Genomic DNA, 72,089 nt, shown 5'->3' with positions numbered 1-72,089 from the left:
CACTATATGAAGCTTGGGAGAGGTACAAGAGCTTGCTAAGGAATTGTCCACATCATGACGTCAATAGTCAACAAGAAGTCTCCATCTTCTATGATGGAGTAAATGTTACAACAAGGCAATTACTTGACTCGCAAGGTCCACTCATGAAGAAGGCACCTCTAGTGATAAAGCAATTAATTGAAGAATTCTCTAAGCATTCTAAAGAATACCATAATCCAAGAAATGATGTGACAAGGGGGGCCGCCTATGCAGCTTCAGAAGACTTGTCAGCAGTCATGGCTATGCTAAAAACCATGGATAGGAGGATGGACAAAATGGATCAAACGATACATGCTATTCGGGTGGGTTGTGAGAACTGCAATGGGCCTCATCTTACTAGAGACTGCGACTTGGATGAAAATGGAAATAAGAAGGTGCAAGTATGTTACTCAAGTGGGGACCGATATGATGAAGATTGGCGGAAACCAAAGAAGGAGTGGCTCCCTTATGACGAGTACAAGAAGGCTAAGGAGGAGAAGTACAAGCAAAATGGAAGAAGTTTTTACCAAAAGGAGGAGCCGGCATAAGAAAGAAAGCCATGTTTGGAAGAGATGCTTACCAAATTTGTAGTTGCTTCAGAAAAGAGACATAATGATCATGATGTTGCAATCCAAGAAACAAGAACCATGCTTACAAACCACCAAGCATCTATCCACAACATTGAAACGCAGCTTGGGCAACTTGCTCAACAAATCAATCAAAGATCACCGGGCGAACTACCTAGTAAAACCAAAAAAACCCACGAGGCGCGCACATAAGCATAGTCACAACAAGAAGTGGGAAGATAATTACTCCTCTGGCCCCTATTCAAAATGAAGCACCCAAAGAATTGCAAAAGGAGGATGCAGAAAAAGAAGATCAAAATAAAAATCTGCATGGAACAGACCCTACTCGCCGAGTCGAGAATATGGACTTGACGAGTCCACTACCAAATTCCAAAAATTAAGTTCCTGAAAAGCCCTTTCAGCCTCCAATTCCATATCTAGCCCGAGCTAAGAAAGAAAAGTAGGAAGAGGAGTACCAGAAGTTTCTTGACCATATTAAAGCTCTTCAAATCAACATACCCTTCATCGAAGCAGTCGCGCAAATGCCAAGATATGCAAAATTCCTTAAGGAGCTTCTAACCAATAGCAGGAAGATGGAGGATGTGAAAGAAGTAGTTCTTAATGAAAATTGCTCAGCTGCCATGTTAAACAAATTACCAAAGAAGAAAGGTGACCCGGGAAGCTTGACTTTGCCTTGCCAATTTGGCAACTTGGCTACCATTCATGCTTTGGCTGATTCGGGAGCAAGTGTGAACCTCATGCCTTATTTATTCTTCAAGAAGTTGGATCTCCTGGAACCAAGGCCAATTCATATGGCAATTCACTTAGCAAATAAAACAGTCACATTTCCAAGAGGAATACGTGAAAACTTATTGGTCAAGCTAAACAAGTTTGTGTTTCCCGCAGACTTTATAATTCTAGACATGGAAGCGGATCCTCAAGTCCCGATTATCGTTGGAAGATCTTTCCTCAACACGGCCAGTGCTATAGTGCACATGAGAGACTCGAAGCTTACTTTACGGGTAAGAGATGATTCAGTCACTTTCGGGGTTGATCAAGCTATGAAGCATGCGAGGAATAGTGATCACATGGCATTCTCGATTGACATGTTTGATGAATTAATGGAGGAATGTGATAACGAAGATCCCAACAAGTCAACCATCCGTGATGAAGAATTGGATGCTGAAAAATACTTACTAGAAATCGAGAGGATGCTGGAAGAAGTTGAGTATGAAGAATTAGTGAAGAAATCTGAAAAAGCTACTCGGCGAGTAGGGCCAATCTACTCGCCGAGTCTAAGTGAAGAAACAAATGAATTCGTAAATTACGCAGCAGACTCGCCGAGCCCCTCACCTGTACTCGGCAAGTACAACTTGCAGAACGCAAAAACAGAGCTCTAAACATTACCAAATCACTTGGAGTATGCTTTCTTTGAAGATGGTCATCAAAAGTCAGTTAAAGTTGCCTCTGACCTCTCCAAATATGAAAAAGAAGAACTAGTTCAAGTCTTGAAGAAGCGAAAGCGGGCCACAGCATGGAGCATTACCGACATCAAGGGAATAAGTCTCTCTTATTGTTCTCACAAGATTAACCTGGAGGAAGGAGCGAAGCTAGTTGTGCAACACCAAAGAAGATTAAACCCAAACATGAAAGAAGTGGTCAAGAAGGAAGCAGTCAAGCTCTTAGATGTGGGGCTCATTTATTCTATTTCCGACTGTCCGTGGGTGATTCCGGTCTAAGTGGTGCCCACGAAAGGAGGAATGACAGTCATAACCAACGAGAAGAATGAGCTTATTCCAACACGAACGGTAACTAGTTGGAGAGTGTGCATCGATTATCGAAAGCTAAACGATGCCACTCGTAAAGACCATTTCCCCATACCTTTTATTGATCAATTGTTAGAAAGATTATCGGGCCATAGTTATTATTGTTTCTTAGATGGCTTTTCGGGTTATTTCCAGATACCCATAGACCCAATGGACCAAGAAAAGACCACTTTTAGTTGCCCAAGTGGGACCTTTGCTTATCGCCACATGCCCTTTGGGTTATGCAATGCACCCGCGACATTTCAAAGGTGCATGACAACCATATTCCACGACATGGTGGAAAAATTCGTGGAAGTCTTCATGGACGATTTTTCTGTTTTTGGATCTTCCTTCCATGATTGTCTCACTAATCTTGATTTAATGCTTGCTAGGTGTGAAAAAACTGACTTAGTCCTTAATTGGGAGAAATGTCACTTTATGGTCAAGGAGGGTATAGTTCTAGGCTACAAGATTTCCAAATCGGGAATTGAAGTGGAGCGGCAAAGATTGACACAATTGCCAAATTACCCCCACCAACTAATGTGAAGGGCATTAGAAGTTTTCTTGGACACACGGGTTTTTACTGGCATTTTATAAAAGATTTTTCTAAAATAACTAGACCTCTAACACAATTACTTTTAAAAGATGCACCATTCAATTTTACTAAACATTGTTTAGAGGCATTTGAATTTTTGAAAGAAAATTTGACTAATGCCCAGATCATTATTGCCCCAAATTGGGATTTACCATTTGAAATAATGTGTGATGCTAGTGACTTTGCATTAGGAGTTGTCCTTGGTCAAAGGGTTGATAAGCACTTTCGACCCATTTATTATGCAAGTAAAACTTTAAATCCGGCCCAAGAGAATTACACCACCATTGAAAAAGAATTACTAGTTGTGGTGTATGCCTTTGATAAATTCTGCCCTTATTTAGTTTTATCTAAAACAACTATTTTTACTGACCATTCTGCTATCAAGTATTTGTTTACCAAGCAGGATGCCAAGCCAAGATTGATACGTTGGGTTCTACTTCTTCAAGAGTTTGACATCGATATACGCGATAAGAAGGGAATGAAGAATATAGCAGCCGACCACTTATCAAGGCTAGAAAACCTGCAATTGCAAGAAGATAAAGTTGGAGATGACTTTCCGGACGAGTACATTATGGTGACCATGAGAGAAGAGCCATGGTTCGCGGATATAGCTAATTACTTAGCTAGCAAGTACATCCCAAAAGATCTTACCCGCCAACAAAAGAAGAAATTCTTTTCAAAAATAAAATATTACTTTTGGGATGAGCCTTATCTTTTCCGAAGTTGCGCGGATGAAATCATACGAAGATGTGTGTTCAGGAATGAAAGCCGACCAATCTTGGAGCATTGTCATCGCGGGCCCACCGGTGGACATCATGGAGCACACTACACTGCTAAGAAGATCTTTTACATTGGGTTTTATTGGCCCACATTTTTTAAAGATGCGGACCAATATGTCAAAGAATGTGATGCATGCCAAAGAGCGGGAAACATTTCATCCCGAAACAAAATGCCACAACATAGTATTCAAGTGTGCGAAGTATTTTTTGTATTGGGGATCGATTTCATAGGACCATTTCCCATGTCAAAAGGAAACAAATATACATTAGTGGCGGTGGATTATGTATCCAAATGGGTGGAGGCACAAGCATTACCAACTAATGATGCTCGGGTGGTCGTGCGATTTTTGAAGAAGTTATTTTCGAGATTTGGAGTTCCAAAAGCTCTTATAAGTGACCGAGGTACTCATTTTGCCAATGATCAACTAGATAAGGTGTTAAGGAAATATGGGGTAACTCATAAATTCTTTACATCTTACCCTCCACAAACTAGTGGGCAAACCAAAGTGACCAATAGAGCCTTGAAAAGAATCTTGGCGAGATTGGTAGGGAGCAATCGGAAGGAGTAGTCGGACAAGCTAGATGATGCACTTTGGGCCTTCCGAACATCGTTCAAAACACCTATTGGTACTACACCATATAGGCTAGTTTATGGAAAGCAATGTCATTTACTGGTGGAAATCGAGCATAAAGCTTTTTGGGCTTTAAAAATGTGCAACTTCAACATAGCAGAGCTCAAGAACAACCGGTTGATGCAAATGAATGCTCTTGAGGAACTTAGAAATGAGGCTTATACTAGCTCTTTAATTTATAGAGAGAGAACCAAGAGTTGGCATGACAAGAGGATCAAGGGTAATAAAGAGTTTCATGAAGGTCAAAAGGTATTGCTTTTTAATTCAAGACTAAAACTCTTCCCAGGAAAACTCAAATTAAGATGGGACGGTCCTTCTCTAGTGAAGAAGGTGTTTCCACATGGAGCTATAGAGTTAGTATCAAAAGATGGTACCCCTTTCAAGGTTAATGGACATAGAGTGAAAAGATACGAAGAAGGAGTCCCAAGAAATGAAGACATAGAAGAAGGGCTGCTTCTGGAGGGAATGGCAGAAACGTAGCACGGAAGGAGTCCAACTAATGACTCCTTAAAAAGAAGCGCTTCCGGGAGGCAACAATGTTTAGAGTTTGCATTTCTTTTCCCTTTGTTTTCCTTTTAATTTCTTAGGTTCTGTGTTATTTTCATTCTTCTTCTGAAAATATGTTTAAAATGATTGTTTGAGGGCAAGCAATGCTCAGAGTGTGGGGTGGTGGTTTTAAAATAAAAAAAATTAAGTTTTTTTCAAACTGCAAGCCTTACTCACCGATTTTATACACATACTTGGCGAGTACCTCTTTAAAATCCTTAATAAATCGCGAAAATGCATTCCCACTCGGCGAGTAGATACTCCTACTCGGCGAGTAGAAGTTTTACATGGGTTGTTTACAATCTGTAAATAAGGGTTCTTTTACTCATTTTCACCATAACCCTCATACTCGCCGTATACTTACTCCTCTCAAGCGATTTCTTTAACTTTTGTTGAATCTCCATCAATCAAGCAAACAAGTATGATTTTTACACCCAATACTAGTTAAAGATTGAAGCTTTATCGATTCTTAGTCCTTATTTTGCCCAAAACTCAGATTAGGGGTTTTCTCCAATTCGAGGGTTTTGATTTTATCATGAATTAGGAGGCTTTAGTCAAAATTTCTTATGGATTAGTGTTTAATGGACTTAGTACAACAAACCCCTTTGCAAAATTTGATGTTTCAAGTGACCTAATATGGTCCGACTGGAATCTGGTCCCGATGTTCTTCCTACTCACCGAGTAGTTCATGAACTCGGCGAGTAGGAGCCTTGACTGATCTATTTTGTTTAATTTTAATTGTTGGGTGTTGTTTGTTTGTGCTGTCTTAATGTTATTTTGCAGGAACCATGTCCAGAAGAGGGAACTTCATGGGGGGAGCCAAGGAGACATTCCATGGCTTTCTTTTCGCCAAATAACTTGTAAATCCTCACAGGCCCGTGCTAAAAATAGATTGGAAGCTTTAAAGCGGAAGGAGATCCACCTCCCCAATGCAATAAATTGGGATTGGTTGGGAAAGATTGGGTTAGAGGAATAATTGACGCCATATTTGGTAAAAGCTTGCGATGTGGGGGATTCTACCATCATTTGTGACGGATGGTTAAAATTATTCCAGATCCAAGAGCCGTTTCTGTGGAGTTCTGTTGGGAATTTTTCACTACCATCTCATTCCGGGGTGGTAGTGAATATTATAATTCCAATGCTATTTCCTTTTCACTTCGTTGGTGTCACACCCCCAAACCAGAATGGCGGAAACATTCGGGGGTGGATGACTTCACGTAGTATCACAACCATTGAATATTGTAAAGAAAGTAACACAACCATCACATATATAATGAAAACGTTTGTTGTTGCGTTATACATATTAGCAAAAGAATATTACAATGAGATGATAAATGTTCAATAATAAAACATCCTTAGTGTTCCCTTCTCCAAAAGCTGGTGGTTACCTGTATTACTGATTCCCTGAGAAATACAAGTGGTTTCGAAAAAGTGTCAACAATTAAGTTGGTGAGTTCATAAGTGTTTTACATTGAAAAGCATGTCCTTTTTTATAGTAAATCGATGGAAGAGGTTTTCAGAAAATCCAATATTTTCTATAAATGATTTGAAAAGTTTCCTGTGTTGGAGTGTGTTTGTGTTTTCCATACTTGAATAATAGTGATAAAATTTGTGTTAACGATAACATGGAAAACTGAAATGCATATATGAATCTCGTAAATCAAACTTGTTTTTATACTTTTATGTGAGTTTTCTAACCATGCTATTGACACTGATGGCCTGTAACAACGTTCTTCAGGCGTTGGAACTGTTATGACATTTGTCACCCCAGGCCTGCCGGCCTAGCTGTAGCTAGCAGCTTAGGTGTGGGATTGTCAATCCCGTATAGATCTATACACAAGTATCACGTTCTCTCTCCAAGAGATTATGGTATATAATACAGGACTTGAAATGCATACATACGAGTACGTTGAAGTTTAAATGTCTCACATTACTTGGTATAAACAGATTTACGATAATGAAGGCTTTACTTCTTTTGAAAACATTTCATTTGTCGAGATGTATATGTAAAATATATGAATCACTTGAATACATCACTCATTATAATTTCTCGAAAGTATGTTCCCATTTGGTAATAACAACTTTATGCATAAAATGATACTTCGATTTGTAATGTACTTGTATTCCCGCCTAAAACGTGAAAAGAATTGAAAAGTAGGGGTATGAACTCACTCGTTAAGTTTGAAGAGAGAGGCTAGGGTTGAGCAGAACTTCGACCGCGGATGGTTGCGTCGTCGGGCTCTTCGGGGATCTCTGCAGCGTAAATCTTTCGTCGGGGGCTCGAGTGCGGAAACCAAGGTAAGAAAATGGTCTCTGGAACTTAGTGGTATGGGAGAATGACTGAGAAGTTGTGAAAGTGTGCAAAAACTCAAAGCTTATGCCTTCTATTTATAGGGCTGGAAAACCCCGTACGCGGCGCGTAATCTTGGAGTACACGGGGCGTAATATGGCGTCATGGCTTACGACTCGGGTCTAGCTAAGCGTAGCTTGGGCGGGCCGATGGGACTCGACTCTGGGTCTAGTACGCGGGGCGTACTCCCAGAGTACGCGGGGCGTAATCCCTGCTTCCGACTTCTAAATTTCGTAACTTTCGCGTACGAGCTCCATTTTTCGCGTTCTTTATATCCACGCGTAGGTGAGATTATGCTCTACAACTTTCATTTAGACTCCGTCAGCTAGTTTTGAGTTTATTTTTAATGATATATTTTTAATAGGCCGGGCCTCCTAAAGTTCGTTTAAAATTCATAGGTTCTTTATTCGACGTCGGTTTTCGTTTGTCTTTTTATTGTTTTATTACTACTGAGGAGATCATCAACTTCCGTTTAGGTGGCGATAGCTAAATAACACTCGATCTTCAATCCGAGTTTTTAGCCCTCTACTACTGTTACGAAACTTTGAAAATCCGTAGCTTCTTCATACGAGGTCCAATTTGGGCGATCTTTTTATGCACGTTCACCTTTGAACGAGATCTACGACTTTTGTTTAGATACTTAAGGCTAAAATGCATTTTATTGAGGTTCTACCTTTTACGTCAAATAATGTTTTAACGTCGTGTCGTAAATATACGAGTGGTTATAATTTCATCAATATAACCCGGTTTTGAGCGTTCTTTATGTTTTTGGAAACCTTGGTATGATATCTAATTTTCGATGCATCCCAACTTAGATACTTGAACACTTTATTTTCGAGGTTAATTTCGTTGTACTTAGCTTTCGAGTGTTACAATGCTTTTGGAAAATATAGGGTTGTCACATCATCCCCCTATTAAGGGAATTTCGTCCTGAAATTTAATCTAAGATAGTGTTTACAGTTTTAGGAAAAAGATGCGGGTACTTTTGTTTCATCTGATCCTCGCGTTCCCAGGTGTATTCAGGTCCTCGCTTGGCGTTCCAGCGGACCTTTACAATGGGTATGCGGCTTTGTTTAGTCCTTTTGATTTCCCGATCCATGATCTCTACTGGTTCCTCCACAAACTGGAGGTTTTCATTTATTGCAATTTCGTCTAGAGGGACGACAAGGGTCTCGTCGGATAAGCACTTCTTCAGATTCGATACGTGAACGGTAGGGTGTACGTTGTGGAGTTCCTGAGGTAGTCTAAGTTTGTAGGCCACTGGACCGATCCTGGCAAGGATCTCGAATGGTCCGATGTATCTAGGGTTCAATTTTCCACGTTTTCCGAAGCGTATTAAACCTTTCCAAGGCGAGACTTTGAGTAGGACATGGTCTCCAACTTGGAATTCCAAGGGTTTGCGTCTCTTATCTGCGTAACTCTTTTGTCTATCCCTTGATGCTTTTAGACGTTCTCGGATTTGAACAATCTTCTCCGTAGTCTCCCTTATGATTTCTGGTCCAGTGAGCGTGTTGTCAGTTGCTTGTCCTTTTGCTAGTTGCGTGTCCCCCACTTCGGCCCAGCACAAAGGTGACCTGCATTTGCGGCCATAGAGTGCTTTGAACGGGGCAACTTTGATATTGGTGTGGTAGCTATTGTTGTACGAGAACTCGACCAATGGTAGATGTGTGTCCCATGCTTTTCCAAAATCGATTATGCAAGCTCTCAGCATGTCTTCTAGGGTTTGTATAGTTCTTTCGCTTTGGCCGTCGGTTTGTGGGTGATAAGCGGTACTCATGTCTAGCCTTGTCCCCAGAGCTTTTTGTAGCGACTGCCAGAACCTTGAGGTGAATCTACTATCTCGGTCCGAGATAATGGATATGGGCACACCATGCAGTCGTACAATTTCTCTGAGGTATGTCCTTGTTAACTTCTCCAATTTATCCGTCTCTTTGATCGGTAGGAAATGTGCTGACTTAGTTAACCTGTCGACAATTACCCAAATGGTGTCGAGTCCGCTTGTTGTCTTGGGTAATTTTGTTATGAAATCCATGGTTATCCGCTCCCACTTCCATTCGGGTATTTCTGGTTGTTGTAATAAACCCGATGGCTTCTGATATTCCACCTTGACTTTGGCACATGTCAGGCATTTGCTCACGTAGGTAGCAATTTCGGCTTTCATGTTTTGCCACCAGTACAACTTCTTGAGATCGAGATACATCTTATCGGAGCCGGGATGTATGGACTATCGTGTTTTATGGGCTTCGTCCATAACGATTTCTCTGAATCCACCAAACTTCGGTATCCAAATTCGATCCATGAAATAACGAATTATGTTGTTCTTGGTCTCAAGGTTTTTATCCATTCCCCTTAGGGCTTCTCCTGTCACGTTTTCGGATTTCAAGGCTTCCATTTGGGCTTCCTTGATTTGCGTGGACAGGTGTGAATGGATCGTCATAGTTAGGGATTTTACTCGGCGACCTGAGTACTCCTTCCGATTGAGTGCATCAGCCACTACATTAGCCTTTCCAGGGTGATATCGAATTTCGCACTCGTAATCACTTAGTAGTTCTACCCATCGTCTCTGTCTCATGTTGAGTTCCTTCTGATTGAGGATATGTTGGAGGCTTTTATGATCAGTGAAGATGGCACATTTTGTGCCGTAGAGATAGTGTGTCCATATCTTCAGAGCGAAGACGACTGCTCCTAGCTCAAGATCATGCGTTGTGTAGTTTACTTCGTGCGTCTTTAGTTGTCTTGAGGCGTAGGCGATGACCTTCCCTCTTTGCATTAAGACACACCCAAGTCCTTGGTTTGATGCATCACAATAGACCACGAAGTCCTCCGTTCCCTCTGGCAAGGTTAGGATGGGCGCACTACATAAGGCTCGCTTTAATGTCTGAAATGCGCTGTCTTGTTTTTCTCCCCAGTCGAAGGTCACATTCTTCTGGGTTAGGGTGGTAAGTGGCTTGGCAATCTTTGAAAAGTTCGGTATGAATCTTCGGTAATACCCAGCGAGTCCCAAAAATTGCCGGATTTCTGTAGGGGTTCTTGGAGTAGTCCAATTATCTATTGCCTTTATCTTGGAAGGGTCCACGTGTATTCCTTCTTTGCTTACAACATGTCCTAGGAAATCCACTTCCCGAATCCAAAATTCGCATTCGGAAAATTTTGCATAAAGTTTCTCTGCCCTTAATGTTTCCAGTACTTGGCGGAGATGTTTGCTGTGTTCTTCCTGGCTTCTTGAATAGATGAGTATATCATCTATGAAGACGATCACGAATTTATCCAGGAAGGGACGACATACTCGGTTCATCAAGTCCATGAACACTGCTGGAGCATTCGTCAACCCAAAGGGCATTACTACAAACTCGTAGTGACCATAACGTGTTCGGAAAGCCGTTTTGGGGATGTCTCCCTCTAGTACTCGCAGTTGGTGATAACCAGATCTTAGATCGATCTTTGAGAAGTAGCTTGCTCCCTGCAGTTGGTCGAATAGATCGTCTATGCGCGGTAAGGGATATCGGTTCTTGATCGTCAGTTTGTTTAGTTCTCGATAATCGATGCACATGCAAAAGGATCCGTCCTTCTTTTTCACGAATAGGACTGGTGCTCCCCATGGTGAGAAGCTCGGTCTGATGAATCCCTTGCTCAGCAGCTCGTTTAATTGACTGGATAGTTCCTGCATCTCGGCTGCGGCTAAACGGTAAGGTGACTTTGCTACAGGGGTAGCTCCGGGGATTAAGTCGATTATGAATTCGATTTGACGTTCCGGTGGGATTCCTGGGAGATCTTCTGGGAAAATATCCAGGAAGTTGCAGACTTCCGGAATGTCTTTAATGTTTTTCGATTCTCGTTTGTTGTCTACTACGTGGGCTAGAAAGGCATGATATTCTTTACGAAGATACTTTTGTGCTTTAATACAGGAAATGATTTGTAAACTTGAACTAGGTTTGTCGCCATAAATGACAAGAGTTTCGCCGTTTGGCAGATTTAGGCGAACAACCCTTTCGTGGCAATGGATATCGGCATGGTGAAGGCTCAACCAGTCCATACCGATGATGACATCGAAACTTCTTATGGAAATGGGCATAAGATCGACTTGAAACAAACGCTCGTTTAAATTTAGTGTGCACCCTACGTACAAATCGTTTGCGTGTTCTGTTTTACCGTTTGCCATTTCTACAGTGAATATTTTATTGAGTGGTTGGGGTTTTTGATTAAGTAGGTGTTTGAATTTATGACTCACAAAACTTCTCTCCGCACCGCAGTCAAAAAGTATGCATGCATAAGTGTTGTTGAGTAGAAACGTACCCGTAACCACCGTGGGGTCCGCTATTGCTTCTCTCTGTCCTACTGCCAGCACTCTCCCCACACCGCCAATATTCCTTTCCTTGGGACAATCCCTCCTGAAGTTTCCAGTCTCTCCGTACCCATAACACGCCCGACTTACTCCAGTGCCAGAAACTTGAGTGATTGGTTATGCCGGTGCTTTACAGAAACGGGCTGTGTGCCCTTTCCTGTCACAGTTCTTGCAGGGCATCTCGCGACAAATACCATAGTGATGGTAGTTGCACTTGCTGCACTTGGGCAGATTCCCCGCATATGGTTTTGTTGGTGCAGAGGTAGCAGGAGTTGTGGTGGGGGTAGTAGCAGCATGAACCGCAACCATTTGTTTCTTTGAAGGTTCTTGCGAAGTTTGCCCCTTCCTTTTGTTCCAAAATTTCTTGTTGTTGTTGTTGTTGGCATTGATTTCATTGTTGTTGTTCCCTTTGGTTGGTTCAGCCATAAAAGTCGCGACTCCTTGACAGACACCATGATCAACAAGAGATTGTGCTAGTTCCTTGGCGCTGGCGAAAGTCAAGGGTCTGGAAGCTAGCACACTTCCTCGAAGTTGGGGTGATAGTCCCCAGATGTAACTTTCGACCTTTTGGCTCTCCAAGGTTAACATTCCTGGGCAAAGTGTTACTAAGTCACTGAACCTGTTGGTGTAACCAGCTATGTCCGATCCTACCATCGAGAGGTTCCACAGTTCCTGTTCAAGCTTCTGAATCTCGCCTCTTGGGTAGTATTCTCGAAGGAGCATTCTTTTCAGGTTTTCCCAACCCATGGAGTTTGCCACCACCAAGGTTAGTGTCTGGACGTGGCCGTTCCACCATGTCAGAGCGCGTTCAGAGAAAGTAAAAGCGGCAAACTTTACTTTGCTTTCTTCAGGACATGCACAGATTTCGAATACAGCTTCTGTTTTCTCTATCCATTGAGATAGAGCCAATACCCCCCCAGTCCCGTAAAAGGGAATAGGTTTTCTGTTGGTGAAGTCTTTGTAAGTGCATACCCCTGAACGGCTTTGGCCATTTGTAAAACTGTTTGTTCCCCCTCCCGATCCGTTGTTGCTTATTTGTGCCATTGCTGCAGTTACAGCAGCCGTTACAACAGTCTGGAACATAACGGTGTCCATAATTTGAGGAGGTGGTGGAGGTGGTGTTGAAGTTGAGTTTCTGCGTGTTGATCTACAAGGAGGCATGTTCTGGTAGAGAAAAATAAGAATGAATACTATAAGTTTCTAATGTTTTGACAATCGTGTGTTAGTTGTATCTTGTAATTTGTTTTGACTTCAGTTTATGGTTTCAAGGTAGGCATAGAAATTTAAAACTCGAAATTTTTGAGAGGTATATAAGAAATACTTCATATTCATATATATAGGTCACACCTGAGGTGTGTTACATTACATATCTTGTTCGGGAAAGTTTGACCCTCCTAGAGGTCTCCGATTGCTGATACAAAAGGGAAATAAGGGAAAAACTTTTATCCGAAATCCTAATCTATAACAAAATTGTAGGGCATCGAACAAGCTCTACTTGCGGCGTTTGGAGCTAGACTCGGCATCTGACCGTTTGACTCCCATTAGTCGCCTCTCGAGATCTGCTTGTTGTTCCTTCATCCCTCTTATTTCTGCCAGAGCCACTATCATTTGGTTCTGAAGTGTTCCCGTGTAGATTTGGGTATTCTCATGTAGTCCTTCCAAACGGCGGATGTCAGCGGCATTACCTTGGGTAGCAGCATTGATCTCGCGAAGTCTGGCTGCTTGTTGGTCCGCCTGGTAGTTCTGGTTAGCTATAGCATTCACGACGACAGGAAGTGCTCGATCAGCTGAGCCTCCCCCACTGACGTTGTAAAAATCCCGACACATGCCGAATGGAGGGCGTACACCTTGCTGGTGGATCCAGTAATAGAGGTGGCTTCCCCAGATGGGGATGGGTCCCGGTTGATCTGGTCTGATTACGGGAGGATGAGGGATGGGAGGGTCGTACACTTCTGGCTCGGAGTCTGTCCCGCTAGAAATCTCCACGATCTCTTCGTCGACTTCGAACTCCTCTCCGACTTCGACTTCGAATTCTTCCTCGACCTCTTCTTCCATTTCCTCCGGGTCTTCCTCCGGGTCTTCTTCTATCCAACCGCCGTTGCCTTGGTTTGGGTAGTAGGGATCTACTGGTAAATGGAATCCGGCCATTTGTCTGTACTAGGGTAGATGTATGAGAACGTTATAAGAAAAGTAATTTCTATTTAATGACTTATTATTATTATTTTTTTTTAACTATAATTTTTATTGTACAACCATTCTTTAATAATACTTCTATATTATTTTAACTTGGCGAAACTAAAATAATTTTGTATTTGGTAAGTTTTCGGCTTGTTGTCCACTACGACCATTCCTCGACGTACGTTGGTCAAATCCAGGATAAATATAGTTGATCAGGCTATATTTATTCTTGACATGATTACATACCCCGGTGCTCAATCGTAATGTCGTAACTTGCCTTAATACTTTTTAGTAAAACTTGTTATGATACGAGATTAATGCATGCTTGTAAAAATGTATATCTTTAAAAGAATATATTTTGTTCATGAAAATGTTTCATCAGAGGGTTTTTGGTTCCCTTTGCATTTATAGTTTGTATATCGTATGTGGTTCGATATACTTAGTTCACTATAAACAATGCTCTGATACCAATCTGTCACACCCCCAAACCAGAATGGCGGAAACATTCGGGGGTGGATGACTTCACGTAGTATCACAACCATTGAATATTGTAAAGAAAGTAACACAACCATCACATATATAATGAAAACGTTTGTTGTTGCGTTATACATATTAGCAAAAGAATATTACAATGAGATGATAAATGTTCAATAATAAAACATCCTTAGTGTTCCCTTCTCCAAAAGCTGGTGGTTACCTGTATTACTGATTCCCTGAGAAATACAAGTGGTTTCGAAAAAGTGTCAACAATTAAGTTGGTGAGTTCATAAGTGTTTTACATTGAAAAGCATGTCCTTTTTGATAGTAAATCGATGGAAGAGGTTTTCAGAAAATCCAATATTTTCTATAAATGATTTGAAAAGTTTCCTGTGTTGGAGTGTGTTTGTGTTTTCCATACTTGAATAATAGTGATAAAATTTGTGTTAACGATAAAATGGAAAACTGAAATGCATATATGAATCTCGTAAATCAAACTTGTTTTTATACTTTTATGTGAGTTTTATAACCATGCTATTGACACTGATGGCCTGTAACAACGTTCTTCAGGCGTTAGAACTGTTATGACATTTGTCACCCCAGGCCTGCCGGCCTAGCTGTAGCTAACAGCTTAGGTGTGGGATTGTCAATCCCGTATAGATCTATACACAAGTATCACGCTCTCTCTCCAAGAGATTATGGTATATAATACAGGACTTGAAATGCATACATACGAGTACGTTGAAGTTTAAATGTCTCACATTACTTGGTATAAACAGATTTACGATAATGAAGGCTTTACTTCTTTTGAAAACATTTCATTTGTCGAGATGTATATGTAAAATATATGAATCACTTGAATACATCACTCATTACAATTTCTCGAAAGTATGTTCCCATTTGGTAATAACAACTTTATGCATAAAACGATACTTTGATTTGTAATGTACTTGTATTCCCCCCCTAAAACGTGAAAAGAATTGAAAAGTAGGGGTATGAACTCACTCGTTAAGTTTGAAAAGAGAGGCTAGGGTTGAGCAGAACTTCGACCGCGGATGGTTGCGTCGTCGGGCTCTTCGGGGATCTCTGCAGCGTAAATCTTTCGTCGGGGGCTCGAGTGCGGAAACCAAGGTAAGAAAATGGTCTCTGGAACTTAGTGGTATGGGAGAATGACTGAGAAGTTGTGAAAGTGTGCAAAAACTCGAAGCTTATGCCTTCTATTTATAGGGCTGGAAAACCCCGTACGCGGCGCGTAATCTTGGAGTACGCGGGGCGTAATATGGCGTCATGGCTTACGACTCGGGTCTAGATAAGCCTAGCTTGGGTGGGCCGATGGGACTCGACTCTGGGTCTAGTACGCGGGGCGTACTCCCAGAGTACGCGGGGCGTAATCCCTGCTTCCGACTTCTAAATTCCGTAACTTTCGCGTACGAGCTCCATTTTTCGCGTTCTTTATATCCACGCGTCGGTGAGATTATGCTCTACAACTTTCATTTAGACTCCGTCGGCTAGTTTTGAGTTTATTTTTAATGATATATTTTTAATAGGCCGGGCCTCCTAAAGTTCGTTTAAAATTCATAGGTTCTTTATTCGACGTCGGTTTTCGTTTGTCTTTTTATTGTTTTATTACTACTGAGGAGATCATCAACTTCCGTTTAGGTGGCGATAGCTAAACAACACTCGATCTTTAATCCGAGTTTTTAGCCCTCTACTACTGTTATGAAATTTTGAAATCCGTAACTTCTTCATACGAGGTCCAATTTGGGCGATCTTTTTATGCACGTTCACCTTTCAACGAGATCTACGACTTTTGTTTAGATACTTAAGGCTAAAATGCATTTTATTGAGGTTCTACTTTTTACATCAAATAATGTTTTAACGTCGTGTCGTAAATATACAAGTGGTTATAATTTCTTCAATATAACCCGGTTTTGAGCGTTCTTTATGTTTTTGGAAACCTTGGTATGATATCTAATTTTCGATGCATCCCAACTTAGATACTTGTGTAGGGTTTCAAAGCACTCCATGGATGATGGCAATGGGCCCCTTTGATGAATTCTAGGTTAAAAGCCCAAGACTTGTCTTTTCCCTATAAATAGTCATGTATTATTCATTATTAGGGTTAAGAGTGTGGCAAAATGTAGCCGCCACGTTGTGAGGTTTCTTGTAGAGTTAGATTATTATTTCTTAAGTGTAATTTGTTCCTCACATTTCAATAAATCGAGTGATCATTCGACATAATCTTCATTATTGTGTTTGTTCTTATTTTCCGCATCTTGTTCATCAAATCACAATTAGGGTTTTAATCCCAACAAGTGGTATCAGAGCAGGTCTTTGAAAATCTATTGATTTTTGAAGTATCGGTTCTTGATTTGGTGATTTCCTGCACATATATTGAAGATTATTGGTGTTTTGGCGGTAAGGAATCAAGATTTTTGTTCATATTACTGTTCATCGAGATTTATACTGTTCATCTGGTATTTTTTTTTAATCTGAATCTCTTTTCTGTTCGTTGAGGATCAAATCATTTGCTTAATCCCAAATCAATTAATTCCTTTGTTTTTTAGCCTTTGAATCCAATTGTATTTGCTTTTGCTTTGGCCCAAAATGTTCAGTCCGTCACTGTTCATAAAGCGGGTATTTGATGATATTCACGATCCAGTTTTATTTGACCCTAATATTACATCTATGTCTCCGTTTCCGTTTGCGTTTTTGTTCTGTGCTTAAACTCTTTCATTCGTGATTATCAATTTCAACATCCGTGTCGCGATTAACGACTCATGAATTGATTCCTTTTGATTTCAAGTTTTTTTTCTCGATTGGTGTTCATGTGTTTCTGGGTACTTTGATGAACCATTGAAGGAAGTTTGCTATTTTAAATGAAAAACACATTCGATCTGGAAATGACTTGTAATTTTCACGGAACTCAAATCACCAACCAGAGATTAGCTTTTAATCAGAACAGATGGCTTTTGCAATTAGAATACAGATCTCAGAGTCGGTACCAATTTCTCAGAATTTGGTTTCAAAGTTGTGATGTTGGATGGCGTCTATCGGAACGAGATGGAATGGTAATGCAAAATCTTTGATTCCATTGAACTCACTGAGAACGAATCGGATTTGAAAGTTTATCGGAATGAAATCGTAACTGGTGCATACAATAGTCAAAATCAAAAAGTCAAAATTGATGATGTTCACTGCAAACGAATGGAACTGGAATTGGAAATCAATTGGGAAGGACAATTATCAAACGAAAGTCAAAATCGCTATGAAATTCTTACCTGTGAATGCTCGTTTACTGTGCTTCTCATTGGGGTATAATCGTCAAAATTGAAGCGAACTTGGGATCGGGTGCTAGCTCTTGGAACGAAAGGGCTTGAAGCGAATGTTGGGTGAGAACAATAAGCGAACCTGGGTTTGGAGACTCGCCTTGGGGTATAATCAACGGGATTGGAACGAACCTCGATCTGACATTAGGTTCGTGTTTGAAATTGGTTCGCTTGGGTGAGATTCTTGATGTTCAGAACATAGGGCTCGGTATGAAGGCTTATGCTCGAAACGAACGTGAAATAATCTTGGGGTCATTTGTTTGCACTTGAACGACAGGGGGGAGATTCGCGTTAGCAGCTCATGGAACGAACCTCGATCTTGTGTTCGTGTGTTTATGCTGGGACTGTAATAGGAGATGAACCGAAAGCGAACCTGTGATTCGGCTTGGCTAAAATTTCGCTCCTTATTCTAATAGGGATGCTCGGTTTCGCTTTTGAAACTGGGTTCGGTTGTTAATGGTTGGAGCGATCGATGGATGAACCGAAAGCGAAAGGGGTTTCGCCTGATAATGCTTGATTTGAAACGAACCGAACGTTCGGTTTGCGTGATTACATGGCGATCTTGAAACGAACCTTAGTTCGGTTGCTTGTGGTTGAAATGATTGTGGCTCCGTTCGCTTGAAATCTCCTTCCAGTCGTGTTCTTTATATTGGGGAAGAAGACTTAATGTTTCATTTTTGGTCCCTGAAACTTCAGCGAATTGGCTCTTTTGGTCCCTGTTGTTTTCACAGTTTGGCAGTTTTGGACCAATTGCAGATTTTGTTACAAATAAAAGGGTTTGTTGATGCTGAATTACCATTCCAGCCCCTGTCTTTCAGAAAGTGACAGTTTCGGCCCAATTTTCAGAAAAATTACTACATTGAGGGCCGGTGAATAGTTTTGGATTCTTTAACGCTCATATTTTTTTTTGTGAACAGAAAAATAAAGATTCCATCAAGTCTTGGCGGTTCGGAAAGTCGTTTTTTTTTAACGTCAAGTTTTCACGATTTTTCCGGATTTTTTTTTATATCTTTTTGTCGCGGGGGAGTATAGTAAATTTTTATCCATTCAAGATCATTCTCATGACCATTTGAAGGATTTATAATCATGTTTTTGATTATAAATCGGGGGAGAATTTGGTATGGCCATTCGAAATTGGATTTGTGACTTTTCAAAGTCGAAGATTTTTGATAAAGCTTGTGGGAGAATTATGAAGGTAGCTTTTTGAATGAAGTTCTTTATCGAGCTCTACTAAGGTTTTTACAGAGAAGTATCCTTTACAACAAGAGTTCTTCATCGAGCTCAGCTAAGGAATTGTTATATCTCCGACTTCTTGTATTTTCTCGATCAAGTGGCGTTACGAATCTTAAAGTTTGGATTGTTACATGATATTTTTTGATGGCTTATATCATTAGCTTATTTGAAGATCGTTGTGACTTGGAGGGGGAGCTCTTCAAAGACAAGAAGTGATTCAGTTTCTTTGTTCTGAGATGGGTTTTATGGCGGGTTTGGTTTTCATGAAGATTCTTTGGGATTACATTCGAAAATGAAGGTTAAAGACATTACTTCAGTGCTTGATTTATATATCCTAGAGCCCGTGTTTGAAGACTATTGAAGAATCAAGATTCGTGGATTGCTTCATATATTCCACGTTGCAGATCTTTTTATTTGCTAGATGCTTGTTTTGGAAGTTAAAGCATTGTCATCCATTCCATACTTTGAGGGGGAGATTGTAGGGTTTCAAAGCACTCCATGGATGATGGCAATGGGCCCCTTTGATGAATTCTAGGTTAAAAGCCCAAGACTTGTCTTTTCCCTATAAATAGTCATGTATTATTCATTATTAGGGTTAAGAGTGTGGCAAAATGTAGCCGCCACGTTGTGAGGTTTCTTGTAGAGTTAGATTATTATTTCTTAAGTGTAATTTGTTCCTCACATTTCAATAAATCGAGTGATCATTCGACATAATCTTCATTATTGTGTTTGTTCTTATTTTCCGCATCTTGTTCATCAAATCACAATTAGGGTTTTAATCCCAACAACTTGAACACTTTATTTTCGAGGTTAATTTCGTTGTACTTAGCTTTCGAGTGTTACAATGCTTTTGGAAAATATAGGGTTGTCACAGTTGGGCGCTGCAACAATGTAGCATGGCGGAGCTTGCGTGGAGGATTGGCGTTTACGATCAAAGTGCCATGTTTAATGAAGATTTTGAAACCATCTTGGAGCAGTGCCATAAAGACCTCCCTGAATAAGTTGTTGCTTCCACCTGGTGGAAATCCATTGCCAACCGGGTATACATTCCATCTTCTGCGTAGGAAGGCCACATCTGCTCACCAGTTCATCGTCTCATTCACCGCATCATTGTCAACACAAATATGAGGAAGGACGATGACAAGGTCCCGACCCTTGACACTTTCTACCTTTAGAGCATCATTACTCTCGACGTCTTCTACAACATTCCCTTTTGCTTAGCCAAATACCTCGCGGACGGGGCGGTCAAAGAAAAGGTGACCTCCAAAATTAGTAGAGGAATGTTCATAACGAGGCTCGCGAGATCATATGGGATCTTGGATTTGCAAGAGGCGAGGGCACTAACTGTCATTTCTCCTCCTCCTTTCAACACTACATTATATCGGAGGGCACGAATTGTAGAAAAATTTGGAGATTCTTATGTGATCCCGCATGAAGACGAGGCGGTTATCCCCGAGGAGCTGGGACGACGGGTGAGGAAAAGGAGTGAGAGGGCCCGAGAAGACCCACCGGTTATTCCGGTGGAGGATGAAAATGACGGGTGGAACCAAGTTGAATATCGAAGATACTTAGATGACATCGGGCGAGGTGTCAATTAAAATAATCAGTCATTTGGGTATCTTTTCCAACAAATGAACATCGCCCCAAGACACGGGCCCGGTTATCCTTACATCATGAATTGGGTGGAGAGGATGCGGAGAAGAAAAAATCAAGAAGGAGGCAGTGGTGCAGGAGGGGCAAATATGGAAGAAGGAGATTGAAGATTGGTTGTTTTTATGTTTTTATGGTTTTATGTTTCTATGTTTTTATGGTGTTTGATTATGAACTTTGTTGAACTTGGATAATTATGTTTTAGGACTTTTATTTGGTTACTTTCACTCGTGGTTACATGTTTTCAGGTTGGAAGGTTAGGATGCATTTAGAAGTCTTAAGGGTCAAGGTGCAAGTGGGGAATGTTATAAATGAGAGTGCGAAGTGTTTCCATTAAGGTTGAGTTCGTCAGAGTGGGGAGTGATTGAGTGTGTTATTACTTAAGTAATTAGAAGAAGAGTCACTAAATTACACCAATTCAAAACCTCAGTCAAGAAGTAAACGGGCAGGACATTTTTCTCAACTCAGTGCCTACTTGCCGAGTGCATCTAGCCTACTCGGTGAGTACATGGGTATTTACACGACATTACTTCAAGTTGACAATATACTCGCCGAGTCCATCAACATTTTTCAAATCCCAGAGTTGTTTTGGGCATATTCATTGCAATCTTATCCATCTTTTTCGTGATGATTCATTACTGAAGGTTTCTAGGAGATTTGTCCTACATATTTGAGTCATTTGCAAGTCTACCACACGCGACATGGCACCCAAGACATGGAAGAGTTGTTCCCATGTCTAAAGTCATTCAAAGTTGGAGCTTAACTGAAGAAAATCACCTTCGCGACATGGCACACGCGACATGGCACCCAAGTCTACCCTAGGGGAGTTTGTTCCAATTCTCTCTATATTTTATATGTTTTTATTTTTCATGCATACCATGCAATGGGGACATTGCATGAATTAAGTGTGGGGTAGGGGGTTGGTTACATCTTAGCAAATTTAGAATCCTAATATCATAATTTAGGTCTATTTTAAAAAAAATTGCACTCTTGCATACCAAAAATGTTACTTAGGATGTAATTTAGAAAATTTTGGTAAAAAGTAATTAGGATTCCATGTTAGAATTATGTTGATGATTGCATGAAAACCCAAATGTTTAGTTGAGCCTATATACGTTCTAGTGCATTTGTGGCTTCCTTATTCTAGTGAAATCATGGGACAAAAACACGACCTCGCTTAGTTTGAAGGATGTAATATGTTTAACATCGTGTATCATAAATGTATCCAAGAAAATTATTATCGCTAACCAATAAATGTTGAAGTTGAGAGCCCCTGCTTAAGCATGTAGGGTTTTGAGTGGAAAAAAGTGAGTTATATGTTAAAACAAAAGATAGAATTACAAGAAAAATTTTGAAGAATTTTTGGAGCATCAAAGTTAATATATGAAGTTAAAGGATCAAAAATTCTGAAGAAATTCAAAAAGTTGAAGATGCCAAAAATCAAACAACAAGGTGGTGAATTCAAGGGAATTAAAGATCAAATGTCAAAGAAGTGAAGAATTCCAAAGAGCCCCAATGTGGTATAAAAATTGCAATTGTCTAGATTATGTATGCTTGGGTTGCTCAACCACAAATACCTTGAGGTTAAGAGGTTTTCTACAGATGGATTCGGAGGGATGCATAAAATGAGCATTGTTTGGAAAAAGTGGGCAAATGTTTATGAGGATTGTGAGTATTTAGAGTATGAGGGGTTATTAGGAAAATTTTATAAACTAATGCATGCGTTGCGGTCTTGGCATAATGGTTGGGTTCGTTTGTAGTTTTCCTATGTGATTATAATGTGTTAAAATTCAGTTTTTCCTGGGGGCAAGCAAAAGTCAAGTGTGGGGTATTTTGATATGTGCATAATTAGCCATATGTTTAGTATATATTTTTATTCATTTTTAGCTAACTATGTGCATAATGTGGACAAAAGAAACTTAATAATGCTTAAATTGTGTTTTCCGTCTAAAAGACATGCTTGGAGGTAAAAAGGAATAAGGAGAAGCAATTAGAGACCAAAGATGAAGAAAAAGAAAAAAAACCCACACCTACTCGGCGAGTCCATGCACCAACTCGGCAAGTTCATGAGAATGTTCCCGAAGAAAAGTCAAAAATCCTTGTCGTACACGGATTTTAAACGCCTACTCGGCGAGTACACGACCTACTCGCCGACTTGCCCCTGTTTTGTGATAAGTATAAATAATGGATCTTAATCCGAATTGGGGAACTTTTCTGGCTTTCTTAGAGATAGACCTACGATTGAAGAACCCTTTGGAGACCTGAAGAACCATAACCTTTGATATTTTGAAAACTCAAGGTGAATTAGGTTATATTTTCCAATTAATCTTAGGATTGAATCATGTTTAGCTTAATTAAATTTGTGTTTGAGCTTGTTTCCACTGTAATCATGAGCTAAATTCATATTCTTTCTGTTTAGGAAGAACCAAATTACTCCTATGTTTAATTATTACTTTTATTGATCGTTTATTGGTAATTTTATTAAATTAAGTTTGTTAAAGAACCTTATGCATTAACCACATCTATTTTCTGTTAATTGGAAGACAATTAAGCTGCATGAACATCTCTTAGTTGTTAACCACATATGCTTATGTGAACACTTTATCATATGTCTAGGAATAATGAACATGAAACTAGGATTAATTTGAAAATGGGTAAATTAATGTGTGAGCTTGTTTGAGAAACCAACAAACAAGAGGTTAATTGAAACACCCACTTGATTAACTAATTACAAATCTTATTTAATCCAAATAATTGAACTAGGGAATTAATTAGTTTAAACAATTGGCCACTGCTTGAGTTGACTAATTCTCTAAGGGTTGGTAATAGTGAACATGAATCTAACTACTCTAGTTGGTAACCGGTAACAATTAATTTATCACATTATTATACAAATAACCATAGGAGTGAATTCGTTGGACCTAAACAGAAACTCTTTATCAAATTTGGTGAATTTTTACTTGTTTTTAGTTGTTAGTTAATCATTTGTTAGGTGGTGTGTTTAAGTTTCTGGTCTTGTAAAACTAGAGAAAAACCTTTACTTTTATTACTTTCTTAGTTAAAATTAGTTATTAGTTTAATTTTCGTTCCCTGAGTTTGACACTCTACTTATCCAACTATACCACTAAAAGACAGGTTCACTGCCTTTGTGTGCTAAATTTATAATTAAAAAGTAGGATTAAAACCAGTGCATCATAAACATATCAGTTGTTGTGATGCTGCGGGGAGCCGTTGTACTCACTAGTCAGTGAGAGGTTATTGTGATGCTGCGAGGAACCGTAGTACTCACTAGCCAGCGAGAGGGTGTTGTGAGGAGCACTCTCTGGTCAGAGCAAGACACAAATGAATTTTAGGCTTGGGTAGCCATGATAATTGATTTTTTGGGAGCATAATGGTCGTACCAGGGGGGAGATTGGGGTCTCCACATTTGTTGAAGAACGTTATACTCTGATTTGAGTTATGGTTGTCACAACCCAAGGGACTTGGAGAAGTTGTACGCGTGGGTTGCAGGTCATGAGTCATGAGTTGACTTGTCCATTGGGTCAAGTGGTTCCAACTCTGGGTCAGATCAGACTCTCTAGTTTGAGTTTGGCTCTAGTGGTGCGTTGGTTATGCGAGATGAGATTCTAAATTCTAAGATGGGTTCCATGTTGTGGGGTACTGTTATCATCTGATGTTTGAGACCTGTGTAGGTCGGTACTCGGGTACGAGAGGTACCACGAGATGCATGGAACTTTGAGCAGTAGGCAACAGAGGTCGGGTTTGAGTTGATATTCAGTTGGGAGTGTAGCATACGCTTGGGGTAAGGCGAACTTCGTGACTTGTGTGTCACAATGGTTCGATATAGTTATAAAGAGAAGAAAACCATTGAGATGGTTCGGTAATGCAATGGATGACCTTGGAGGTTCAACTGCTAGGTCGGGATATGAGCTGGTGCATAGTCTTGAAAGGGATATTGAGAAAGGAGCTGAGGCTTATGTTCTTAGATCTCGGGGGACGCTTCTAAACAAGCATGATCGTTTTTTCGTGCCTGAGGTCAGGGTGTTGAGGGTTCGCTGTTCAGAAGGGTTGTGATTGCAGTTTAGTGGATGGGTCCCTAGTGTGATGTGATCCTTTTCATTACTTGGTATCTGATTTGGACTTGTTTTTATCAGTCCCCACTAGAGAATCAGAGGGGTAGTGAGTTATCGGGCTTTGTTATTCGAGGAGCGAATAATGTGGTGATATCTTGAGAGGGCAGTCTGGCTGTGTGTCAGGTTACTAGAGTTTCCAGATTCTTGAGAGTCAGAAGGGGTAGCGTAGTGGCAGATGGGTGTATCCTTTTTCAAGGAGGATATCCTTTTTGGATTCAGGTGTCCATAGAGAAATCTAGTTGTGCGATATGAGATCCTTTTGATGGTTCTGTCGGTTATTGGATTAGATCTATTTGTTATTGAGGAGCAATTTCGAGGGCAAAATCTAATTCAAGTGCAGGAGAATGGTAACATCCGGATTTTTAGGAACATTATTGTGTATGTTAATCTTGAGATTCAAGGAAGGACTCAATGAGTTAAGGGACCAACTCGCCGAGTCGAGGCGAGTTGATCGCGTGGATTTAATGAATGGACTCAACGAGTCAGAGGAGGGACTCGCCGAGTAGGTACTGGGTAGAGAAACCCTAATTTTTCGGGTTTGTGACCTATTTAAAGGCCCTTATGGCCTTCATTGGCGGCCACACTTTCCTTTGGGAGCCTGAGAGAAACCCTTAAACCGTTCTAACCTAGGTCAAGTGAGTGTGTGATCATTTTGGGCAATCTTGGTGCATTTCTATGAAGAAGGATGAAGAGCTTGATGATGGGGAGCAAAGGAAGGTAGTGGATCTGTGGTATTGAGTGTTTCAGCTGCTAAAAGAAGGTACAAAGTCCTCATCTTGCTCATTCCTTGTACTAGATCTCATTTTGGGAGTTTTAGCGCTTTGCCTCCATCCTTTTGAATTTATGACTTGAAGGAGACATGGTTTGAGGTTGGAAACCTCAGATCTGTACCTCCTAAAGGTCCTTAGAGTCTAGGTGTCCATGCTTTGGTCGTTCAAATGAGGGTTGATGTGCTAAATACTTCATGAAAGGCATATATTATCATTTTGGAGCAATAACCTCATGTATGAACGTAAAGAACAGAGCCTTATGCGATTATTGAGCCTTGGGATGATAGATCTAGTGTTTGGAGTGATATATCTGATTGAAATCGTCTGAATGAACATTTGGTCTGAATGAACTCACCGAGTCAATGAGTCGACTCAACGAGTTGGTTAGGGTTTGTCCCAAAGAACTGAATCATGCGATAGCTCGATGTGTTGGGGTCGACTCTACGAGCTAAGTTAGACTGTCATGAGATTTCTGAGGAAAACAAGTGGACTCGAAGAGTCGCTAGGGTGCACTCGGCGAGTCGAGTCAAACATGGATGGTTAACTCAAGTTTCACTTTTGTTGACTATGGGGCTTTGGTCAACGTGATTACTAGAGACCATGGAGGGTTAAAATGGTATTTTATCCATATCAAAGAGTTAAAGAGAGGAAGAATAGCCTTTGGTTATTATAGTTGTGATTAGAGTATCACTTAGCAATATTCATCCCTTGTGATTAGGCAGACGCTAGTTCGAGATTCGGGAGCGAGGTCTTTACTTACTGCTTGTCAGGTGAGTCTTCTCACTATATAATACCTAGAGTGGTATCTATGTGCAGACCGGAGGGTCTTATGTATATGTGTATGTTTGAGATTAATGTGCATTATGTTATATGAATGCTATGTGTTATATAGACCGGACCAGAGGGTCCAACGACTCATAAAGCCAGAGGGTCCTCGACCAGACCGGACCAGAAGGTCCAATGATTTAGACCGGACCGGAGGGTCCAACGCGCTACGGGACTAAAGGGTCCCGTTGAGACACATTGACCGAAGGTTCATACCGAGTTATAGCCTCAAGTGGCTTATGTGATGTATGTGGTATTTTGGGGAACTCACTAAGCTCTATGCTTACTGTGTATGTGTTATGTGTTTCAGGTTTCTCAGGATCGCGGGACGGCACCGACTTGATTATACACACCAGAGAAAGACTTATGACGATCCTGGATTATTAACTGAGTTGTGTTTTGTAAATTGAATAAACAAGATTTTTATACAATATGTTATGAAAAGTATGCAATTTTTAAATGAAAATTTTGTTTGAAAATTTACGGTGTTACACGGTGGTTTCACGTAATTCGGACCGGCGGTTTGACGGGAAATCAAGTTTTTGTGAAAGGTGGGTTTTTGTTTTCTTGAGCTCTAGAGAGAGAGAGAGAGAGAGAAATGGTGAGTTTGGGTAGGGTTTGAATGAAGAAGAAGAGTGATAGAGTGTTTTAATCCTTGGTCAAGAGAAGTCAAATATAGTCCATGTTGGTCAAATCATTAAACTCCTGGTCAACGAAAGTCAAAACGAGTCAACAGTCCAATAATATGGTCAATGTGTAACACACGGGCAGCATGCGTGCCGCACACTGACCGCGTCCAGCTGCTCGATTTCCTCCTAAGATCTTCTGAGTTCTTACGTGGGCAAGACGTGGGCTAGGTGTGGGTCGCGTTTTGGCCGCGTCTAGTGCCTCAAAATCTTCCTGATCCTTCATGTGGTCACAACTTGGGTCGCGGGCTGGCTGCGTTTGCTGAACGAGTTGTAAAGGATTTCTTCATGCGGCTTGAGAACGGGTCGCATATTGGCCGCATAAGTCCTTACGCGGGCCGTGGGTGGTTCAGGCTACAAGCCCACGCGGGTAATTCCTATGGGTCAAAAATTTAAATCTTTCAAAAACATGAATTTTAGGCCAAAATGATCTCTGTAGGATACGGTTTCAAAAACTGACAAAAGTTAGGAATAAAACTATAACAACCCAAATTTTCGAAAGAAACTCTTTTCATTTTTAATAAATCAAACACATTTCCAATAAGCATGAAATTCAAAACACTTGTTTTCAAATCCACATTCATTATGACTTTATTTAAAAACATCAGAGTGTACCATAAAACATCGGTGAGAGAGTGCATGTTGCGCCATCAATCCTTGCCCTTGCCCTTGGGCTCATATGTACCTGAAACAAATCCACAAACTATAAGCTAATGCTTAGTGAGTCCCCAGAGCATACCCCACACACAAGTCACATAACACATATCATATTAGCTATAAAGCTATCTCTACCACATAACATATAATGTTAGCCATAAGCTATCTCTACCATATAACATTAGCTATAAAAGCAATATCTACCACATAACATATCATGTTAGCCATAAGCTATCTCTACCATATAACATTAGCTATAAAAGCTATCTCTACCACATATCCCTGCATAAGGATGCCATGGGATCCCCCACATGGTCTTACACCTAAGTGCCATAGGCTCGCCCTATGGTCTTTCCCTACCATACAACCATGGGCTCCCCCGCATGATCTTACATCCAAGTGCCATGGGCTCCCCTATGGTCTTTCATGCAAATAACACAAAATCACTAACATACAACTTAGCATGGAGTTAACTATCATACCACATATCTCTACAATAGCTAGTGTACCACATATCATAAAAGGGGGCGGCCTTGGTGCCTTAGACCCATTGGTATGGTGAGAAGACTCACCTTTTGTCTGACGAATCTGAAAGCTGCTCTCCTGACAGTGTATAACCACCCGCACTAAATAATAAAATTATCCAATTTTAGAATTTCACACATTCAATGGGAAACCCAAACTTCAAGTCTCTCCATAAGGCCCAACTATTCATTCCTCGCTAATGGGCCCAAAGTCCATGTCCACAAATCATTAATGGGCCTCATAGCCTAATACAGCCCAATCACAACATCTATGGCCCACGATAGATAAAATGGCCCACTATCCCAAAAATATAAATAGATCCAATCACCCATTGAGGCCGAATAGTTCAAAAATGTGTGGTGCGTATGCCTAGCGTACCACCCTGGTACGCGCAACGTACTGGGTCTTGGGGACTAACACGCAGCGTACGCAAGGTTACGCCCAACATACTAACAGATTAAGCACTTTGTCCATTAAGTGCTTAATACTTGATTCCTATATGTTTAAAGGTCAGATCTAAGCTTATTAAGACGACCTAGGGCATAAAGTTGGCAACTTTATGCCTTTTCATGTCCCACATGCTCCCAACACCTCCATTAAGGCATTTTAAGGTCCTTAACCCATGCATGAGGTCAGAACACCAACCAAGACTCCATTTTTATGTTGCAAACGGACCAAAGGAGCTCATATTTGTCATTTCCATTCTCTGGAGTTGCTCAACTCACAAGAGGAGATCACAAATCAACAAAGGAAACAAAACAAGAAAACCCTATCTAGATCATTAAAGTGGAAAGGTGCAAGCTTTATACCTCCAGAAGCTCCTCAAGGTCATCTAGATGCAGATTCTTGAAGCCCAATAACACTCCAAGCTTCCTTAACGACCTCTCCTTCTTGAATGACACTAAAAATGGCCACCAACACCCTCTCTAAGCTCAAAATTGTCTCACAAGATCTCTCGAGTAGGATGTTCTAAGGCTATGGAGGCTCTCTGGGGTTAAGTCCAAGGGACTTAAGAGCGTTTAAATAGGCCTCATGTCCGAAAATTAGGGTTTGGTCATCCGGCTCGTACGCCCAGTGTGCTTCTGGTACGCCCAACATACGTGCTGCCCATCCGTGATCATCCATTCATAGTACGCTAAGCATACTCATAGGTACTCCCAACCTACGTAAGGGACTATTATTTGAAAATTCAATTTCTTCAAGGGTTTCAAAGTAATACTTGAATTGGAGTGTTACAACTCCCCCCTAATTGAACTATACTTCGTCCTCGAAGTATGTGGCGGTGAATAGATCAGCAATGCTACCGCATCTCCTCTTCTAGCTCCTAAGTCCATTCGGAGCCTCTTCAGTGCTACCATTGCACCTTTACCCATTTCACCTCCTTGTTCCGAAGACCCTTTTGTCTTCCAATCTAAGATGGGAACTGGCCTCTCAACATACTTCAGGCTCTCATCCACCTGAATATCATCCAATGAAATAACTACAGGCTCGTTATTGACACACTTCCGAAGCTGATAGAAGTGGAAGGTGTTGTGGATCTGGCTAAGCTCCTTTGGCAGATCTATGTGATACGCCACCTTACCCATCGGGACGTGATCCTGAATGGGCCTATGAACAGAGTCCCCAAATTACCCCTCTTTCGATACCGGATAATCCCTTTCCTGGGTGACACCTTTACAACCACAAAATCCCCCACCTGAAACTCAAGCTCCGATCGTTTTCGGTCAACATAAGTTTTATGTCCACACTGTGCGTCCCACAGACAGTCGCACGCCTGCTGAACCAGTCTGGTAGTCTTGAGCACTACCTCCGTGCTCCCCATAACACGGTACCGAACCTCGTTCCAATAAACCGGGGTCCTCTATCTCCATCCATACAACATATCAAATAGAGCTCAGTAGATATTGACATGATAACTTTTATTGTATGAAAACCCTACTAGTGGGAGGTACATGTCTTAATTCCCTCCAAAATCCAGCACACATGCTCGAAGCATGTCCTCTAGTATCCGGATCGTCCTCTCGCTCTGTTCATTGGTCTGGGGGTGGTACGCCATGCTAAAATGTAGCTGGGTACTCAGTTCCTCATGGAAATTCTTCCAAAACCTAGCTGTAAACCGAACATCCCTGTCAGAGACTACCGATACTGGTAGCCCGTGCCTAGCCACCATCTCTCATGCATAAATATCCGCTAACTTCTCCGCGGATATACTCTCGGAAATCAGAATGAAGTGGGTGCTTTTTGCAAGCCTATCCACGATCACCTATATGGCTTCCACGCCCCTCGTTGTCCTCAGTAACTTCGTGATGAAATACATAGTGATCCCTTCCTATTTCGACATGGGAATGGGTAGCGGCTGTACGTTTCCATGAGCCCGCTGATGCTCGGCCTTGACCTTCCTGTAACTCAAGCACCGCTCTACGAACCAAGCGATCTCCCGCTTCATGTAGGGCCACCAATAACCTAATTTCAAGTCTCTATACATTTTCCTATCCCCTGGATGTATCGATAACTTGGACTTATGCGCTTCCTCTAATAGCCTCTGTGTGACTCCCTCCGTCACTGGTAGCCACACTCATGGAAATTCTTCTAAAACCTAGATGCAAACCGAACATCCCTATCTGAGACTACCGATACTGGTAGCCCGTGCCTAGCCACCACCTCTCATGCATAAATATCCGCTAACTTCTCCGCGGATATACTCTCGGAAATCAGAATGAAGTGGGTGCTTTTTACCTGCCTATCCACGATCACCCATATGGCTTCCACGCCCCTCGTTGTCCTCAGTAACTTCGTGATGAAATACATAGTGATCCCTTCCTATTTCGACAATGGAATGGGTAGCGGATGTATGTTTCCATGAGTCCGCTGATGCTTGGCCTTGACCTTCCTGTAACTCAAGCACCGCTCTACGAACCAAGCGATCTCCCGCTTCATGTAGGGCCACCAATAACCAAAATTCAAGTCTCTATACATTTTCCTATCCCCTGGATGTATCGATAACTTGGACTTATGCGCTTCCTCTAATAGCCTCTGTGTGACTCCCTCCGTCACTGGTACCCACACTCGGCCACAATGTGTCAAAAGGCCATCACTATCATTAACAAACAAAGGATATTGTCCTAAAATTTTCTCTATCATCCAATTCTCTTTCTTCGTTCCCTCCACCTAGGCCTCTTTGATCGTATCCAACAAAGGAGAAATTATCGTCATCTTCATACAAATGTTCTCAATGGGTACCCCGCTGTCTTGCAGCTCAACACATCGGCCACCACGTTCGCCTTGCCTGGATGGTGTAGGATCTCACAATCATAATCCTTCAGCACATCTAACCACCTCCTTTGTCGCATGTTGAGATTCTGTTGATCCATCATATACTTTAAACTCTTGTGATCAGTATAGATGCCGCACCGTACTCCATACAAATAGTGCCTCCAAATCTTGAGGGCAAACACCACTGCCCCCAGTTCCAGGTCATGAGTAGGATAATTCTCCTCATGAGGCTTCAACTACCTCGAGGCGTAAGCAATCACGTGCCCCCTCTACATCAGTACCGTGCCTAACCCTAAAATCGACGTGTCGCAGTACACTACCAAATCATCTAACCCCTTGGGTAGTACCAGGATCGAAGCCTCGCATAACCTATGTCTCAAGATCTCAAAATCCATCTGGTGATCCATGCCCCACTGAAAGGTCACATTCTTCTTAGTTAAGCGGGTAAATGGCACAACAATCTTATAGAAATCCTGGATTAATCTTCGATAATAGCCTGCTAAACCCAAGAAGCTACGAATCTCTGATGCATTCTTCGGTACTTCTCACAGCATTACAATCTCAACCTTAGCTGGATTAACCGAAATTCCCTCCTAATTGATGATATGCCATAAAAATTGTACCTCCCGCAACAAGAAATTACACTTAGAGAACTTTGCACAAAGCTTGTCCGCTCTCAGGGCCTCTAGTACCTCGCTCAAATGCTGCTCATGTTGTTCCCTAGTCTTAGAATAGACTAGGATATCATCAAGAAAAACGATCACCAACCGATACAACATCGATCTACACACCTTGTTCATGAGATCCGTGAACGCTGTTGGGCATTTGTGAGCCCAAATGACATCTCCACAAACTCATAATGCCATTACCGAGTCCTGAAAGCCGTCTTTGGTATATCCTCATCCTGAATCATCATCTGATGGTACCCTGCCCGAAGATCAAACTTGGAAAGCGAATATGCACCCTGCAGCTGATCAAACAAATCATCAATCCTTGGCAACGGATAACGGTTCTTCCAGTTAGTTTGTTCAGCTCTCGATAATCAGCGCACATCCTGTGTGATCCATCCTTCTTCTTCACAAACAGGATCGGTGCTCCCCATAAGGAATTGCTCAGACGGATGAACACTCCGTTTAGCAGCTCCTGAAGCTGCGTAGATAACTCCTGCATCTCGGGTAGCGCCAACCGGTATGGTGCCTTTGCTATTGGAGAGGCACCCGACACCAAGTCGATGCGGAACTCTACCTGCCTCTCTTGAGGTCCTCCTGGTAACTCTGCGGTATGAACATCCCGAAAGTCTTGTACAACTGGCACACTACCCACACCCTTCGTGGTCTCAACCCTCCTATCTGAGATATAAGCCAGGATTCTCGTACATCCCTACTTTAGAAATCTCCTAGCCCTAGCAGCCAAACAGAGAGTTGGCCCCAACGAGACCATCTCACCGTGTATAACCAGTTCTCCCCCACTTCAGGTTCGAACCATCACACACTGATGCTCACAATCAATCATGGCCCCGTTGGCCCCCAACCAGTCCATCCCGACAATCACCTTTAGTCCTCGCAATGGTATCGGAACTAGATCAACTCGAAACCTCTCACCAAGCACATTCACTACATAGTCCCGATACACCCTAGCAACACTCATAATGCAGTCATCTGCAATCTCTACCTCGAGTGATGATTCCAAAGTTCCCGGTACATCCCGGAGCTTCTTGCTAAGCGCAAGAGACACGAACAATTAGGTAGCACCCGAATTAAAGAAAACATTAGTCGACATACCAATGACCAAAAAGGTCCCTATACAAATACAACATGCACATAAGGAATACATATAAAAACATAACAGAGAATAGTAAATACATGGCAACCACAACATCTGGCGTTGCACGAGCTTCCACGGTAGTCATCTAAGAGGCGTTACTCTTCACCGCTGGAGCCTCTGCCATAATAGGGCGGCCATCGGCAATCCTCATCATGGCGGGCGCAGGCACCACCACTGATCCTCCCCTACAAAACAACTTCGGACAATCGGCCTACTTATGGCCGGTCTGGTTGCAGTGAAAACAAATCAAGCCCTTCTTGGGGCAATCACTAATCAAGTGGCCTTGCTACCCACATACGTAGCATCTCGAACTTGTCACCCGACAAGCTCCACTATGTGGCTTACCGCACTTAGCGCACCAGCCCGAGCCCTGCTGGCCTTTACTAAATGAATCTAAGGTCTTAGGCATTTTAGCCTGACCCACTGTTGTATGTGCCTGCTCAGGCTTCCTCTTGGTGTAGAAGTCAAACACAATCTCCCGCTTACGAGCTTTCTCCACTATCTTGTTTAGGTTTTTGCACCCTGTGAAGCTCACAAACTCCCGAATATCATTCCTTAACATGGAATGATACAGTCTCCTCCTCATGTCCTCATTAACAGCGTACTATAAGATAAACAAGGCTCGTTCCCGAAACTTGGCGCTGATCTCCACCACAGTCTTGGTGGTCTGTGTAAGGTCATCAAACTCCCTCATAAGTCGTTGCATGTCAATCGGTGGTGAAAACTCCAAATTAAACCTCATAACAAACTCAACCCACGTCATATTAGCCACACAGGCTGCTCTAACTTGGCTAGTAACCTTGCCCCACCAATCTCGGGCTCCAACTTGGCTAGTAACCTTGCCCCACCAGAATAACTAGGTCGTTCTTCCTGAATGATTATGTTATTCAAACAATCCATAGTCAATAATACGTTGGAAGTAGGTATTAAGGCAAGAGTGTTATGAATTGGGTTTTATAGATGCCCAAGGTATGGGACATAGCCAAGAGGTGCTACAACATTCATGAGTGCTCATAAGTTCTAAGTATTGGATTCAACCTATGCTAATTTGAATCACTTCATAGATTTTATCACGAGTGATCATGAGACGATAATATCTTATATTCTTTAAACCTAGAAATATTAGTTGTTACTACGAGTTAGTTATACGTTGATTGCACGAATATGCATTGGTAACTCGATATTATAAAACATGCCTTTGTGTATGATTCAACAAGTAGTACAACAACCCATATGAGTGGAAGTTTATCCATTACTTTTACCATTGGGATAAAAGCGATATTTGTGGGCCCCTCAATGAATTGGTGATGACAAATGTAATTACTCGGTTGGGCCTGGACTGATTTGATTTGTTCAATTAGTCAGTCGTCATAAATCGGAAATCGGGAAACAAAAAATGGACAGAGAGAATGATTATATTCCATGTCTCAGTCAATATGATATCTAGAATGGAGGAATATATGATCCCTTATCTAATGGACAAGTCATTGACAAAAGTCAGAGATCATCGACAAGGTCAGAATTCGACATAAGCTTTTGAGAGCTAAAATTTCTAGTCGGTTCTTGAAGTCATACTTGCAATAATAGTTTTAGACTTATCGAAGTTGTAGACTGTTGGATTAATGTCTATGTCCATAACTATAATTGGTAAGACTTGACGCGACCCAACATGGTCCATTTGGGATGAATGGCATCATGCATTGGGATAGACTATAATGAGAGAAATAACACTTAAGGTTGGTTAATATATTATAAGTTCTAATATATTAATAAGATTATTTAATTAGTATTGATCAAGAAAAAATCTAGGATTAGTTATGTGATCAAAAGAAGAATAATTAAGTATATGGCTTGATTGTGTAAATCATCCATACTTGTATAGTGGGCTAATGCTTCATTTCTTGTCAAGTTGGGCTAAAACGCATAAGATGCTCCATGGTATATTTGAACCCATGGATCCAAGGAAATGGAAAGCCATGACAATTAGGGTTCACCCTAAATGTCACTAACTATATAAGCATCTTATTGTTGCCAAAATTGGCACTAGAGTATATGTGAAAGGGCTAGCCTATTTTCATGAAGTGTGTATATTCTCTCAACTTATTCCAAGTGTATTTGGTGTTGTGTGAACCATTTTAGGTGTCACACTTGGGGCACTAGGCACTCAAGCTTCATAAAGACATTATACATCAAAGAGGTATGTAATTCTAACTTTATATATTCATACGAATCAATGTTATTATGCTAGTTAGGATGAATACCTTGGAAAGTTCATATTTGCATGTATAATAGAGAAAACATAGATCCAAGGTATTTAGGGTTGCATGTACACTTAGGAGTGTTAGAATGCTCGAAACCCAAACAACCCAAATTTTCAAAAGATTTTTTTTCATTTTTTATTAATCAAACACATTTCCAATAACCATGAAATCCAAACCAATTGTTTTCAAATCCACATTCAATACAACATTATTTGAAAACATCGGAGTGTCCCATAAAACATCGGTGACAGAGTGCACGTCGTGCCATCAAGCCTTGCCCTTGCCCTTGGGCTCAGATGTATGTGAAAAAAACCCACAAACTGTAAGCTAATACTTAGTGAGTCCCCCAGAGCATACCCTACATACAAGTCACATAACACACATCATATTAGTTATAAATCTATCTCTACCACATAACATATCATTTTAGCCGTAAGCTATGTCTACCATATAACATTAGCTATAAAAGCTATTTCTACCACATATCCCTGCATAAGGATGCCATTGGCTTCCCCACATGCTCTGACACCTAAGTTCCGTAGGCTCTCCCCATGGTCTTTCCCTGCCGGACAACCATGGGCTCCCTACATGGCCTTACATCCAAGTGCCATGGGCTCCCCTATGGTATTTCATGCAAATATCACAAAATCACTAACATACAACTTAGCGTAAAGTTAACTCTCATACTACATATCTCTACTATAGCTAGTGTACCACATATCATAAAATGGTTCGGTCTTGGTGCCACCCATTGGTATGGTGAGAAGACGCACAATTTGTCTAAAGAATCTGCGAGCTGCTCTCTTGACAATTTGTAACCACCCGCACTGAATAATAACATTACCTAATTTTAGAATTTCACACTTTCAATGGGAAACCCAAACTTCAAGTCCCTCCATAAGGCCCAACTATTATTTCTTTGTTAATGGGCCCAAATTCCATGTCCATAAATCATTAATGGACCTCATGGCCCAACAGAGCCCAATCATAACATCCATGGCCCATAGTAGATAAAATGACCCACTATTCCCAAAATATAACCAAATCCAATAACTCATTGAAGCCCAACAGTTCAAATGCCCAAAATAGATCCAAGCCTATCTATGGTGTGTATGCCTAGCGTACCACCCTGCTGCGCATAGCGTACTGGGTCTCTAGGATTTACACGCAACATATTCTAGGTTACCCCAACGTACTAACAGATTAAGGACTTTCTCCATTAATTGTTTATTACTCGATTCCTTTACGTCCAAAGGTCATATCTAAGCTTATTAAGATGACCTGAGGCATAAAGTTTGCAACTTTATGCCTTTGCATGTCCCATATGCTCCCAACACCCACATTAAGACCTCTTTAAGGTCCTTAACCCATGCATATGAGGTCAAACCACCCACCAAGTCTCCATTTTTATGTCGCAAATGGACCAAGGGACCCCAGATCTATCATTTCCATCCTTTGGAGTTGCTCAACTCACAAGAGAAGATGCAAAATGAACAAAGAGGACAAAACTAGAAAACCCTAGCTAGATCTAGTGATCAAAGTGGAGAGGTCCAAGCTTTATACCTCCAGAAGCTCCCCAAGGTCAACTAGATGCAGATTCTTGAAGCCCAATGTCACACCCTAAAACCAAGAACGTCAGAAACGTTTAGGGGTGGAGGATGTCATGTACATTATCATAACAGTGTAAAGTAGTAAACAAGCAACAACATCATCAATTGCATTAAAAGTAAACTTTTAATACATGAGTGTTCTTTCATTGTAATAAGACACTAAAATATAATCAAAATAAAAGATAAGTCTTGTCTGTGCTCTTTCTTCTCAAAACCTGGTCATGGTACCTGTCTACTGGTGACCTGAGAATACAAGTTATTTTGAAAGCGAGTAGATCAACATAAAGCTAGTGAATTCATTAGTATTTAAATGTCGTTTGATTTGGAAAGTTGTTATGAAAAACATGAAATTATTGTTGAAGCATTTGATATAAGCGTGAAAGCCCTAGAAAATCTCATATTTCCTACTAGTATAAAAGGTAGCCTTCTACTAAGACCATGATGTTTTAAAAGTTTCATTTCTGTGTAAATGGATGTTTTTCCCAAATATCACTATTATTATAGATATATAGTCTACCTCATCGTTTATGTGTCACAAAATAAGGTAATAACATAGATAACTTAAGTATTATCCCTTGGTACTACGACAAACAAATAGCATTACCGTAGACATCCGTAGATGTGCATTTACCTATGTAGCTAACAGCTAGGTGTAGGAATGGCTAGTCCTTTAAAGTATTCTTTGGTATTAGGATAAACAAATAGTATTGCAGTAGACATCCGTAGATGTGCATTTACCTATGTAGCTAACAGCTAGCTGTAGGAATGGTTAGTCCCTTAAAGTATCCTTTTGTACTAGGATAGACAGATCTAATCTACACATATAGTATCTATGTAGTAGTATCTATTTATATTGATGTAATAGTATCTCTTCATATTGATGTAATAGTATCTCTTCATATTAATGTAATAGTATCTCTTCATATAGCATTTAGTATAGACTCGTGAATCAACTGACTCTGGTGTAATTCCTTGTAATTGGAATAGTGTTTTGTATCCCCTAAACTATACCTATAATAGTTTACTGGAATGTAAGTTGAGTGTTCAAGTAGGTTTATACACCCTTGCTCCTCAAGAGTGTTGGAACTGAATGAAGAATGAAACCTCTCATATCAATAAATATATGTATGAAAGATAAGTGTATATATATGGTTTTTAACAATGAGTTGAAAGAGGTTTTGTAAACATTTAAGAGTGTTGAACAATAAATATTAATGACTTGATGTCATTTCTTAAAACATTTCAAAAGTAAATCATTTGATAACAAAGTATAACAGTCAAAACCATTGTTTTTATCACATTTTGAAGTATGTGAAATCAGTTGGTTGAAAACACAATTATAAATCACATGTGATTGATTCTACAACATACTGTTTTCTACTTGTATTCCCCCCCCTCCCCCATTAAAGCATCTAAACTCATTTAAAAGATTGATTAAGGGGTATGAACTCACCTGTAGTTGGTGGTTTGGATGAACGGATGATGTAGGATCCTAAGTGTCAAGTGGAGACCTGTACACACACAATGATCCTAGTTAACATATAAAAACATATGTGAATCCAATTAGTAATAAAACAACTAATTAACCAAGTTTAGGACATCCTAAGAGATGTAAAACACCTGTTTTAAGTGCTATAAGTCATAAGGATTGCATCTAAGGGTGGTAGGACCTTGCTATTGAGTTTGGGGTTCAAGGGTAAACTCCCTTGGAGTTTACGGTTTTGTTACCATAGCTCCTTGAGTTTACAGTCATAAACACATGATATTACGGTTATAAACTCATGTTTCTTTGACCGTTTTTTGTTTTGAATCTCTACAAGCCATTAGAAGCATTCCCACTTCAAGTATAAGCCTATGGAAGTGATTAGGGCACCATTTCACTCCTAAAAGGGAGTTTACGGCCCTTGGACCATTTGTCTTTGGGTTTATGGCCGTAAAACCAAATGATTTATGGTCTTTTGATTGTTTTGATTCCTAATAACAATAGGGAAGGGGTCTAGACTAGTTTCCAAGGCTTGTGAAGGGACTAGGGACATTTTGGCACCCTTTATAGGGTTTACGGTCCAAGAATACCTTGGACCGTAAACACCTTGATCTTGTGTTTTCTTGGTGATTTATTGATATATATATGGAAGTGTAACAAGCCTGAAGATAATCTAGGATAGAAGTACTTACAAGATAGAGGCTTGAAAAGGTACCAAAAGGCCAAGAACACTAGTGTGTGTTCTTGGCGTTCTTGGTGAAACTTAAAGATCTAGCCTTTTGGAATGATTTTAAGGATGGAAGTGTGTTACATCACTAGATTAAGTAGTATATCAACTTATTAAGGCTAGAAACACTTACAAGTTGAAGATCTAGAAAGGAAAAGTCAAAGATACTTGAGAGAGAATTGAGCTTTGTTCTTGAAAGGTGGAAAAAGTGGTAAAAATGACTAAGTGTCACTTATATACCCCCTTCCCTTAGGGTTTACGGCCGTAAACACCTTTGTTTAGGCCGTAAACTCCAAATTCTTGGAGTTTTGGAAATGTTATTGATGCACAATAAACCCTGATGCATTCTCTCTTCTGTTATCTTTTGAAGTACAAATCTATAAACCCTCGAACTTATTCCTAAAAACTTGAAAGTTAGCAAAAACAGTTTTTGACTTTTATTGAAGTGTAAGGTTGTACAGAATAGAAATTTCGGGTTGTCACACGCAGTGACACTCCAAGCTTCCTTAAAAACTTCTCCTTCTTGAATGACACTAAAAATGGCCATCAACATGCTCTGTATGCTCAAAATGGTCTCACAAGTTTCTATGGAGTAGAAGGACCTTCTAAGGCTTTGAAGGCTCTCTAGGGTTAAGTACAAGGGACTGAAGGACGTTTAAATAGGCCTCATGTCCGAAAATTAGGGTTTGTTCATCCGGCACGTATGCCCAACGTAGTTCTGGTACGCCCAGCGTACGTGCTGCCCCTCCGCGATCATCTATTCATAGTACGCTAAGCGTACTCATAGGTACGCCCATGGTACTTAAGGAACTATTATGCTAAAATTAGTTTTCTTCAAGGGTTTTAAATTAATACCTGAATTAGAGTGTTACAATAACAGGGAATGAAGGTTGAAACCTTTCAAAAATTTAATTTTGAAAATCATGAAAACACTTTTAAAATGATTTATTTGGATTTGGAAAAAGTGAAAGCACAATGCTTTCCAAAAATGCCCTTCTTTAACGTCTTTGGCGTTATGGTTTCCTTTCTTACTTCAACACATCAGGACATCCAAATGGATGATTTCAAGAGTATTAGCATTGAAGCCTTCATAAAATGTCTTCAAACGGTGCCCAGTGACTTTGAAAAATTGTCCCGTCTTTTCGCTTTGAATTTTCACTGCCCCATGGTCAAAGGTCTTTATCACAAAAAAGGGTCGAATCTTGACCTTAGCTTGACCATAAATAACTTCAATCGTGAATGGTAAAGGAAGAGCCTATGTCTCGGTTCAAAATACTTTCAGGTGACGGACTTATCATGGAAGAGCTTCGTTTTCTCCTTATAAATCCTTGAGTTTTCATAGGAGTCATTTCTCAATTCTTCTAGCTCTTGGAGTTGAAGCTTCCTATGTCCTCCCGCCTCATCAATATTGTAATTACATTGCTTGACCGCCCAAAATGCATAGTGCTCTAATTCAACACGTAGATGACAAGGCTTTCGAAAAACCAACCTAAAGGGGGACATTCCTATTGGTGTCTTGTAAGCGGTCCGATAGGCCCATAAGACATCATCAAGCCTCAAACTCTAATCCTTCGTTGTCAGATTCAATGATTTCTCAAGAATACTCTTCACCTCACGATTTGAAACTTTGGTTTGACCATTCGTTTGAGGGTGATCGGTGGTTGACACACGATGGGTCACGTTGTACAACTTCAAAAAATCCTCCGTCATCTTGTTGCAGAAATGCGTCCATCGATCACTAGTCAACACCACAGGCACACCAAATCTCACAAAGACATTAGATTTTAAAAAGTCGATTACTATTTTGGCATCATCCGATCTTGTGGATTTGGCCTCAACCCATTTAGAGACATAGTCAACCATGAGCAAAATATAAACGTTGCCAAATGAGATGGGAAATGGGCCCATAAAATCAATCCACCATACGTCAAAAACTTCACAAACAAGGATTGGATTTTGTGGCATTTGATTTTTTGTAAAATGTTTTCGGTACTTTGGCACCGTTCATAGGTTTTACAAAACAAATAACAATAACGTGTCATGGTTGGCCAAAACAATACACACTCAAAAACCTTTCTTAGAGTTCAGCTAGGTTTGAAGTGTCCCCCACAAGCAAAGACAAAATTGCAAAATGGATTGATGTTCTTGTTGGGGCACACATCGCCTAATGATTTGATCGAGACAATGTTTCAACAAATAAGGTTCATCCCACACATAGTATTTTGCATCACTCTTTAATTTGTCTTTTTGTGCACGTGTGAATGTGTCAGGATACCTTGTTGTGACCAAAAAGTTAACGATATCAGCATACCAAGGAATAGATTAAGTAACAGAAAAGGGATAATCTGTCTTAGGTGGTCAACAACAAGGTTCTTGTATCCACTCTTGTCTCGTATTTCCAAATCAAATTCTTGCAATAATAAGATCCACTGGATGAATCTTGGCTTTGCATCCTTCTTCGCCATCAAGTACTTGAGAGCCACATGATCCGAATACACTATAACTTTGGTGCCTAGTAGATATTTCTAAAAATTCTCTAAAGCAAACACTATGACCAATAGCTCCTTCTCTATGGTATATTATTTTCGTTGAGCAATGTCTAGTCTCCTCCATGTATAGTAATCCCATGGGAGGCTCTTCCATTCGTTTGACCAAAAACGACACCAATAACATAATGTCTTGCATCACACATGATCTCGAAGGGGAGATCCCAATTCGGAGCTTGTATGATGGGGGCGTATGTAAGCAATTCATTGAGCTTGTCGAAAGCCTCTTTGCACGCCCCTTTAAACTCGAAATCAACCTCTTTTTGAAAAATCCTTGATGAACCATCCTGATTCCCGTCTTCTTCGGTACAACTTGCACCGGACTCACCCATTTGCTATCCGACATTGGATAGACCATTCCTGCATTAAGAAGCATCAATATCTCTTTTGTCACAACCTCCATCATTTGGCGGGTTCAATCTTCTTTGCACATCCCGACTTGGCTTGCATTCATCCTCCATTAAATTTTTGTGCATACAAGTGGATGGACTCAATCCCTTGATATCTGCAATCGTCCAACCCATGACTTCCTTATGTTCCTTCAACACCTTGAGGAGTTGCTCTTCTTCAAATTCGGTTAGATGGGTCGATATGATAACCAGAATAGTTTCGTTCTTTCCCAAGTAGGCATACTTCAATTGCTGAGGTAGGACCTTCAATTACAATTCAGGTGGTTGAACAAGGGATGGAGGCAACTTTGTATGAGTTAGGGGCAACTCAATTTGCTTGACATCAAATCTTGTAGATTTCTTTACTTCTAAATTATTGACCAACTTCTCAACCTCCGGATCCAAAGAATAACGCATCAATTGTTCGGGTAGCTTCCGACAATCAAGCCCCTTGCATAAAATCATTTCCAACACATCACCATTGGATAACTCAAACAATTCTGGAGATATGGGCTCAATAATATCAACATAGTACAAAGATGAAACATCACTAGGATATCTCATGGCATCATAAATATTAAAACTTACTATTTCACCATCAAACTCCATTGTCAAACTTCCCGCATACACATCGATCTTCGTCCTAGCCGTCTTCAAAAACGGTCCCCAAGTAAGATTAGAGCCGATTTGTAGGACACTTGCGCATCTAGACCAATCACATAGAACTCTGTCGGAAAGACCAATTGGTTCACTTGAACCAAAACATCTTCTAGAACACCTCTAGGAAAGACACTCAATTTATCCGCAAGAGAAATTATGACATCGGATTCACTTAAAGGTCTGACATTCAATGATTTATACACCGAATAGGGCATGAAATTGATGGAATCACCAAGGTCAAGCATGGCACTACTAAAAGTGACCTCCCCAATCTTGCAAGGAACCATAAACATTCCGGGATCTTTGCATTTGGGTGGAAGTTTCCTTTGTAAAACCACGGATGCGGATTCATTCATTGAAATTTTCTCGTTTCCCTTCCACTTCCTCTTGTTCGTAAAAAGCTCTTTCAAGAAGTTTTCATATCTAGGGATTTGCTTGATTTCATCAAGTAAAGGGATGTTTACTTCCACCTTTCGGAAGGTGTCTAAAATCTCGTTCTCCTCCATACTCTTCTTTAAAGTTGCAAGTCGAGAGGGGAATGGCGGTTGAGTGGCTATTCGTGTCACTAGGGGAATAGTTTTCTTTGGAACTTCGGTTTGTGCATCATTCTTGACTATAGGATCCTCAATGGAAGTAAACTCTATTTCTTCCTCTTCTTCCATTGGCTTCTTCTTTGAACTACTTTCTATGGTTATTTTACCACTTCTCAAGGTCACCACACTGACATTTAGGTTCTTTTTGCTTGGAGAAGGTAATTTTCCACATGACTCCAACATGCTTATAGACGTAACTATATCCCCCATTTGTGCTTCAAGGTTAGAGATACTAGTGCTTGTCACTTTTTGGAATTGTTGATTACTTGTGGCTAAGGATTTGACAATGTCTTCAAGTGACATTCCGGAGCTACTCGGTTTGAATTGAGGAGGTTGTTGGCAATGATGTGGAGGGTGCGGTTTGGGTTGATAGTGTGGTTGTACATGTTGGTAGTGAGGTTGTTGTGGTGAGTAGGAAGGTCTAACCAATGCATTTTGAGGTAATGGTCTTGGGTTGTAGCTCATGTTGGGATTTGGCTTCCAACTTTAATTGTAAGCATTTTGATAACTGAATGGCTTGTTGTGGTAGTTTTGGAATCCTCCCATGGCATTCACATGTTCCGCATCTTCTTGAAGAACGGGACACATATCCATAGGATGTCCCATTATTGCATATATTCCACAAACCATCACTTGTGGTGTTTGTCCCATGGATAACTTTTGAACAACCGATGTTAAATATTTGACTTGACACTCGACACTAGATGTGTGACATCCCCAAAATCTCGGCCAGAAAAGACCGATTTTCATTTATGCTTTTATAATAATTTCAGAGTAAATCCTTTTGATTTGATAGAGTTGCGGAATTTGTTCCCAAAAACAAAACATGATAAAACAATGTTTACTAATGCATTTCATAAAAGAAATGTATTTTCATTATATAATCAAAACTCAGGGTGTCGTGTTCCAATACAGACCATAAAGCATAAACGATAACATTACAAGTCATTCAACAAATATATACATATACAGACTTGTAAAAAAAACAACTCGATGGTTCATCCATCTTATGCCCTTGCACCACTTCCTGTAATACAAATCAAACTGAGTGGGTCTGGCTTGGGAGCCTCGTGAGCATATAGGGTTTTCAACCCATAATAAATAATTATATTTAATTCCACCAACCAACAATAACCCAATTACCCATTCCCGTTATTCTCACTTTATGTCCCTAAGACAACTAACATAAGGGACCTAGTCTAAGAATATTTCATTGGGGCGACAACACATGCTTCAGGGGTTCCTCAGCAATATAAGTCAAATAAGGCAACCATGAGGGCGATGGAGTACAGCGAATGAACACCCAAGTTCATTAACACCTACAAGTGGCGAACCTGCTAATGTTTCCACAAGACTATCTAGAAAAGTCTGTGGTCGTCATCTAAACTCCGCTAGATGACTAAATCAAACAACAACGAGACCTCTCATCTGTTTATTACACACCAACTATCTACCCATGTTCTACCCAACATATTAGTAGATAAAAATTATACATTTTTATACATAGTTTAAAACTTGTATAACATGCTTTAATCAATACATATTCCACATAACAGATGAGGAACACACACATAACACGTATTTCATAGAAGACAAATCAGATCCATGAGATAGAAGGGAGTGAATACACATTGACACACATAACCACAAAATTATACACATAATACGTATTCCGTATAAAATACCTCATAATTATGCGTTAGAAGAAAGCAACTACAAACTCACACGTATAAACAACAATATACTTAATACACTCAAACCATACTTGTATTATTATCGTGTTTGTGAAAGGTAGTATACACTCACTTGATCAGAAGATGATCGGACAGCACTACGACTTGTGGAAGTAGTAATCCTCAGCAGATCTGGAAGCTCTCTACAAAAATCGAACTTCTCGCGGGCAGAGCTTCCGCTCGGGAATCTCACTTCTCGGGATCTTCGGGATCTCGGGACTTTCTTCGGGGCTCGAGAATATTACTGGGGCTTCAGGGTACTTCTAGCACGCAAATCGAGGTAAAACGGGAGAGGGAAGAGAGAAAAATAGCAAAGGAGTCGGCTGCCTTCGGATCCTATTTATAGAGGCTGTAACCTCGGAGTACGCGGGGCGTATGCCTCGGATCGTCATGGATTACGTATCCGAAATACTCGAGTGCGAATGTCAACATACCTCGGTGTTCGCGGGGCGTAGGCTAGTACGCGGGGCGTACTTCGGATGAGTCCGATGACTCGTCTTCGGATAATACTGGGATTTAATATTTAAATTTAATTATTAATTATTTAATAAATTTCGAAAATTCATATCTTCTTCATACGAACTCCGTTTTCGACGTTCTTTACATCCATGCAAAGGTGAGACTACGCTCTACAACTTTCGTTTAGACTCTGTCGGCTAATTTTAATTTTATTTTTATTATTTATTTTTAATAGGCCGGGACAGAAAAACTTCGTTATAAATTCATAACTTCTTCGTTTGACGTCCGTTCTCGCCTAACTTTTAATCGCTTCGATACCAACAACGAGATCTTCGACTCTCGTTTAGATTGCTTCGGCTAAAAACCGCTTGATCTCAAATCGAGTATTTCAGGCTGCATACCGTTAAGCCGAAACTTCGATAAATCATAACTTCCTCATACGAAGTCAGATTTGGGCATCCTATATATATTTGGAAACCTCATTTCAACTACTACCACATTAACCAAAGATATCAAGTTTATTTTACACTTAAATTTCGACGCTTATTTTGATTCTTAATTAATCAAACCACATAATTAAGCAACTAAACACAAAACACATAATACTCAAATAATACAATCTTATTATTTCAAAACGGGTTACAAAGGTTAACCTAGACTATTACATTGCTAAGAATGGCAAGCCCGGAAACACAGGCGTTACAATTCTCTCCACCTTAGAATGATTCCGTCCCCGGAATCACACATCAACAAACAAATGCAAATAGCGACTCAACATGTCACTCTCCGTCTCCCAGGTGAGATTCGGCCCATTCACATGTTTCCATCAGACAAGCACTAACCCAACCATTTTGCGTCGCAACTTCTTAGTCTTTCGGTCAACAATTGCCTCTGGTTCTTCAATCAACCTTTTGTTCTCATCAATTCTCAATTCAGAAATTAGAATTATATCAGGAACTTCTCCCGTGAACTTCCTCAAATAACACACATGAAAAGTGTTGTGAATTCCATTCAGTTCTTCTGGTAGTTCGAGCTTGTAAGCTTGGTTCCCAATTCTCTGAAGAACTTTAAACGGTCCAATAAACCTTGGACTCAACTTTCCCCTTTTACCAAATCTTATAAGTCCCTTCCACGGCGAGACTTTAAGCAAAACCGAATCTCCAACCTCAAAAGTCATCGGTCTTTGCTTTTTGTCCGCATAGCTCTTTTGACGATCCTGAGCTGCTAACATTCTTGCCCTAATTATTTTCAACTTTGCAGCAGTTTGATGAACCATCTTCGGTCCCATAAACTGCTTTTCCCCAGCCTCAAGCCAACAAGATGGCGTATGACACTTCTGTCTGTACAAAGCTTGATAAGGTGCCATCTTAATGCTCGAGTGGAAACTATTATTGTAGGAAAATTCTACCAATGGTAAATGTTCATCCCAATTACCTAGGAATTCCGAGCTACATGCTCTTAGCATATCTTATGGTGTTTGTATCGTTCTTTCACTCTGACCATCAGTCTGTGGATGGTAAGCTGTACTTAAACATAACTTGGTACCCATTTCCTCTTGTAGACTTTTCCAAAACCTTGAGGTGAAACAGCTATCACGATCCGAAACAATCGTTAACGGAACACTGTGAAGCCTCACAATTTCCTTCACGTAAGAATTCGCAAGCTTTTCCATAGACCATTTCTCCTTGGCTGCTATGAAATGTGCACTCTTAGTGAATCGATCAACGACCACCCAAATCATGTCGTGACCATATATTGTTCTGGGCAGTTTAGTGACAAAATCCATAGAAATGTCTTCCCACTTACCCATAGGCACAGGCAATGGTTCTAAACTCCCGTACGGTTTCTGATGTTGTGTCTTGACTCTCGCACAAGTCACACACTCGGCCACATACTTTGCAACATCAAGCTTCATCGTCGGCCACCAGTAATAGGGTTTCAGGTCCCTATACATTTTAGTGCTACCAGGATGAATTGAGTACATGGTTTTGTGAGCTTCTTCCATTAGAAGATCCCTAATTCCTACTGACTTAGGTACCCATATACGATCTTGGAATACCTTCAGTCCATGACCGTTTGTACCAAACACCAACGTTTTACCCAAACGTTCATCCTTTCGGTCATTTTTCTTAGAAGCTTCCTCTTGAGCTTTCTTTATACTTTCCACAATGGTCGAGACAACTTCAATTCTCAACGCTCTTGGCCTTTTCCTTTCAAGATTGACTTTCCGACTGAGAGCATCAGCAACAACATTAGCTTTACCGGGATGGTAAAGTATCTCTCAGTCGTAGTCTTTATGTAATTCTAGCCAGCATCGTTGCCTCATATTCAATTCCTTCTGATTAAAGAGATATTGGAGACTCTTATGATCAGTAAAAAGTTTGCACTTCGTGCCATAGAGGTAATGCCTCCATATTTTCAGAGCGAAAACTACCGCTGCCAATTCCAAATCATGAGTCGGGTAATTCTTTTCATGCTCTTTCAGCTGTCGAGACGCATATGCTATCACCCTTTCTCGTTGGGTCAAAACACAACCCAATCCAACCCCAGACGCATCGCTATAAACAGCGAAGTCTTCAACTCCATTGGGTAGAGAAAGTATCGGTGCCTCGCATAGCTTCTTCTTTAGCTTCTCGAATGCTTCTTTATGCTTATCACTCCAAGCATAAGTAGCTCCTTTTTGGGTCAAAGCTATTAATGGAGTAGCAATCGAAGAAAAGCCTTGGATAAACCTGCGGTAATATCCGGCTAATCCTAAAAAGCTTCAAATCTCCATGGGACTTTTCGGTTGTTCCCACTTCATTACAACTTCAATCTTTGCTGGATCAACCATTATCCCTTCTTGGTTGACCACATGACCCAGGAATTGGACTTCACGAATCCAAAAATCACATTTGGAGAACTTCGCATACAGCTTCTCCTTCTTCAAACCTTCCAACACTTCTCGCAAGTGCCTGCCATGCTCCTCCTGGCTTTTCGAGTAGATCATAATGTCGTCTATGAACAATATCACAGATTTATCAAGGAACTGATTACAAACCCTATTAATCAAATCCATGAATGCTGCCGGAGCATTGGTTAGTCCAAACGACATAACCAAGAACTCGTAGTGTCCATATCTAGTTCTGAATGCAGTCTTCTCGATATCTTGCTCTCTTACTTTTAGCTGATGATATCCTGACCTAAGATCGATCTTCGAGAAATAGCTCGAACCTTGCAATTGATGAAACAGGTCATCAATCCTCGGCAACAGATATCTATTCTTTATTGTTGCCTTGTTCAGCTCTCTGTAATCGATGCACATTCTCATACATCCGTCTTTCTTCTTCACGAATAACACTGGAGCTCCCTAGGGCGATGAACTAGGTCTAATGAAACCTTTGTCTAGTAATTCTTGAAGTTGCATCATCAGCTCCTTCATCTCCATCGGTGCTAATCGATAAGGTGCTTTTGCTATTGGCATGGTCGCTGGTAACAAGTCTATTCTGAACTCCACTTGTCTATCAGGTGGTAATCTAGGAAGATCTTCGGGAAATACTTCCGGAAAATCACACACCACTGGAATACTCTGCATCACCTTCTTTTCCTTCTTAGCATCGATCACGAATGCTAAATATGATGTACATCCCTTGGTCAAACACTTCTTGGCTTTCATTAGGGAAATGATTCCAGAATTTACTCGTCGTTTGTCCCCGTACACCATAATGAATCTTTCCCAAGCGGGTTTACTTTAACTATCTTCTTCTTGCATAAAATTTCGGCATCACAGGCGCTAAGCCAATCCATTCCCAGAACGATGTCGAAACCATTAAGTTCGATAGGCAATAATTCCTCGTGAAACTTATTCCCATTAAGGTCGATTAAGATGTTTTTCATACGATGGCTAACAGGTAGAAACTTGCCACTAGCAACTTCGACTAATAAAGCATTATCTAGTCTATCAACAGGCAAAGCTAGCTTTCTACCAAACTCATGTGAAATAAAGGAGTAGTTGGCTCTAGAATCAAACAAAATTTGAGCAGGAAATTCGTTTACGAGAAAGGTACCTGAAGTGACATCAACTTCATCTTTCGCAACTTCGAGTGTCATCTGGAAGGCTCTCGCCTTCGGCTTTGGTGGAATGTTGGGCCTAGCTGCCTCCTTCTTCTTCGGACAATCTTTCAAAATATGCCCCACTTCATTGCAACCAAAACACATCCTTTTGTTGTTCGGACACTCATTGGCAAAATGTCCAACCTTTCCACACTTGTAGCAGGTCACATCCTCGCTACATTTCCCAAAGTGCTTTTTCTTACACTTATCACACCACTTTGCTTCGCCTCCTTTTCCTCCAAACTTTTTCGAATCCGATTTCGAAAATTTGCTTTTCTTACTGGAACCAGATGTTCCCTCAAACTTTCTCTTCTCACCAACCTCAACCTTGTCGGTGGTTCTCCCCTTAATCATGTTCTCAACAGACTTGGCAGCCCAGATAGCTGCCTCTAGAGTATGTGCCTGACGTACTGGCACCTCGTACTCCCATGGGAGTCCCTTCGCATACCGGTCCACCTTAGTCAGCTCGTCTGGGATGATACGCAAGGCAAACTCCATCTTATCGGTAAAGTTATTAGTGTATTCATCAACCGACATGCTGCCTTTTGTCAATGCCAAAAACTTATTCTCCAACTCCAACAGATTTTGAGCCGAGCAGAACTTGCGCTTGAACTGCACCAAGAACTCTGCCCATGTCAATTGTAGTGGCTCATTAGGGCTTAAAGTCTTCCCTAGAGTGTTCCACCAACAAACGGCTCCACCTCGGAATTGACGCTCTGCATAGATAGTCTGCAACTTGCCTCTGCAGCCACAAGTCATGAAGGCTAACTCCATTTCGGAGATCCAATCCATAACCCCAATCGGATCATCCTTTCCATTGAAGGTCGATGGTTTGCAAGTTAGAAAGTCCTTGTACTTGCATCCCATTCCATCATTCCTTCCATCATGGTTTTCTAGCCTAACTATCGGTGGGTTGGCTTGACCAACAGACCCACTGAAGTTTCCACCTTCCGAGTGCCCTTCATTTAGTTCGGGCTCTTCCACACGAATTGACAGTTCTTCACGATTCTGTTGAAGCAACCGCCTAGTTTCATCCATCTGACGATCCAACATCGTCTGAATCATCATTTGCACACCAGCCATGGTTATTAGCTCACGTGCTGCTGCTACGACAGGTATTTGTTCAATCACTGGTGGTTGATTCCGGTTTTCATCAGCATTTCCAACTCCACTTCTTGTTCTCACCATTTTTGATCTATACACCGAATATGGTGAAATTAGATCCTCATTCACGATAGATATTCAAATCATCCTTATCACTCCGAAACGTTTAAATGCTAGTTCTAATATCGTAGACGTACGCTTAGAATCCTACACACATAAAGTTTCTAGATCCGGTCGACAACAGACCATAGATTCGAACAATAATATCATATATGGCAACATATCACATTTAGCACATAAAACATTTTAGGCAACTTTCCTAAAATAAACTAGTGCTCGTGTCTAAAATATCACAGACACACACCTCAAAATTTCACTTAGCATTCTAAGTTTAAGTCTAGAAATCCTACAAATTCCTAGTTCGCTTAAACTAATGCTCTGATACCAACTGTGACATCCCCAAAATCTCGGTCAGAAAAGACCGATTTTCATTTATGCTTTTAAAATAATTTCAGAGTAAATCCTTTTGATTTGAAAGAGTAGCGGAATTTGTTCTCAAAAACAAAACATGATAAAACAATGTTTACCAAAGCATTTCATAAAAGAAATGTATTTTCATTATATAATCAAAACTCGGGGTGTCATGTTCCGATACAGACCATAAAGCATAAACGATAACATTACAAGTCATTCAACAAATATATACATATACAGACTTGTAAACAAAACAACTCAATGGTTCATCCATCTTATGCCCTTGCGCCACTTCCTGTAATACAAATAAAACTGAGTGGGTCAGGCTTGGGAGCCTGGTGAGCATATAGGGTTTTCAACCCACAATAAATAATTATATTTAATTCCACCAACCAACAATGACCCAATTACCCATTCCCGTTATCCTCACTTTATGTCCCTAAGACAACTAACATAAGGGACCTAGTCTAAGAATATTTCATCGTGGCGACAACACATGCTTCAGGGTTCCTCAGCAATATAAGTCAAATAAGGCAACCATGAGGGGGATGGAGTACAGCGAATGAACACCCAAGTTCATTAACACCTACAGGTGGAGAACCTGCTAATGTTTCCACAAGACTATCTAGAAAAGTCCATGGTCGTCATCTAATCTCCGCTAGATGACTAAATCAAACAACAACGAGGCCTCTCATCTGTTTATTACACACCAACTATCTACCCATGTTCTACCCAACATATTAGTAGATAAAAATTATACATTTTTATACATACTTTAAAACTTGTATAGCATGCTTTAATCAATACATATTCCACATAACAGATGAGGCACACACACATAACACGTATTTCATAGAAGACAAATCAGTTCCATGAGATAGAAGGGAGTGAATACACATTCACACACATAACCACAAAATTATACCCATAATACGTACTCTGTATAAAATACCTCATAATTATGCATTAGAAGAAAGCAACTACACACTCACACGTATAAACAACAATATACTTAATACACTCAAACCATACTTGTATTATTATCATGTTTGTGAAACGTAGTATACACTCACTTGATCAGAAGATGATCAGACAGCACTACGACTTGCAGAAGTAGTAATCCTCAGCAGATCTGGAAGATCTCTACAAAAATCGAACTTCTCGCGGGCAGAGCTTCGGCTCGGGTATCGCACTTCTCGGGATCTTCGGGATCTCGGGACTTGCTTCGGGGCTCGAGAATATTACCGGAGCATCGGGGTACTTCTGGCACACAAATCGAGGTAAAACGGGAGAGAGAAGAGAGAAAAATAGCAAAGGAGTCGGCTGCCTTCGGATCCTATTTATAGAGGCTCGAAGCTCGGAGTACGCGGGGCGTACGCCTCGGATCATCATGGCTTACGTATCCGAAATACTCGAGTGCGAATGTCAACATACCTCGGTGTACACAGGGCGTAGGCTAGTACGCGGGACGTACTTCGGATGAGTCCGATGACTCGTCTTCGGATTATACCGGGATTTAATAATTAAATTTAATTATTAATTATTTAATAAACTTCGAAAATTCATATCTTCTTCATACAAACTCCGTTTTCGACGTTCTTTATATCCACGCGAAGGTGAGACTACGTTCTACAACTTTCGATTAGACTCTGTCGGCTATTTTTAACTTTATTTTTATTATTTATTTTTAATAGGCCGGGACAGAAAAACTTCATTATAAATTCATAACTTCTTCGTTTGAAGTCTGTTCTCGCCTAACTTTTCATTGCTTCGATACCAACAACGAGATCTTCGACTCTCGTTTAGATTGCTTCGGCTAAAAACCGCTCGATCTCAAATCGAGTATTTCAAGCTGCATACCGCTAAGCCGAAACTTTGATAAATCATAACTTCCTCATACGAAGTCAGATTTGGGCGTTCTATATATATTCGGAAAACTCGTTTCAACTACTACAACATTAACCAAAGATATCAAGTTTATTTTACACTTAAATTTCGACGCTTATTTTTATTCTTAATTAATCAAACAACATAATTAAGCAATTAAGCACAAAACACGTAATACTCAAATAATACAATCTTATTATTTCAAAACGGGTTACAAAGCTTAACCTAGACTATTACATTGCTAAAAATGGCAAGCCCGGAAACACAGGCGTTACAAGATGTTCACCCTTCGTTGACTTTGTGTTGTGTATCTCTTTTCATGTCTTGGAGTGGGCCAAAGTGTTGGGAATTCACGGCTATGGTGTTGAAAAGTTGTCTTGTTTGTTTTGGGGTTTTACTAAAGACATCACCACCAGTCGAGGCATGAGCAACTCTTCTCTCCATTGGTAACGATCCCTCATAAAAGTGTTGAATGAGGAGTTGTTCCAAAATTTGATGTTGTGGAAAACTATAGCACAAGTTGTCGAACCTCTCCCAATAATCATGAAAAGTCTCATTTTGACCTTGGTGGATTCCAAAAATATCATATCTATGACTTAAAACTCTTGAAGTGGGATAGAACTTGTCAAGAAAAGCTCTTGCCATGTCGGTCCATAAGTTGATTGACCCCAGTGGAAGATAGAATAACCAATCATTTGCTCTATCGGCCAATGAAAAGGGGAATGCCCTTGATTTGATTTGGTGATCCGGTTAACCTTGTGGCTTCATACTAGTGCAAATAATGTGGAACATCTTCAAATTCTTATGAGGGTCTTCACTCTTCAACCCATGAAAAGTTGGAAGATGACGAACTAAACTTGACTTCAATTCCGAACCTCCTTCCAAAACGGGGTAATTGATACTAGTTGGTGTAACATCTGAATTTTTAGGGATATGATTGTGTATGTAAATATTGAGTTTGAAGGAGTGAATCGACAAGTTGAGAGTCCAACTCGTCGAGTCGAGTCGTGTTTCTTCAGTGGTTTAATGAGTGGACTCGACGAGTCAGGGGAGGAACTCACTGAGTAGGTGTTAGGCGGAGAAACCCTAACTTTTGGGGTTTGGGACCTATTTAAAGGCACTTAAGGCCCCCTATTGCGGCTACCTTACAGAAGAGACAACCCTAAATGAGTCCTGGGTGCTTTCGGCAAGAGAGAGAGCTATTTTGAGCTTCTTGATGGATGGTTGCAAGGAAGAAGGAGGTTTCAAGCTCAAGCGGCCTTAGGAGGTTGTAGATCCATGATTTACAACCTAGGACCATCAGTTGGAGATATCAATTTGGACCCCCCCTTTCTTCCATATTTGATTAGATATTTCTTTTGTGGATTAGGGCTTGTATTACCTTCTTGGTGGGGTTTTGAATGCGTCAAACTTCACTTATGAGCTGGTAGCATAGATATGGACTTTGGAGGGTCTAGAGATTCCGAAAGTGAGAAGCCATGGTCGAGAAACCATTGGGGTTTGAAGCTAGGAACCATTAATGGAGTCTTTATGGTTTATAATGCAAAATACACCATGCATGGACATCAAGATCGGACCTTTACGTGACTTTGGGGTAGTAGGAGGTTACATCTATGAGTTAGGGCTACAAATCTAACCTCAGTTGGCTGATTGAGTAATCCAATGGAGCCAACTCGCTGAGTCCCTAGGAAGACTCAACGAGTTGTAGCGGGTGTGACCTAGTAGCCTTGGCCAGTGTTGACTCATCGAGTTTGAAGTCAACTTAGTGAGCTTTGTGAACCCTAGGAAGATCATGGAGAATTCGAGGGGACTCAGCGAGTCACAGGTGTGCACTCGACGAGTCAGGTCAACATGGAATGTTGACCCAGGTTGAGTTCTATTGACTTCATGAGTGGGCCGGTAAGGGGGCAGGTGGGGCCTAAGAGGAGTAAAATGGTCTTTTACCCATCCTGAAGGTCAAAAGAAGAAAAATGGACTTAAGGTATAAAGAGTAATAAGACGGATAATGATTGAGATGCTTGTCTTATGTGTTAGGTGGAGGCTAGTCCAAGATTCTGAGTGCTTGTCGGTTACCTGCTAACCAAGGTGAGTCTTCTCACTATACTTTACCTTGAGTTGTAGTTATGTGTGACCGGAAGGTCTTATGTGTTTGCATTGTGTATTATGTTATCCTGTTGTATATTTGGTATGCTATGCATTATGTCTTTGTAATTTATGCTATGTGGAGTTTATAGACCGGTCTGGAGGGTCCAACGATCCATGAGGCCGCAAGGCTCACAACCAGACTGGACCGGAAGGTTTTACAGAGTATAGCCTCGAGTGGCGAATTGCTGTACGTGGTATTTTCGGGAACCCACTAAGCTTCGTGCTTAAAGTGTTATGTGTTATTGTTGAGTTGAATACTCGTTTTGAAGATTGCGTCATTGGGCTCGGCTATTAGTCCATTTGTTTTATACTCCGGTTATGGGCCTGTCCAACCGTCAGTTCGCTAGGTTTACTATATAAAGATATGCTTGCATGCATATTAGGTTAACAATTCAGAAGTAACGATTACGATAGTATTTCAGATTTCTTTTATCGTTCTTGTAAACCTCCAACCCTCTACAGTTGATGTTCTTGATCGAGCTCTTCTGAGGGTTTATTTTATAATCATTCGACACGTTTGATTCATCCTTGAGTTGTTCTTTATTTTGCGTTCGTTCTTGCTGTTTAATATTTATTTACCTGTTTAAGATCTAATCGATCTTCCAGATTAAGTTTTAATCTCATCAATTGGTATCAGAGCCAGTGGCGAGGGTTCTATTCTCTCAGGGAGCAATTTCTGAGGGGGGGATTGTTGGGGGTCAGAAATGGCATCGACCAAGTCCTCGCACGATGGCCTGGAGTGCCGCAATAGAATGCCTGGTTCTGGAGGGCTGAATGCGCTATATGGGTAAGGTTGCGCTCTTTCTAACAACAATTGGTTTTAGATCAACCGGTAGCGTTGATGCTCAACAAGTGGTATCAGAGCAGGAGGCTGTGTAATCGATACACTTCTTTTCTGTGAAAAGGTTTCAATTAGGGTTTTTCCGCAATAACTGATATTTATTGAGCCGTCATCTCATTATTGACGTATCTTGATATTTATTGTTTTGCCCTAATCTGATTTGTTACAAGTCTGATCTTTGAACAGGTTATTCGATCATAATGGACGAGTCGCAATCGAATCCCATCAATATTTCCAACAGCATCGATTCAACCACGAAGATTCCCATCCTATATACCCATGATTATGAAGTCTGGGCGCATCACTTCGAAGACTACGTTATAGGATCTGAGGATAATGGATACCTCATATGGGAAGCAATCATTAATGGACTGTTTTCTCACTCTGCAACATCGAGGATTATTAAAACTCAAAAGGAGTATAATGATCTGCTGAAGGATGTTAAAGATATTGTGCAAGATGAAAAGGACAAATTCCAGTGCAATATCAAGGCGCTAAGGTTGATCAGATTCGCCCTTCAGTCCGACACCTTTAGGTTGGTAAGCTCATGCACGACGGCAAAGGAAGTTTGGGATAGACTTCGTGAACTGTACTCTACAGACGAGGATCTTGAACACTCTATCCAAACCTTGCTCTTATCTGAGTTTGAAGAATTTATGCAAGGAGCCGAAGAAACTGTGACCCAAACGTTCGATCGCTTCAATCATCTTCTCAACAAGATGATCAAACATGACATCGAAAGGAAGCTTATCGAGCAGAAGGTTACGTTTCTAAATGGTCTAAGGTCAGAGTGGAGAGTAGTGGTGTCTACAGTTAAAGCCCATGAGCAGTTTAAATCATATTCTTTGGCGAAACTCGTGGGTATTCTCAAGTCCCAGGAGAAGATTGTGCTGCAGGAAAAGAACGTTGTTTCAAGCCTAGGTTCACTGGCCCTCTTGTCAAAAAGTAAAGCTGTGATGGAGGACGAAGACCTCAACCTAGAGGAGTATGACCTCACGTCTGAGGATTATGCTATGATGGTATCTAACCCCAAGAGGTTCTGTAAGAAGAGATTCCCCAGCAACAAAAATCGAACCTGGCAGGGGAGTTATAGTTCAGAAAAGATTAACAATGAACCGAAGGTTGAAGAGCCCAAGAAGGAACCGAAGGCAGATGGTGATTCTGGAGTAAGCTGTTACTACTGTGGTGGGAAAAACCACTATGCTAAGGATTGTGTCCTCAAAAAGATGGCTGAAAAAGATGAGGAAAAGGATGAGGAAGCTTTGCTGCAGAAAAAGCTCGATGAGATGAGGAAGAAGAAATCTACCGCTAACCCTTCCATGAATGCTCTAATTGTGCAGGGTTCGGTTGCTGATGACGAGTTCGGTGGCGTGAAGTTTGGTCAACCGAATCCGAAGACGATGAAGTGAGGAAGCCTTCGCATGGAAAGGCTTATGTGGCTAAAGAGGAGAGAAGTGGAGGCAGGTGCCTGATGGTGTCTGAAGTGTCTCAGATGAGGGGATACAACACTGATGGTGGAAGCAATGAACCGAAGGAGCAGCAGGATATGTGCTTTACAGCCAAATCGCTCAGCATGCAGTTCAACGAGCTCGATGAACTGATCAAGAAGGTACAATCGGTCTTTGTTTCATTTAAAGTACCACAATGCTCCTATGAAAAAGAACTAAAAAGTGTTAATACACGAATCTCTCATCTAGATAGTAGTTTAACTCAAACTCGAGTCACCAATTCTAACCTAACTGATCAATTAAGCAGGGTGTCTTCGAAGAGTGAGGAGCGGCGCATGTGGATCGAGTTGAAGGAGTCTGAATTAGTTAAAATAAAAGACGAAAACATTTATTTACAGAGAGACAATTTAAAGTTGTTAAAACAGCGAAATGTTTTTTGTTTGATTGCAAAACGTCTTTATACTAATATTACTCAGCTTCACTTGGATTGTGAGATAGGACAAAAGATCCATCGCATCAGAGGTACTTAAATTTCTCACACCATCTCCACTACATTTCTCCATTACATTCGTTTCATCAACGTAACCCTTGAGACTCTCAGAAATTACCACTGAGGTTTATGGTTACACAACAACTATGTTTATGATCTCAGTTTAGTGCCACTACGAACTGAGTGAAACCCAAAATTCAACACCAAATCTGAATTGACGGTGAACAATAAATTTGCTCAAGTTTTCACCAACGAATTGACGGATGTATCCTACTGAAATCTCAAATTTTTATTTTTGTGTGTTTCCTATGAAATTGTTAAACACCATAACATTTCTTCCCTTGGGGTCCAGTTTTTAATTTTTTTCTGAGATTTTATATTTTCCAAGCCAATTTAAAATTACTACCTACCTACTTGTTCAACAGACTACACTGGTCTCACAAGTACTTTGTTCACTTTCTTTCTTATTTCAAGATTAGAATTGTTGAATCAAAGCAAAAGCCACCCTTAAGTAGCCTTATTAAAAGAAACCTTTCAACATTTATTAATAAATGTTTGATCGTCATTCAACGGGAAACCACATTAACACTTTGAGGTCTCTCTTGATCTTGAAGGAAGAGATTCGTGCCCGGGATCATTTGTTTCGTGTCATTATTGACATCACAGTCATTCCTAAAAAGAGTTGCTTTATTTCTTTTCTTTTTACACTCTTCGCACGAAAATCTTTCATTTTCCAAAATTCCGTTACTAATAATTACATGCTGTATTATTGCTTTGGTGGTTAATTATCAAGCTGTGGTCAAAAATCATCCACGTGGGTATTTAATTCAAAAGATGCCATTTAAAAGATAAGGAAGGGTTACTGACTCAGGCGGGAGTTAAAAGGATTGAATTTCAAACGACGGTAAAAAGGGAACGCGTGTGAATTTAGAACGCCCATACTTTTACTGACATCATGGACGCGTGTGCGAATTTCAAGCGACACCTCTCTGGCACTTAAAGGCGCGTGAGGATTTCAAACGGTATGTTCTCAAACGGCGCTTGTTGGGCGGTGTGATCCTAGGAATCTGACACTCTCTCTCCTACGTGATCATCGCATGCCTTAACTGTCACGCATCTGTCATTCCGGAAACCTTTTCGTATTTCCCTAGAAAATTTGAAACGATTTTTCTCTCTCCATTCACCCACTATAAAAAGGCAGTCTATACTCCCATTTACCTCTTTACTGCATCCGGAATTTCCAAGAGAGCAAAAACTCCCAAAAGCTTCACTGTTCATCTTCTTCTTCTACCTTCAACAATGGCAGAATCATCCTCAGTCCATGCTACCTCACACATCCTTCCCATACGTCCACAAAAATGCTTGGTGATCGACCTCACTCCTCTGTCGTATGATTCTTATATGACGCCGATCATCGAGTGCTTGAAGTACTCCCAGATCGCTCCTGCACTTACAAGGGTTGAATCTGTGCCCATGGAGATTCTTTCTCAGGTGTATGCGACTGCTCATTACGACAAAGCAGTCGAGCGGGTGTTCTTCAAGGTTGCTACTCACAAGACCTCCATTTCTCGACAACGATTTGGTACACTGCTAGGGTTGGCTGCTGACCCATCGAGAATTAATCCGGAGACGATTCCTATTGGACATCTATACAACATGTTCTATAACATGGGGTACACGGAGGCGCTCACCTCCGTCGCAAAGTTTAAGAAATCCTGCTTGCGGCCACAATGGAACGGCATGTTTACAGTCCTCTTCAAGGGCTTATCTGAACGGAGCTCAGGATCCGATGGTTCAAGTTGACTGTTCCTGTCGATTATGTATGGCGTTTACAACGGCGTAAATCTAGACTATGGGTTGGTTCTCTGGAAACAACTCATCCAGAGCCTTTCTTCCTCTTCACGACACTCTGAGGTGTCGTATGCCTGGTTCTGGACAATCATAACAAAATGGGCGATGGACAAATTCGATATTCCCACTGCTGCTGGTGCATCGATGTCTTCGATCGGTACTTTTCATACCACGAAGATCATCGTTACTGATACATCAAAATTTTCTTTCATTGGATCTATTCCGGAGACAATGTACGGCGATGTTCCGTCCGACAGCAGGATCATCCGGACGATAAAGGAATTCAAGGCGTCTGGTCCTAGGGTTCTAACACAGGAAATGCTCAAGTCAATCCATAATGCTGACAAATCTATCAACAGGGGCAAAAAGGCGGAAAAAGGGAAGCAAGTGACCAAGGCTCCTAAAGGTCCTTCTCCCATGAAGAGGAAACAAACAAAACCGGCACAGCCCCCACAACCGAAGAGAAGGAAGACTCAACCGAAGCGAAAGCTTGTAATCGCTTCCTCTTCAAGTGACTCAGAAAACGAGAGTTCGGGTTCGGACGGCTCTCAAACAGGCGAAACCCCTCCCAGAGGCAACACCCCACCCCGATCACCTACCCCAGATATGGAAATTCATGTCTCACCCATTTCTTCTCCTCCTCAAACAATCCCTACTTCAATTCCCACCATAAACCCCGCCACCACCATACCTAAAACCTCTCTCCCTATACCACCACCCATTTTCACAGATACCACTACCAAAACTGCAAAGGTTACAACCAACGTATCTGATACGGGGGTTCATACCAGTGCAACCGAAACCCCTCCTGTAACCGAACCACCTCAAACCGAAACCCAGCATACAACCGAACCTACCCATACTCAACCACCACCGGAAACCCCCCCCCCCCCCACAACCACTCAACCTGAACCTACCCACACCATAACACCCCCAGCTTCACCACCCCCACCATCTCCAGATCATGCCTCTGATGGAGATAACCCATTCCTTGGCGGTGAAAACATAACCTTCGATTCGGTCTACTTTAGTCCGTTTCAGGTTCACAGTGATGATGAGGACGATGCTCCAGTAACAAAGAAGCATCTAAAGGAGCTAAACGAGAAGGTTAACTTACTTCTTGCGTCATCCACCAACACTCAGTCCTCTCTCTCTGAAGCTGCTCTTCAGAAGATTGTTGACGCCTTCTCCAGGGCTCAGCATGATTCTGTTGCTTCAGCCACAGCCGCCATTGACGCCTCCACAAAAGCCTGTGAGGCAGCGACCGCAAAAGTCAATAAACGATTCTCAGATGCCTCTTCCATGTTGAAGTCCTTACAGGAGAGTGCTGATTCTACCAAGACAACGTTGGAACCAATCGTTCAGCAATTGGCCACGTTCGTCTCAACGGAGTTACAGTCATTCGCTAACCTTCGCCAATCCATCAGCGATGACAACTCGGCCCTTCGTGCCTCCATTGATGAGCGCCTCGCTAAGCTTCAAGAGGATCTCGCAGCTGAAAACTCATTAATGGACATTTTAGCAAGCAAAACCACCGCCCTCAAGGTCAAGAGCACTCAGATTTCAAACTATCAGCAACAGCTTGAAGCTCTTCGATCCGAACGGGAGGTTATCAAAACATGTATTTCGGATGTACACGCTGCCCTATCTAACATCCTGGAAGCACACGATCCCATTCTCAATCATTCGGTGAGGCGAACCCTTGCTGAAAAACTTACTCCTGCCATGGACCTTCTTAGCAAAATCGAAGGCTTACCTAGTTTCGTGTCCAATCCGAAACAAGGGGGACAAGGGAAGAAGTCCGGATCGAAACCACCTCCTTCCTCAACAGCTGCTCACACAACCGAACCACCTCCGACTGGTCAAGCTTCAGGTTCGGGTGTGAAGGATAAAGGAAAGAACATAGCTGAGGAAGAAGATGAAGATGACAAGGAAACCATTGCTGACTTGCTTAAACGCAAAAACAGTCGCAATGTGGAAGACGACAATGTCCATGGGATCCATGGGTTAAAGCTCCATGGAGTATCCATGGACTTCTCCATCCAAGCCTAGCCCATTCCAAATAAGCATAAGCCCACACTATATAAATATAGAAGCCCATATTTAATTAGTAATATCTTTGATCACTAAATTAATCCTAGATTAATTATAGATCACTACTAATTAAATAATATGATCTTATATTAATATATTAGAACTTATAATATATTAATAAATCATAACTTGTACTATTCTCAAATATTATCCATACATTGTTCGGGTGAAGTGCAACCCAAATGGACCATGCCAGGTTGGGTCAAGTATATACCAAATATAGTTATAGCCTTAGACACTATATCCAACAGTCTTCCACTTGGATAAGTCTAGTAACTATATTTGCAAGTATAACTTCAGGAACCGATCAGCAATCGTAGCTCTTTAAACTCTGTTGAACTAGAACGCGCCATTTAGATAAGTGATCATATAATCCTCTGTTCTAGATATCAGCCGGACAAACACATGGAACATTGTCTTGCTTATTGTCCAGCATTTGTTTCCCGATTTCCGATTTTTTTGACATAGAACTCAACTGAACACATCAACTTAGTTCTGACCGGGCCCGGTACATAGGTCAAAACAAAATCATCGAGGGGCCCAGATATCAGCTTCTAATCCAAGAAGGAACAGATAAACTTCGACTCATATGTTTGTTCTACCACTCATTGAATTACACACAAAAGCACGTTTTATAACATCGAGTTACGAATGCGTTTACGTACAATCAATGCATAACCAACTCGTAAGTAACAAATCATATCTCTAGGTTTGAAGACTTATATGATATTACCGTCTCACGATCACTCGAGATAAAATTCCATGAAGTGATTCCAGTGAGCGTGGGTTGAGTCCAATGCTCAGAACTTATGAGCACTCATGATTGTTGTAGCCATGTCCAACACCTTAGACCTCTGCAACCAATCATGACAGTCTTGATTCATACCTACTTCCGACATATGACCGACTGTGGAGGTTTGAATAATATGATATACCAAACATAATTATTCTAGAAGTCAAAACATGCAAAAGAAATATAGTAAAAGATCGACAAGAGATAGCAACACTTTACTCATAAATAAAACACCTTTTATTCTTCATCAAATGTTAATTACACTTTAAAAATTTCTGGGTTATCTAACTACTAAAACTTATATCATCCTTCAGCCCTATGCTCCGAGCATGTTGGAGATGCTTAACCCTACTCAGTCCCTTCGTGAGGGGATCTGCCGGGTTCTCATCCGATGATACCCTCTTCGCCATGAGGAGTCCTTCTTGAATTCGATGTCTGATAAAATGGTATTTTCTGTCGATGTGTCTGGATCTCCCGTGATCCCTTGGTTCCTTGGCTAAGGCAACCGCACTATTGTTGTCATAGAAAATCTCCATTGGCTCTTTTATAGCTGGTACAACTCCAAGGTCTCCGATGAAGTTCTTTAGCCATATCGCCTCCTTTGTTGCCTCGCTTGCTGCTATATACTCTGATTCACAAGTGGAATCAGCCACTGTCTCCTGCTTGGAACTCTTCCAAGAAATTGCTCCTCCGTTTAGGGTAAAGACCCAGCCTGACTGAGAGCGGAAATTATCCCTATCAGTCTGGAAGCTAGCATCACTATACCCTACAACTCTCAAGTCATCACTCCCACCAAAGGTAAGGACCCAGTCCTTAGTCCTTCGCAGGTACTTGAGGATATTCTTTAACGCGGTCCATTGTTCCTTGCCAGGGTTCGCCTGATACCTGCTAACCATGCTCAAAGCAAAAGCTACATCAAGTCGAGTACACGTCATGGCATAGATGATCGATCCTACGGCTGAAGCATAAGGAAATTGACTCATTTCTGCTATCTCAGCCTCACTACTAGGGCTTTGTGTCTTACTCAATCTGGCGTTACACTGAATGGGTAACTCACCTTTCTTGGAGTTATGCATGTTGAATCTTTTCAACACTTTGTCCAAGTAGGTACTTTGGCTAAGTCCAATTAGCCTTTTACTCCTGTTTCTCAAAATCTTTATCCCTAGGATATAGGCAGCTTCACCAAGGTCCTTCATAGCGAAACACTTCCCAAGCCAGGACTTTACTTCCTGCAGGGTTGGGATGTCATTTCCTATGAGTAGTATGTCATCCACATACAGTACCAAAAAACTGACTATGCTCCCACTAGCCTTGATATAGATGCAATATTCATCTTCACTCCTCGAAAAGCCAAATTCCTTGACTTTCTCATCAAAGAAAAGATTCCACCTGCGAGGTGCCTGTTTCAATCCATAAATGGATTTATCGAGATTACACACTCTATTAGGGTACTTGTTGCTGACAAAACCCTCTGGCTGACTCATGTAAACATCTTCAGCCAACTTTCCATTAAGGAAAGCGGTTTTGACATCCATTTGCCATATTTCATAGTCATGAAATGCAGCTATGGCCAACAGAACCCGAATAGATTTAATCTTGGCTACTAGAGAAAAGGTCTCAATATAGTCCACTCCAGGAATTTGAGAGAAGCCCTTTGCAACCAGTCTCGCCTTATAAGTGTGTACTTTACCATCCATGTCGGTCTTCTTCTTGAAGACCCATTTTCACCCTACAGTCTTACGACCTGGTACATTCTCAAACAAGTTCCAAACTTGATTGTCATACATGGATTGTATCTCGCTATCCATGGCCTCTTTCCATTTAGCAGCCTCAGGGCCTGCCATGGCTTCCGTGTAGCTGTTAGGTTCATCCAGACCTACTAGTGTCTCATCACTAATAAGTGTCTCACCTTCCGCAGTAATATGGAAACCATAGTAATGCTCAGGTGCATTCCTAACTCTCGTGGAACGCCTCAGAGGTACAGGCTTATCAACTGGCTCAACAGGAGTTTCCTCCTCAAGTTGAGGGCTGGTGTTTGAAGTTCCTTCACCGCTTGATTCTTGAATTTCTTCAAGATCAATTTGCCTCCCACTGTCTCCTTGGCTTATAATTTCTCTCTCTTGAAAGACTCCTCTTCTTGCTACAAAGACCACATTGTCACTAGGTCTGTAGAAGAGGTAACCAAAGGATTGCTGTGGGTAGCCGATGAAAATACACCTCTCGCTTCGAGGTTCGAGCTTATCATGAGTCTCGCATCTCACGAAAGCCTCACAACCCCAAATCTTGATGTGGTCTAGCTTAGGTACTTTGCCAGTCCACATCTCGTGAGGAGTTTTGGCAACTTTCTTTGTAGGGACAAGATTAAGAATATGGGCGGCAGTCTCTAAGGCATACCCCCAGAATGAGATTGGTAGCGTAGCTCGACTCATCATGGAACGAACCATATCCAACAAGGTTCGATTACGCCTCTCAGCCACACCATTCAACTGTGGTGTCCTGGGAGGTGTCAATTGTGAGACAATCCCACATTCCCTAAGATAGTCGAGGAACTCTGAACTAAGATACTCACCTCCTCGATCGGATCGAAGCATCTTAATGTTCCTGCCCAATTGATTCTCGACTTCCTGTTTAAATTCCATAAACCTCTCGAAAATCTCTGACTTATGCTTGATTAAGTAGACATATCCATATCTACTGTAATCATCAGTAAAAGTCAAATAGTAACGATTAGCATCCCTCGTGGCATGTTTTAATGGTCCACACACATCCGTGTGTATAAGGTCCAACAAACCTTCACCCCTCTCACACGAGCCTGTGAAGGGTGGCTTTTTCATTTTTCCAAGTAAGCATGATTCGCAACTATCATCTGACTTTAGGTCAAACGACTCCAAGACTCCATCCTTTTGGAGTTGGCCTATGCGTTTCTTGCTTATATGTCCAAGACGACAATGTCATAACGATGCTTTATCCAAGTTATTATTATTAGTAGAATCAATACACAAAACATTATTTCCTAAGTTATCTACAACAGATACAGCTTCATACACACCATCACAAGGTAATGCTTTAAAATAAAAAACATTATTATAGAAAACATCTATAGAACCAAATTCATTATTAAATGAAAAGGTAAACCCTTGTTTGTACAAAGCATGAAAGGAAATAATACTTCTTGCCATTCCTGGCGAATAACAACATTTATTCAAATCTAAATTAAACCCACTACTTAGCGATAAAGTATAAACTCCAATCTTGGTGACAGGTGAAGCTTTCCTATTCCCCATGATCAAGTTTATTCTTCCTTTCTCCACATTCTCACTTCTTCTTAGTCCATGCAAGTCACAACAAATATAAATACCACAACCGGTATCAAGGACCCAAGATTTAGAATGGGGTGAGTTATTAGAAATGATAGTGTAAGTTTCTGCATGGTTGGGTTTGACTTTCCCATCCTTCACATCCTGCTGGTACTTTGGGCAGTTCCACTTCCAATGAGACTTTTCATGGCAATAGAAGCATTCAGCCTCTTTTGGGTCAGAAGAAGGAGTGACGAAACCTTTCTTGGTTCCACTTGAAGAAGAGCCATCAAGGGTCCGAGCCTTGGTACCCTTCGAGGATCTCTTTCTCTTCCTCCATCGATTTTTCCCAATTGCCAAAACCGGAGTTGAGTTTGGAGTAGGAGTGATAGCAACCGACTTCCCCTTAAGACCTGATTATGCGGTCTTGAGAAGTCCCTGAAGTTTGCTGAGTGTGACCTCTTCCTTATTCATGTGATATGTCATGCGGAATTGATCATAGCACGATGGTAAGGAGTGCAAAATCATATCTATTGCAAGATCCTCAGGGAAGTTCACATTAAGCTTCAGCAAACGATCCACATACCTTTGCATTTTCTGCATGTGGCTCGTGACGGATTCCCCGTCCTTCATCATGGTTGTTATCATGGAGTAGATGATTTCATACCTCTCTTGTCTTGCACTTTGATGGTATCTTTCCATCAAATCTTGGTGCATTTCATAAGGGTAGAAATCCTCATAAGACTTTTGGAGTTCCGCTGTCATCGTGGCCATCATGATGCAAGCCACTTTCGTAGCATCCCTTTCATGTGCCCGAAATTCAGCGATCTCCTGAGGAGTTGCAGTGGTCTCATCAATCTCCTTAAGCTCCTTGTCAAGGACATATTCTTTGTCCTCGTAGCGGATAATCATCCTGATGTTTCTGATCCACTCATTGAAGTTGGATCCATCGAAGGTGACTTTCCCACACAAGTTCATAAGGGTAAAGGAGCCATTAGGATTAGAGCCAGAAGCAGCATTGTTTGAAGACATCTGAAAAGAAGAGAACAAGACTAGTTTAGATATAAGAGAGTCCTTAATAAAACACCCAAATGTAATATTAAGGCTAGGATCCAATCACAATATAATATAACTTAGAAGAGGTATGCCGTAATCTAAGCTATACCATATTTGAAAGGTAGGTGAATGACGATTCACCAATTTCCACCACGAAAACCGAAATATTTAAGTATTAGGTTTTTGATTGGTTCTTAGAAATTCCTAGATTCTTTGAGATTCAATGAACTTTTCAAAGGCATGTTTCAATCTCGAGTGTGCCCTCCAAGTTTTGTGACTGGGATGCTGAGGATCACAAAACGAGGTGTGAAGTAACCATGCAAATCACTTGGTACCTTTAAGGTTTATCACTCAATCGATGTGCCGGTAAACCACACACGCTCCATCGATACTATAATAAACCCTAAGTCACCTTTTACCTACCTTGTTAAGTCCAAGTTAGTGTGCCGGTTAACCACACGCGCTCCACCAACGACTTAATCAAAGTGTAAAGTGTGATTTCATGGATTAGCACCTTATTCACATTTTTCCTAAAGTAACTAAGATTGGGAATTTAATAAAACATTTAGTTACTTTATAATATTCATCATACTTTGAATGAGAATTTATAAGTCCTTGTCTTACCCGTTCGGCTAACGATCCTCCACCAGTCAAGCAAGCGGTGGGTGAGAGTGGACACCCATTAAGTCACCATTTTATAGGCAACAACCTTATACCCACCTTATAGACCGGCTTCGTGAATGAGGCGTACTAGCGGTAAGACGACTTTGTTCTTATACATATATATATATATATATATATATATATATATATATATATATATATATATATATATATATATATATATATATATATAATTATTAAATCATAATAATATAAGTATAAGGGTTGAATTTTAACTTTTAAAATTCTAAGGGTTGGAACTAAAGTTTTAACTTGACTTTACTTGTTCCAAAACTTGAGGGCAAGTTTTGTAAACTTTCAAAACTTTTCATACCTTGTAACTTATGAGTTTAATAGAGTAATAAGATGAAGACTCTTCACTTTTCTAACTCTTGTGTTCTTTTAATTGGTTTCAATCCAAGAGACTTTTGGTTTTCCATAACTTGAGGACAAGTTATGGACTCCATTAAATAACATTATGATCAAGAATTAATCTACCACATAGGTTACAAATAAATCCTATGATCATCTAAACATCATAAGAACAAGATCATGAACATGAACACTTTCATATATCAAAATCACACTTAATCTTTGTAATTTTGATAACTAGTTGTTGTAAATGAGTTAGAATAGACATTACACCTTCTAAAACAAGTTTTCAAGTACCAAAACAGTTTAGGGTAATGTTTCTAATCCATTTCCAGCAACTAAAGTCGAAAAACTGCACTCTGTCGACCCTACTCGTCGAGTGCATGAACCTACTCGGCGAGTAGGTTGAAGATACAAGTGGACTCGGTGAGTCCCCCCATGGACTCGGCGAGTCCATCAGTCAAACAGCAAGATTTCGACTTTTTCAAGCATATTGCAACAAGTATCAAACAAACAAACCTGGCTCTGATACCACTGAAGGGTTTTGAGCATTCTAACACTTCCTAAGTGTACATGCAACCCTAATAAACCTTGGATCTATGTTTGTCTAAGATACATGCAAATAATTATTTTTCCAAGGCTTATATCCTAACTAGCATGGCATGGGGAACTTGAATCAAATAAAGCTAGTAGAAACACTTACCTTGTAGTTGTAGTTGATTCCTTGGAGTTTTAGAGCCTAGCACCAATAATGTGGATGCCTCAAATGAAAGTCACAAATCACCACAAACTTGGAACTTTGAGAGAATAGTCACACTTCTCTTGAAATCGGCCCTCACCTCAACATGTGTCAACTAGTGTTCACTAGATTGATTTCAAGAGACAAAGCCTCCTTCATATAGTGTGGTGGATTAGGGTTACATCCATGTAAACCCTAATACCCATGTCTCTTCATTTCCATGAGATCCATGGGTTAAAGCTCCATGGAGTATCCATGGACTTCTCCATCCAAGCCTAGCCCATTCCAAATAAGCATAAGCCCACACTATATAAATATAGAAGCACATATTTAATTAGTAATATTTTTGATCACTAAATTAATCCTAGATTAATTATAGATCACTACTAATTAAATAATATGATCTTATATTAATATATTAGAACTTATAATATATTAATAAATCATAACTTGTACTATTCTCAAATATTATCCATAAATTGTTCGGGTGAAGTGCAACCCAAATGGACCATGCCGGGTCGGGTCAAGTATATACCAAATATAGTTATGGACGTAGACACTATATCCAACAGGAAGACCCTAGGAAGTGGCCTTAGTCAAACCAGTATGATGACAAAGTAGAGCATTTCGCAGGGAAGCGAGCAAGCATGATGGGATTTGCGATTGAGAAGTTTGAGCAGCTACTTAGGGAATCTGGGACGGTCCGTGTAGAGAGTATGGGTAGATATGGCAGGTAGTATGGGCCCATACTACTGAAAGCAGAGGACCCATACCTGATGCAAGGACTATTCCGGAGGACCTAAGTAGTAGATCGAGAGATGTTGTCATGGTTTGAGTACCGTGATAAGTAGCAGATCAAGAGGTGGTGTCATGGTTCGAGTACCATGATAAGTTGTGGATCGAGAGGTGTCGTCGTGGTTTTAGTACCATGATTTGTAGCAGTTCAAGAGGTGATGTCATGGTTCGAGTACCATGAATTGAGGCAGATTGAGAAGAGGGAACATGGTTCGAGTACCATGAGATTAAGAAGAGATAACATGTTACGGGTACCATGATTCATAGCAGATCGAGAGGTGGCCACATGGTTTGAGTGTCGTGACACGTGGCGATTAGTGGTTCTGGTTTACTGGTTATTCCGTGGTGATTGTCTAGACCAAGAACAAATGTGAAAGAGTATGGGGCCAGAAGGACAAGATGAACGAGTTTAGGTGAAGTATCCCTTGAGAGGGAAATCGATTTAGCTCTGAGGGATTGTTGGTGAGATGCTAGTTGGAGTGGCAAGACTCAGGGATAGGTAGGGATGGTGCATTATGGAAGAATACGGTTTGGGCTTGGCGACTGGCCGATAAGCGAGATGTCACTTTCTGTGACCTGAGTGATGCAAATTTTGTTTCCTGTGGGAAACTTAAGAGGTGTTGAGATTTCGGTTTCTGAGTTCGGGAGTGAGCCCTGTGGGATTGCACTGATAGTGATCTTCAATCAGAGTATATGGTAGTAGGTCTACCACGAGGTACAGATATAACTTGAACAGGTCATTATTGGGGACTGAGATAGTCAAGGACCAGGATACACCCTACTTGAGTATAGTAGGGCATGTGTTAGCTACAGTGTCGGTCGATCAAGAGGAGAATATAAGGGCAGTGGCTCGTATTATCTTTGATGAGTATCGAGAGTAGTAATGTGGGTTTTTCTCTTATCATAAATGTCGTGATGGAGCGTTGGTTGAGAAGTTGAGGATGAGGAGAATGATAGTTCAATATTTCCAGACTAAGATCAGGGTTGATACTGGACAGTTGGGAGGTCCGGCGATGGAATGTTGTGAGATTCTGAATCACTAGATGCAGTCATGATAGGAAGTTCTGAGGATTTCATCTGAGATTTGGGGTATTGCGAGTTGCTTCATCTCTGTCGGGGAGATCATCGAGTGTGGTGTAGCACCTTCCAAGAGTATGTGCGTTGTTACTAGTGGGAACAATCTGTGTGATAGACTGTGGGTGCCCTAATTGGTGACGCTTCGAACCCTAACTGGGGGAGAACCTGGTATTTTATTAGGGAGGTCAGAGATTTGTTCGAGAACGGTTAAAGATCTGGACATAGAGACCTGTAGTGCGGATTCATGAGTCCAGGGTTATTGGTGATCAGGGCTAGGTGCAGAGCGGGATAACACATGTAGTATGCGTGTGAGAAAGGATGAGTGAATTGGAAGATTCCTTGTGGTCAATTCTTTCCGGGTTTAACGTACGTCGAGTTCGAGTGCGATCGAGTCGCTGGTTTGCGGATTCAATAGTTGAGATTTGCAAGTGAAGGTATAGATTGTAATCTATACCACTGGGAGGGTAGCAATTGATTCGTCAACCAATCTCAGGGTCGACATGAGTAGTGATCAGTAGAGGGGGAGTTCCGGGTTGTTGATAACATGTTTTGAACCATTGACGATGCCTCGATGTTTCAAATTGGGAGATGGAATACTCGGAGGTTTCAAGTGGTGCGAGAGAAAGATCGGTTGGGAGATTATGAAAGAGCAATGATGTATCCAAGCATGGGGTCTCGAGTATGAGATCAGTGAATTGGGCAAAACATCGGGAGATTATGTGTTGGTGTACCAAGGTATCTGGGTATGGTGTCCTTATTTCTAGATTATTCTGAGTTCTGAGTTGAGAGTTGGCAAGTGATGTAGCAAGTATTTATCGTTCCGGTGGGAGTACTTCGGGTAATTGGAGATTAAACGAGATTATTTAAGAAAGAGGATTGCAATGAGAAAAGGAGTTTGTCATGACGGTTTTCATCAGGAGTAGTGATGCCTACTTTTGGATGGATATGTGAGCACCTAGCTATGTTGGGCCGTGGACTGTAGGTTAACAGATGCATTGTGTAGCGTCAACTTGAGATTGGATCGTGGGTGGTAAGAGAAAGTGTTGCAAGGCTGCAGGAAGCTGCAACATCCATGAGTTAGCGAAGGGGTGCGGTGATACTACGGGGATCCATAGTATACACCAGCTACTCAGTGGGAGGATGTGGTGATACTGCTGGAAGCCGTAGTACTCACTAGTCAGGGAGAGGTTGTGATGATGCTGTGGGGAGCCGTAGTAC

General features: G+C 40.9%; 2 protein-coding genes and 1 non-coding gene across 3 annotated transcripts in view; 1 reads left to right on the top strand and 2 right to left on the bottom strand.

The window, feature by feature from the left end:
• LOC111917369 (small nucleolar RNA R71) overlaps positions 1-61 on the bottom strand; it is a 107-nt gene extending 46 nt beyond the window's left edge. Inside the window, exon 1 of the small nucleolar RNA XR_002858868.1 lies at positions 1-61. This exon is cut by the window's left edge and continues 46 nt beyond it. This is a non-coding gene — a small nucleolar RNA (small nucleolar RNA R71).
• Positions 62-1,126: 1,065 nt separating this feature from the next.
• Positions 1,127-4,875, top strand: LOC111917346 (uncharacterized). The gene is made up of 3 exons (XM_023913036.1): positions 1,127-1,855; positions 3,388-3,614; positions 4,407-4,875. The coding sequence occupies exons 1-3, from the start codon at positions 1,127-1,129 to the stop codon at positions 4,873-4,875; spliced, it is 1,425 nt and encodes a 474-aa protein (XP_023768804.1).
• A 37,987-nt stretch (positions 4,876-42,862) lies between these two features.
• LOC111917347 (uncharacterized) lies at positions 42,863-43,765 on the bottom strand. Its single transcript, XM_023913037.1, has one exon. The coding sequence runs from the start codon at positions 43,763-43,765 to the stop codon at positions 42,863-42,865; it is 903 nt and encodes a 300-aa protein (XP_023768805.1).
• Between the last annotated feature and the right edge of the window lie 28,324 nt (positions 43,766-72,089).

This window comes from Lactuca sativa, chromosome 2, assembly GCF_002870075.4.
Source record: "Lactuca sativa cultivar Salinas chromosome 2, Lsat_Salinas_v11, whole genome shotgun sequence".
NCBI lineage: Eukaryota > Viridiplantae > Streptophyta > Magnoliopsida > Asterales > Asteraceae > Lactuca > Lactuca sativa.
This window is presented reverse-complemented; position numbering and strand designations above follow the sequence as displayed.

Coding starts and splice junctions, on each gene's coding strand:
- LOC111917346 (XM_023913036.1), top strand. CDS start 1,127: ATGCCAAGATATGCAAAATTCCTTAAGGAGCTTCTAACCAATAGCAGG. Junction 1,856..3,387: donor CTGAAAAAGCTACTCGGCGA/GTAGGGCCAATC, acceptor TTTACCAAGCAG/GATGCCAAGCCAAGATTGAT. Junction 3,615..4,406: donor GCTAATTACTTAGCTAGCAA/GTACATCCCAAA, acceptor TACACCATATAG/GCTAGTTTATGGAAAGCAAT.
- LOC111917347 (XM_023913037.1), bottom strand. CDS start 43,765: ATGTCACTTGAAGACATTGTCAAATCCTTAGCCACAAGTAATCAACAA.